The 65,169-nt window shown below is 37.8% G+C and overlaps 1 protein-coding gene and 1 non-coding gene across 2 annotated transcripts; one reads left to right on the top strand and one right to left on the bottom strand.

Annotated features, from left to right (window-relative positions):
- The first annotated feature begins 36,047 nt into the window (after positions 1-36,047).
- LOC142528407 (uncharacterized) lies at positions 36,048-39,226 on the top strand. Its single transcript, XM_075633452.1, has 4 exons — positions 36,048-36,909; positions 37,387-37,655; positions 37,797-38,147; positions 38,780-39,226. The coding sequence occupies exons 1-4, from the start codon at positions 36,048-36,050 to the stop codon at positions 39,224-39,226; spliced, it is 1,929 nt and encodes a 642-aa protein (XP_075489567.1).
- LOC142530237 (small nucleolar RNA R71) lies at positions 36,097-36,202 on the bottom strand. Its single transcript, XR_012816078.1, has one exon. It is a non-coding gene; the product is annotated as a small nucleolar RNA R71 (small nucleolar RNA).
- Positions 39,227-65,169: the final 25,943 nt, after the last annotated feature.

The following is a 65,169-nucleotide window of genomic DNA, read 5'->3' as shown; positions in this document are numbered from 1 at the left end:
CTGAACCTTTCCCTTCTCTAGAATTCTCTCCACCTCTTCACAACCACTGGGTCTCTTCCCCTCCTTCCTTGCTCTCATCTGGTCCACCCGAACCGCTTTTACATAACATTTCCGGGAATAAGTTTGATCTCCCCGGACTTCTCTCACTTGGCTTCCCACAGGGAACTTAATCTTTTAGTTGTAGGTGGATGCTACGGCCCTTAGCTCGTTCATGGCTGGCCTCCCAAGGATGATGTTTTATGATAACGGGGCATCCACCACAGTGAAAGTGGTCATAACTATCTTCTTTAAGTCTCTGGTGCCAAAGGTTAAAGGCAGGACAATCTACCCCTCTAGATAGACAGCATGGCCAGCAAAGCCAAAAAGTGCTGTCTCCACTGTATCCAACTGATATCTCTGTAAATCCATTTGTACGAGGGCCTCCTTGAAAATAACATTGACAGAACTACCCGAGTCCACAAAGACCCTCATACTATCATAATTTGATACATTGGCTTGAATTACCAGGGCATCATTGTGGGAAAGATTGACACGCTTCAAATCTTCTGGGCCGACGCTAATCATTGCCTCATTTCTCCTCGCCCCTTCCACTTCCATGCAATCTCTTTTGCTCCTCGAATTCCTAGCCCTATTAGAATCATTATCCGTAGATCCTCTAGATATCATCTTTATCACCCCCAAGATAGGGGGTGAGGACTTCTTCCTCTCGGGTTCTGGATTTCTTCTCCCCTCGGGGCACTCCTAGACTCTTCTCTGGCACCGGGCCCTGGTTGTCGGGCTGAACCAGGGTGGCAACCCTGGCTTCTTGTTTAATGGATTGTGTCTTTAACAGAGGGTGGGACATAATATCTTTTGAGAGTTTTGTAGTCCTCCGTATTGTGATAACACACTTTATGAAGGGTGCAAAACCCATTCTTTTCAGGCCTGATATACTGTTGAGATAGAGACAAGTCCCTGCTACATTCATCGACTTCCCGGTCCCGGATAAGTTTCAAGGGCACACGATGAGAAAAATGTCCCGGGTTATTCCTTCTTTGTCCTCTCTCCTCGGGCCTAGATACCCAGTCTCCTCTCTCTCTCTTTACCGAATTCCTCTTCTGCTTCTGGGTCTCTTCCATATTAATATACTTTTCTGCCAGGGCCAACAAATCTTCAAAGTCCCCGGGCGCCTTCTTTGTCAGTGATCGGAAAAACTCACCCTCTCTTAGGCCCTAGGTAAATGCAGTTGTCTTGGTCTCTGGGGTGCAAGACGGAACATCCAAAGCCACTCTTTTAAATCTCCGAATATAAGCCCTCAGACTCTCTTCCGGGATTTGTTTCAATTCAAAGAGACTAAATGAAATCTTTTTGTATTTCTTGCTGCTGCTAAAATGGTGTAGAAACAACTTCTGGAAATCCTCAAAGTATTGGATACTATGAGGGGCCAATCCTTCAAACACCTCTGGGCTGAGTCAATCAGAGTGGTCAAGAATACCTTGCCCTTGATTCTGTCAGCATAACAGTACAACATGGCCATATTCTCGAATCTGGCCAAATGTTCCTCGGGGTTTACATTGCTATCATAATTTTTGACTTTTGGCAGATTTAAAGTTCCCGAGAATATGTTCCCGAACAATGGCTTCAGCAAATGGACATCCTTTGACAATTACCCGGGAATGACTTCGACCCTTCATTTGCCGCTCCAATTCTCTCATCTTCTGTCTTAACTCTTGCAACTCCTTTGCCACAGTCGGGGACTTGGACCCAGCACTAGACTCACTTTCCTCCATCTTTTCTTCATCTTCTGCTACCTCCTGCTCTTCTCTTGGCTGTGTATCCTGATGAGAAGGATCTCTCCGGGCTACGGAATTTTCCACCGCATCGGATATAATCCGAGCCAACTCCTCCGGGGACAAGGTAATAATAGGTGGAGGCCCTGTGGGCAGAAGACCATCTTGTTCTGAGACGAATGCATCATCCCCAGGAGCCCGAGAAGTATCTTGGTTGGTTCTTCTAGTACGAGCCATATTAACGTCTTAAGCTCAAATTCCCACAGACGGCGCAATGATGTGATTCGGGTAGATCGGGTGATTTATCAGTTAATTAAATTTATTTAATTAATTGATGTTCAAATTTGATATTAAATACATGAAGGATGATAGAGAGCCTTGACCAATGTGTTAGGTGTATGTTATGATATTTTACTTATTTATTCATTTTGTTAATATTTGATATTATTAAAGTGGGACTTGGTTTATGGCCCGTTCCCACCCCATGAGATGTATCCCTTATGTGCCATGACTATTTAAATGTAATTATTAGAAATAGTAGGGAGATCAAGACTGGAAGATGGTGGGTCCGATGCACAAGATGAAGACATGTAAAATATTGGAAGCTCTTGTAATAGTTGTATTTGTATCCCTGCATTCACCTAGGTTTTGGACCTGGATTCATTTTTGGCTCACATGGATCTAATAGTGTTGGCGATCGATCATCCTTATTTATTGTTGAATGTCATATTATGATATATATGCGATCTATAGTAGTATGCATGTATGTATATTATTAAATAATATAGTTGCATGAATCCGACAAACATACAAACTTGTGGCACGCGATTTTAAATTAAAATGATGAGATAATTTTAAAATTAAAATCCCTTATTTTGAATATGATTCAAAATTTATATCTAACCGAAAATTTAAAAAATTAAAAGAGTTTAATTTTTTCTTGCCTTCCATCATCCGTGGTTGCATGTTGATCGCTACACGCGGACAGTGTCTGGCTCATATTATTGGGGAGTCCTGGATGCCGGAAAGCTGTGACTTCCACCGGACATATGATGTGAATTGCGTGTAACTCCCATGACTTCGACTCATATTATTGGTGGAACTCACTGGCGACCGTCCACTACAGTTCAATATTGATGGGTTGGTTTGACACGTAAAAATAAACGGTGTTATATTATTGGGTCCCTATTAAACTTGAGGCAAAACACGCGGAGGTTGCATATGATGCAATTGAATTATACCTTCTAGAAATTATAATTGACTGATATTATTCAGGATTATAATTGGATAATTGGACTCTATGTGCCCACTAAGGAAATACGATTTCCTTTTTTCATCAGAGGGTAGTTGAAATGTCAAAATAGTGAGAGAGAAATTTATAAAATGAAATCCATATTTTATATCTTAGAATTATTTTAAAATAATCAGCAACCCTTATTCTGTTTTCATATCAGTATATTTTCGATTTCGTCACATAATACATTTCTGTTATTAACAAGCTAACCGAATCTAATTTTCAAGAGTGGTTGGGAAAATTGTTCTGAATTCGGAGAAAATGACATACACACAATTGTCAATCCTGCTGAACTGACAAAGCATGCAAGATGATAGTACCATAGTATGCAAGCTAATATGTAACATGCTCGCTTTTATGTCAAATGAACTGTAGGTACAGTTTGAGGAAATATTGAATGCTGCTGACATTCGAATGCACATGCAAGAGTTGCATGGTGCATGAAACTCATACAATGATGCACATTACTTTCAAGGAGCTCATGACTACACGTATGAAAGATGGGCATTTGACTCATGAGCGTAGTGTACGTATGACTGGGCTTACTGAGAATGTGGCGGGCCTGAAATATGTGATTCCTAACAAGTTACTAGATAACATCAATTTGTTGTCTTTCTCTTCCTCATTTGATGGGGTTATGGTGAACTTCAATTTGAATAACATAGATGATAGCCTTGAAGAGCTAGTCAATATGCTTATAACTTATGAGATCACCATAAAACAGGGAATTGTTGTTTTTCTAATGGGCCTCTCGTCAGACGAAAAATGGCCCTCAAGGTAAGGGAAAAAAATGTTCTGCCCCTCACAAGAAAAACAAACCCAATAAGAGGCAAAATCTGAAGGACACTTAAAAGGCCTACAAAGCCCGATAAGTCAAAACATATTTATTTCACTGCAAGAAGTCCGGACATAAAAAATTACATGTGCCAGAAATGTTCTGGAAATGATAAGTGAATGTCCAAGTAAACATGATTTCAACAAAAAACAAAAGAAAGTTAGATGATCCAAATCTCACACAAATATGGCACGCTAGACTAGGTCACATTTCCCGAAGAAGGATACACAAACTAGTAGGAGAAGGCATGTTTGACTTGTCAGACATAAATTATCTACCTACTTGTAAGTCCTGTCTAAAAGAAAAAATGAACAAAACTCCATTCAATGGAAACATGGAATGTGCACATAGTCTACTGGATTTGATCCACACAGGTCGTTTGTGGCCCGCTAAGTTTTTGCACAAAATATGGGCAATCCTACTTCATTACCTTTACTTATGACCATTTGAGGTATTGGTTTGTTTATTTGATGAAACACAAATCTGAATCATTTGAAAGGTTCAAAAATTCAGATCTGAAGTAGAAAAACAGCTAGAAACAAGTATTAAGGCACTTCGATCTAATCGAGGAGGAGAATACCTGAGTGATGAATTTTTGGGTTATCTAAAAGAGAATGAGATTCTCTCACAGTGGACTCCACCAGCAACACCACAATTGAATGGTGTTTCTGAATGTCGAATCGAACCTTGATGGACATGGTTCGATTCATGATGGGATTCACTGAATTGCCTACATTGTTTTGGGGCTTTGTGCTTGAAACTGCAGCAATGTTGTTGAATAACGTCCATACAAAAGCAATTTATAAAACACCATATGAGATATGGATGGGAGAAACTCCCATGTATTCTTACATGAGAATATGGAGATGTCCTGCTTATGTGAAGCAGACAGTAGGTGACAAATTGGATAGTAGATCCACTTTGTGCTACTTTGTAGGATATCCAAAGAATTCTGTTGGATATTATTTCTATCATCCCAATGAAGCAAAAGTTATTGTTTCAAAAAATGCCACTTTTTTGGGAAAAAGAATTTCTATTATATAGAAAAGGCAAGATGATAGATCTTGAAGAGATTCAAGATACTCCCTCAACTATAGAAGTTGAACCCATTTCCCAACAACCAGTAGTTGAAGTACAAGCTTCTTGAAGGTCTGATAGGGTTATTAAACCACATGCAAGATATACGCTTCTTCATGAACAAAGTCATGATGAGCATTGTGTTGGATGTGATCCAATGAATTTCAAAAAAGCAATATCTGAAACCTGATTCAACCAAATGGCTTGAAGCCATGCAGTCTGAAATGGACTCTATGTATTCAAACCAAGTCTGGACATTGGTGGATCCACTTGAGGGAATCGTTCACATATGATGCAAATGAATCTACAAAAGGAAGCTGGGGGCGGATGGGAAGGTAGTGACCTTCAAAGCAAGATTGGTTGCAAAAGGTTATACTCGAAGGCAAGGAATTGACTATGAGGAAATTTTTTCATCAGTTGCTATGTTTAAGTCCATTAGAATATTACTAGCCATAGCAGCATGGTATGACTATGAGATAAGACAAATTGATGTAAAGACTGCATTCCTTAATGGAGACATCAAAGAAGAAATTTATATGTCTCAACCTGAGGGATACACGTCAGTAGGAAGTGAGAATAAGGTATGCAAACTTCAGAGATCAATATATGGTCTCAAGCAGGCGTCAAGGAGTTGGAACCTCATATTTGATAGCACTATCAAAGAGTTTGGTTTTACTAAGAATCCTGAGGAACCATGCGTGTACAAGAAAGTTAGTGAGAGTGCAAGTGACATTCCTAGTACTTTATGTTGATGACATCTACTCATTGGGAATGATGTAGGATTATTGCAATAAACTAAAGTATGGTTAGAAAGCAAATTCTCCATGAAAGACATGGGTGAAGCATCCTATGTATTTGGAATACAAATCTATAGAGATAGGTCAAAGAGGATGCTGGGGCTCACCCAAGCCACTAATATCGATACCATTCTGAAGCAATTCTCTATAGAAGAGTCCAAGAGAGGATACTTACCAATGTGTAATGGTGTTACTCTATCTAAAGCTATGTGTCCCAAAACTGATGAAGAGATAGAGATGATGACACATATTCCATATGTGTCAGCCATTGGTAGTATCATATATGGTATGATATCGACACGTCCTGATGTTGCTTATGCTCTGAGTGTTACAAGCAGATATCAGGCGAACCCTGGTCCAATGCATTAGAAGGCCGTGAAAGATATTCTTAAGTACTTGAGAAGGACTAAGTACTTGTTCATGGTCTATTGGGGAGGAGAATTGAAATTGAAAGGCTACAATGATTCTAGCTTCCAATGTGACGTAGATGATTCGAAATCAACCTCTGGCTTTGTATTCATGGTAAGGGCATAGAGATGTCCAAACATGCAGATGGGTAGTAATATGATGATTATACCGAACAACCCTCCCTCGGACTTTCCAAGTGGTTATCATTCATCGAGAGGATAAGTCCATGGTTGTGATTGTACACCATTAGTCCTTACGATCCGGGACAACACTGATGCTCTATTTGCTAGGGCTGTGCTTTGACTTGTTTACCGACTCCAAGAGAGTCATATAGGAGCCAGTGCATTGTAGTCGGGGATTCACCGCTCACCTACGGGTGTGGATATCCTATGTGATCTGATGAAATAATAGTGCGTGGAATCTCTGGCCAGAGTATTAGATGTACATTGGGGAAGGAGTTTTCCAATGGTACATGCGATGCCACTATTTATATGTATCACATAGTTATCGAATTATTATGCAACCCTCTATGAACCAATGGTTGCAGATTCGATCGGGATATATGAGATGAAAGGACAATACTGTACGTTAATCATAATCGACTAGTTCTTGCAGGCACTATCAGTGATACCTAGGGAATCATGGGACGACTCTACTAGACGCTCTTACCATGGTTCGATGAGTTTAATCAGAAAATATGATTTCTGACATTCTCATGATCAATTTTTGATGCATAGAATGAGGAAAATTAGGGTAAGCCCGAATAAAGGATTATGTCCTGAATCATAAGGAGTTGTGAACCCACAGCTAGCTGTATCCCTGAACCATTGAGGGTCACACAAGCACTGGATCATTTGTTCCCGTTGAGAGAATAAATTCAAGGAGTTGAATTTATATTATGATATCCTTGAATTTATGAGATAGTAAATTCAAGAAGTTGAATTTATGAAATTTGGAGAGAATAAATTCAAGGAGTTGAATTTATAAAAGTTGAGGATTTGATTTATTAAACTCAAAAGTTGAGTTTATTAAATGTTAAATTTTGGAGGTGATAAATTCAAGGAGTTGAATTTATAATTTAAATATTAAATTCAAATGTCGAATTTATAAGAGATTTAAATTAAATGTAATGGGTATATGTATAATGGACTTGTAGGAGTACAAGACCAACATACATATTATTAAGATTCTTAATTGGACTTTAAAAGATTAATTAATTAATTAATTAAACTAGTTGGACTAGAATAATTAATTGATTAAACTCATTAAGTATTTAATTTAATAAATGGGTCCTAAGCTTATATATATGTATTAGGCTTAGGGTTAAAGACTATTCATTCGTAATTTTTGAAAAACCTAGCATCCTCCTTATTTGTGATTTTTCGAAAATCACAACTCTTCTCATCTCAAAATTTCGGCCACCACTCCTAGGATTTTAGGAGTTTTTGTGTCGTCTTTAATTTTTATCTCTAATGAAAAATATCTTCTAAATTTCTAGTGCAATTTAGAAGAGGATTAAATCTTCTAGTCGTGGACCTTATTTGAAGATTGAAAGAAGGAGTTTTTTGAAGATTGTTCGTACGGATTCATCAAGAGCTATATCCGCCTATACCGGATTAGTTGGAGCCAAGTGATTTAATTCACGAAATGTATAATTTTAACACCCTATGAGTGATTGATTATAAAACCATATGAGTGTCCAAATGCACCTTGAATGTCAAGATCTAATAAAAATTTTAAAATTTCCGCTGCGTTTGGGCATGAGAAAACCGAGATCCAACAGAGATGCCCAATATTTCGACCAAAAATGAGATTTATATAGCTGTCCCAACCACCACAAGTAAATTCCCCCTTCCTTTTCAAAATACAGCATCAGAGACATTCCAAAAGAACAGATATGTCACAGTTACAAAGATATGACAATTTTGTAGAGGAAACATTTGGTCTTAATGAAGCAACTTGTTCAAGAAGACAGCGTTTAGTGAAAAGGTAGAATTATAGGTAATCTGCCTTACTTGTCAATAGAATTATTGACACCCTGGCTTGAATTACCAGGGCATCATTGTGGGAAGATTGACACCCTTCAAATCTTCCGGGCCAAAGCTAATCACTGCCTCATTCTTCCTTGCCCCTTCCACTTTCATGCAATCTCTTCCGCTCCTCGACTTCCTAGCCCTATTAGAGTCACCATCCATAGATCTTCCAGATATCATCTTTATCACCCCCAAGACAGGGGTGAGGACTTCTTCCTCTCGGGTTCTGAATTTCTTCTCCCCCTCGGGGATCTCCTAAACTCTTCTATGGCACTGGGCCCTGGTTGCCTGGCTGACCAGGGTGGCAAGCTTGGCCTCTTGTTTAATGGATTGTGTCTTTGAAGAGAGGGTGAGAAATAATCTCTTTTGAGTGTTTTACAGTCCTCCGTGTTGTGATAACACACTTTATGAAGGGTGAAAAACCCATTCTTTTCAGGCCTGGTATACTGTTGAGATAGAGGCAAGTCCCTGCTACATACTTGGACTTCCCGGTCGCGGATAATTTTCAAGGGCACATGATGAGAAAAATGTCCTGGGTTACTCCTTCTTTGTCCTCTCTCCTCGGGCCTAGATACCCGGTCTCCTCTCTCTCTCTTTACCGACTCCCTCTTCTGCTTCTGGGTCTCTTCCATATTAATATACTTTTCTGCTCGGGCCAACAGATCTTCAATGTCCCCGAGCGCCTTCTTTGTCAATGATCGGAAAAACTCACCCTCTCTCAGCCCCTGGGTGAACTGCAGTTTTCTTGGTCTCAGGGGCGCAAGAGGGGACATCCAAAGCCACTCTGTTAAATCTCCGAATATAAGCCCTCAAACCTTATACACACATATATAAGCTTAGGGCTTATTAATAAAATCAAATACTTAATGGGCTTAATCAATTAATTATTCTAGTCCAACTAGTTTAATTAATTAATTAATCTTGTAAAGTCCAATTAAGAACCTTAATAATTTGTATGTTAGTTTTGTACTCCTACAAGCCCATAATACATACACCCATTACATTTAATTTAAATCCATTATAAATTCAACATTTGAATTTAATATTTAAATTATAAATTCAATTCGCCTCCAAAATTTAATATTTAATAAAATCAAATTTTGAGTTTCACAAATTTAATTCTTAAATTTTATAAATTCAACTCCTTAAACTTATTCTCTGCCAAATTTTATAAATTCAACTTCTTGAATTTACTATCTCATAAATTCAACTCTTTGCGTTTATTTTTTCAAAATTCAATTATCATAAATTCAACTCCTTGAATGTACTATATCATAATATAAATTCAACTTCTTGGATTTATTCTCTCAATGAGACCAAATGATCCAGTGCTTGTGTGACCCTCAATGGTTCAGAGATACAGCTAGCCGTGGGTTTACAACTCCTTGTGATTCAGGAATTAATCCTTTATACGGGCTTACCCTAATTTTCTACATTCTATGTATCAACAACTAATCATGAGTATGTCAGAAATCATATTTCTGATTAAACTCATTGAATCATGGTACGAGCGTCTAGTAGCATCGCCCCATGATTCCCTAGGTATCACTGATAGTGCCTGCAAGAACCTGTCGATTATGATTAACGTACAATACGGTCCCTTAATCTCATATATCTCGATCGAATTTGCAGCCATTGGTTCATCGAGGGTTGTATAAGGATTCGATAACTATGTGACACATATAAATTGTGGCATCGCATGTACCACTGGAGAACTCCTTCTCCAACGTACATCTCATGTTTTGGCCAGAGATTCCACGCACTATTATTTCATCATATTACATAGGATATATCTCCTCTTCTCACAATCTCCCGGATGATGTGGAACTTCCTCACTACATGTTTGGATCGCTGATGAGACCTTGGATCCTTTACTTGCGCAACGGCACCTGTGTTGTCGCAGTACACCGGGACTAGGTCAACTCCATCAGGAATAGCGCCCAACTCTTGGACAAAATTCCTCATCCGAACTGCCTCTTTGGCTGCAGCAGATGCTGAAATGTATTCAGCTTCCGTGGTAGAATCCATAACGGTGTCTTGCTTGGAACTTTTCTAAGAGACAACCGCACCATTAAGCATAAATACAAAACCAAAGGTCGATTTTGAATCATCTATGTCACATAGGAAGCTAGAATCAGTGTAGCCTTCCAATTTCAATTCTCCACCCCCATAAACCATGAACAAGTTCTTAGTCCTTCTCAAGTACTTAAGAATAATCTTCACGGCTTTCCAATGCATTGGACCAGGGTTTCGCCTGATATCTTCTTGTAACACTCAGAGCGTAAAAAACATCAAGACGTGTCGATATCATTCCATACATGATACTACCATTGGCTGACGCATATGGAATATGTGTCATCATATCTATCTCTTCATCAGTTTTGGGACACATAGCTTTAGATAGAGTAACACCATGACACATTGGTAAGTATCCTCTCTTGGACTCTTCCATAGAGAATCGCTTCAGAATGGTATCGATATAAATGGCTTGGGTGAGTCCTAGCATCCTTTTAGATCTATCTCTATAGATTTGTATTCCAAATGCATAAGATGTTTCACCCATGTCTTTCATGGAGAATTTGCTTTATAACCATACTTTAGTTGATTGCAGTAATCCTACATCATTCCCAATGAGTAGGATACCATCAACATAAAGTACTAGGAATGTCACTGCACTCCCACTAACTCTCTTGTACACACATGGTTCCTCAGGATTCTTAGCAAAACCAAATTCTTTGATAGTGCTATCAAATCTGAGGTTCCAAGTCCTTGACGTCTGCTTGATACCATATATTGATCTCTGAAGTTTACATACCTTGTGCTCACTTCCTACTGATGTGTATCCCTTAGGTTGAGACATATAAATTTCTTCTTTGATGTCACCATTGAGGAATGCAGTCTTTACATCCATTTGTCATATCTCATAGTCATACCATGCTGCTATGGCTAGTAGTATTCTAATGGAGTTAAACATAGCAACTGGTGAAAAATTTTTCTCATAGTCAATTCATTGCCTTTGAGTATATTCTTTTGCAACCAGTCTTGCTAGATCAATACCTTCCCATCCGCTCCAAGCTTTCTTTTGTAGATCCATTTGCATCCTATGGGAACAATTCCCTGAGGTGGATTCACCAATGTCCAGGCTTTGTTTGAATATATAGAGTCCATTTCAGATTGCATGGCTTCAAGCCATTTGGTTGAATCAGTATCAGATATTGCTTCTTTGAAATTCATTGGATCACATCCAACACAATGCTCATCATGGCTTTGTTAATGAAGAAGTGTATATCTTGAAGGTGGTCTAATAACCCTATCAGACCTTCTAGGAGCTTATACTTCAACTACTGGTTGTTGGGAAATGGGTTCAACTTCTATAGTTGAGGGAGTATCTTGAATTTCTTCAAGTTCTATAATCTTGCCGTTTCTATCTAATAGAAATTCCTTTTGCAAAAAGGTGGCATTTCTTGAAACAAAAACTTTTGCTTCATTGGGATGATAGAAATAATATCCAACAGAATTCTTTGGATATTCTAAAAAGTAGCACAAAGTGGATCTACTATCCAATTTGTCTCCCATTGTCTGCTTCACATAAGCACGACATCCCCATATTCTCATGTAAAAATACTTGGGAGTTTTTCCCATCCACATCTCATATGGTGTTTTATTCACTGCTTTAGTATAGACATTGTTCAACAAGATTGCCGCAGTTTCAAGCGCAAAGCCCCAAAACAATGTAGGCAATTCAGTGAATCCCATCATGGATCGAACCATGTCCATCAAAGTTCGATTTTGACGTTCAGAAAACCATTCAATTGTGGAGTTGCTGGTGGAGTCCACAGTGAGAGAATGTCATTCTCTTTCAGATAATCCAAAAATTCAGCACTCAATTATTCTCCACCTCGATCGGATCGAAGAGCCTTAATACTTCTTTCTAGCTGGTTTTCTACTTCAGATCTGAATTCTTTGAACTTTTCAAATACTTCAGATTTGTGTTTCATCAAATAAACATACACGTACCTCGAATAGTCATCAGTAAAGATAATGAAGTAGGATTGCCCATATTTTGTGCTAACACTTAGAGGGCCACGAACGTCTGTGTGGATCAAATCCAGTAGACCATGCGCACGTTCCACGTTTCTATTGAATGTAGTCTTGGTATTTTTTCTTTTAGACAGGACTAACGGGTAAGTAGAGAATTTATGTCTGACAAGACAAACATGAATTCTCCCCCAAGCTTGTGCATCCTTCTTTGGGAAATGTGACATAGTCTAGCGTGCCATATTTGTGCGAGATTTGGATCATCTAACTTTCTTTTGTTTGTTGTTGAATTTCTGTTTACTTGGACATTCACTTATCATTTCCAGAATATTTCTGGCGCATATAATTTCTTATGTCCGGACTTCTTGCAGTGAAATAAATATGTTCTGACTTATCGATCTTTGTAGACCCTTTAAGTGTCATTCAGATTTTGCCTCTTATTGGGTTTGTTTTTCTTGTCAGGGACAGAAAATTTCTTTCCCTTACTTTTTGGGCCATTTTTCGTCCTGACGAGAGCCCATTAGAAAAACAATATTTTCATGTTTTATGGTGATCTCACAAGTCATAAGCATATTGACTAGCTCTTCAAGGCTATCATCTATCTTATTCAAATTAAAATTCACCATAACCCTGTCAAATGAGGAAGAGAAAGACAACAAATTGATGTCATCAAGTAACACATTAGGAACCACAAATTCCAGCCCCACCACATTCTCAATAAGCCCAGTCATATGTACACCAATCTCATGGGCCTAGAGCTCCATCTTGCATGCGTGTAGTCATGAGCTCCTTGAAAGTGGTGTGCATCATTGTATGAGTTTCATGCACCATGCAACTCTTGCACGTGTATTTGAATATCAGCAACATTCAACATTTCCTCAAACTGTCCTTACAGTTCATTTGACATAGAAACGTGCATGTTATACTTTAGCTTGCATACTATGGTCTTACCATCTTGCATGATTTGTCAGTTCAGTAAGACTGACATTAGTAGTGTATGCAACTTTCTCCGAATTCAAAACAATTTTCCCAACCAGTCTTGAAAATTTAATTAAGTTAGCTTGTTAATAACATAAATGAATTATGTGACGAAATCGAAAATATACTGATATGAAAACAAAATAATGGTTAATGATTATTTTAAAATAATTCTAAGATATAAAATATGGATTTTATTTTATAAATTTTCCTCCCACTATTTTGACATTTCCACCACCCTTCTGATGAAAAAGGAAAATTGTATTTCCTTAGTGGGCACGTATAGTTCAATTAGCCAATTATAATCCCGAATAATATCAGTCAATTATAAATTCTAAAAGGTAGAATCCAATTACATCCCTATGCAACCTCCGTGTGTTTCGCCTAACGTTTAATAAGAACCCGATAATATGACTCCGTTTATTTTCACGTGTCAAACCGACCCATAAATATTGAATTGTAGTGGAAGGTCGCCATGAGTTCCCCCAATAATATGAGCCCAAGTCATGGGAGTTCCACTCAATTCACATCATATGTCCGATGGAAGTTACAGCTTTTCGGCGTCCAGGCCTCCCCAATTATATGAGCCAGACACTGTTTGTGGGTAGCGATCAACATGCAACCACGGTTGATGGAAGGCAATAATAAATTAAACTCTTTTAATTTTTACTTTTTTGATTTGATATAAATTTTGAATCTTATTCAAAATGAGGGATTTTAATTTTAAAAGTGTCTCATCATTTTAATTTAAAATCACGTGCCACGGGTTTGTATGTTTGCCGGATTCATAAAACTATATTATTTAATAATATACATACATGCATACTACTATATATCTTATATATCATAATATGACATTCAACAATAAATTAAGGATGATCGATCGCCAATTATTAGATCCATGTGAGCCAGACATGGATCTAGGTCCAAAACCTAGGTGAATGCAGGGATGCAAATGCAATTTATTACAAAAGCTTCATCTTGTGCATCGGGCCCACCATCTTTCAGTCTTTATCTCCCACTTTTTTAATAATTACATTTAAATAGTCATGGCACATAAGGGATACATCTCATGGGATGGGAACGGGCCATAAACCATGCCCACTTTAATAATATCAAATATTGACAAAATGAATAAAAAAGTAAAAATGTCCTAACATACACCTAACTCAGTATGGTTTTAATAACTAAACATACATAGGATGTTTAAAACTTTTACCTTTGGTGAATGAATCACAAGGCTCCAACTATTCCGGGATTAGGGAAGATAGCTCTTGATGTAATTCCTACGAACTTTCTTCAAGAACTCCTTCCTTCAATCTTCGAATCAGGTCCGATTTGTTCCTCTTTCAAATAGCACTAGAATATTTGGAAGAATTTTTAACGTTGGAGATTAAAAATCGAGAGGCGGCTCAAACCAAAAACCTCTTTGATGTGGTAGAAAATATAAGAGAAAAAGAGAGAAGGATTTTCGAAAAATCCTTTCATGTGGAGTCTAGGGTTTTTAAAAAATTATGAGTGTTATATGTCAACCTCAAACTTTATACACATATATAAGCTTAGGGCTCATTAATTTAATCAAATACTTAATGTGCTTAATCAATTAATTACTCTAGTCCAACTAGTTTAATTAATTAATTAATTTTTTAAAATCCAATTAAGAACCTTAATAATTTGTATGTTGGTCTTGTACTCCTACAAGCCCATAATACATACACCCATTACATTTAATTTAAATCTATTATAAATTCAACATTTGAATTTAATATTTAAATTATAAATTAAACTCCTTGAATTTATCACCTCCAAAATTTAATATTTAATAAACTCAACTTTTGAGTTTAATAAATTAAATTCTTAAATTTTATAAATTCAACTCCTTGAATTTATTCTTCTAAAATTTTATAAATTCAACTTCTTGAATTTAAAATCTCATAAATTCTACTCCTTGAATTTCTTTTCTTAAAATTTAATTATCATAAATTCAACTCCTTGAATTTACTATATCATAATATAAATTCAACTTCTTGAATTTATTCTCTCAACAGGAACAAATGATCCAGTGCTTATGTGACCCTCAATGGTTCAAGGATACAGCTAGCCGTGGGTTCACAACTCCTTGTGATTCAGGACATAATCTTTTACTCGGGCTTACCCTAATTTTCCCCATTCAATGTATCAACAACTGATTATGAGAATGTAAGAAATCATATTTCTGATTAAAGCCATCGAATCATGGTAAGAGAGTTTAGTAGCAATCGCCCCATGATTCCCTTGGTATCACTGATAGTGCCTGCAAGAACCAGTCAATTATGATTAACGTACAGTACATTCCCTTCATCTCATATATCTCGATCGAATATGCAACTATTGGTTTATCGAGGGTTGTATAAGGATTCGATAACTATGTGACACATATAAATTGTGGCATCACATGTACCATTGGAGAACTCCTTCCCAACGTACATATCATAATCTGGCCAGAGATTCCACGCACTATTATTTCATCAGATCATATTGGATTTCCACACCCATATGTGAGCGGTGAATTCCCGACTACAATGCTCTGGCTCCTACATGTGTCGCAACTGTACCCAATCTCTCAACCTGATGACTTTTCTAGAGTCGGTAAATGAGTCAAAGCACAGCCCTAGCATATAGAGTCTCAATGTTGTCTCGGGTCGTAAGGACTAATGGTGTACAATAATAACAACAAACTTATCCTCTCGATTAATGATAACCATTTGAAAAATCCGAGGGAGGGTTGTTTGGTATAATCATCATATTACTACCCATCTTCATGTTTTGACATCTCTATGCCCTTACCAAGAAACACAGTACACAACATCACATATGCTAGTCTCGAGCTCAAGCGACTTTTATCCATGTTTTTGGCGGCTGAATCGACTAGGAACGAGTTTAGATCATACAGTGTTTATAAATGAGTTTCAACATCGAATTACGATTTATTTGTATTAAAGTATAATTAATGTCTTTATCTATGTTTGATAACATGGGTATACAGATAAAGAAATAACAAAACATGAAATAATAAATTATATTAAAATAAAGATTGTTAATTACAACAGAGTCAATAAAATCCCCAGCCAACGTTTGGCTTGTAGGGCATCTAATCTAACATGGTCTATACACGATGTTGTAAATGGCCGGATCGGTGGTGGGCAGTCGGTGACCAGTAGGATTTTAAGGATTATTCTTTGAGTGGTCGATACACAATGTTGTAAATGGCAGGAGACGATGGTGGTGACTGCAAACCACCTCGGCCGTCTAGGCACGGTTAAATTTTTTAAGTAATATTTTATAGATAATCATATATAATCATGCAATATAATCACAAATAACAATCATTTTTATGTAAGATGTGTAATTAAATAATGTTTAAACATAAAGAAGCTTCATACAATATAATATCATCTAGATAATGTGTAAATAAATATATAAACACCTCATCGGATTCTTTAGGACATGCTTCGACTTGTTTTACAATACCTGCAATGTGATGTTTCATCCTATAAACTCCTCCTTTAATAAGCCTCTTACACAACTTGCATGTGATCCAATCTCTTTTCTCTTTATTATACAACACCACATATTCACAAACAATGTCATTAGACTTTGACTTAAATTCCAACTCTGATTGTTTATCATTTTCCACCATTAATCCTCAAAAATAAATCAATAACAATAGGAAAAAAACAAATTTGATTTTTGAAATCACAAAATCTGAAATATTATAAAAAAAATATGTTAAATAATAAATATACAATGCCTAACCTAAAGCTTCTTGTTGCTGGCAGCGGTAGAGACAGACGGTTTGTGTGGTGGGCTTAGTGGTTGATAGTAAGAAGGAGTGAGAACCAAAAGTTAAAAAAAAGAAAGTAGAGTGTTATTTAAATAACTAGAATTTTGAGTTTTAAAATTAGTTTACTTTGACTAGGTTTTAAAAATTTGTATTGACTACAACTTAAAATTTTAACTTCCTCACCTGGACCGCCTGCTCGCCGCTGGCTCGCCGACCTCGACTGCCTGCCCACCCCTGTATAGCTTGGACAAACCAAAACAGCCACCTCATGCGTAGGCAGGGCGATCGAGGGGCGCCTACCGCCTAGGCATTAGGCGACTGCCTCGGCCGTCATTTAGAACACTGTCTATACATGAACATTAGAATCAAAGTCTAAAAATAGATGCGAAAGTCATATTACCAGCCGTGTGTTCAATTAGATGGTCTTTTCTTGAAGATTCTCTCTGACATCCCAATCTCGTTAAAGACCCATCTCACACTCTGAATTTTTAAAAATAAGTTTGATTAATGCTAGGAAGGTAAAAGGAAAATTCACTATGAACTTAGACAACTAACAAGTAGAATCATCTATAAACTTGCAAGAAAATTGTTCTTTGGATGATTAAATATCAAAATCATATGGAATTGGAGAGCCAAATACATCAAGGACTTTCTTGACAGGATGAAATAGGGTAGGAATGAACATTCTCAATCTCATTTCATTCTTTTTCTTGGTATAGCCCTTGGAATGGGAACACACATTCTCATTATCCCAACTTTGATATATATATAATTATATATTATCATCTTTATTTTTTGAAATATTTAAAAAATTTATATAATTTTAATTGTAAATAAATATTAAATATTGTTGGGTTTAGAAACTCTAACAATCTTGATTTTGATGATAACAAAAAATTTTATTGTGTTTATAAAATATTTACTCAAGTATGAAGTTGTAAACTCAAGATGAAAGTTAAAACTCGAATTAGTCAAACTGAAAATCAAGCGAGCTTCAGTATTTGGATGATATCTTACAGTTCGGGGATCCAAATAACCAGCCTCTAAGTTGACTTAAAAGAAAATTCAATTTGGCACAAATTGTATATCACGTTAGTTGGGATAAATTGGATGTTATCTAGGCAAACTTATGGTTGCAAGACCAAACTGATTGCATGAAAACAATCAGTTGAGCATGAGCAGTTGCGGCACTTTGGTCAACATGATCAGCTCGGTCATCCAAATGAAACGATTTAGTGTGCGTTACAAAGCTAAGACGAAGATCTACCAATCATATTCACAAGTCAAAATCTGAATTAGAGTGTAAAATGCTGATGAATGACGATTGAGATACGAGTTTTGTGCAGATTGAAATCAGTTAGGCGCGGTTGAGCAGGTGCAGTGGACTGAATGACCAGTTGAGCAGATGAGCAAAACTGAATGAATAGTTGAGCAGGTTCAGTCGAGCCGACAAGCAAAACTGGATAAAAACTTCAAAATCAGTCAGGCTCGGGAAAAGTGGCCAGCAAGACGGAAATGATTATTTCAATAACATAAACATTACAGAAACATTCCAAACGGTCATATTCTTGTTTCTAACATACATATCATTCTTGGAGCCTATAAATACAACATCTTGAATATCAAATACAAGCTTTTTAAGAGGATTCAAAGCATGGGAAGCCTACATGAAGAAATTAGCTAGAATGAAAAACAAGCCCTAGTGTTATGATACATTTGAAAGATACGCACACTGTAATTGATTAAATCCTAACACTCAATCATTAACACATATAAATGAGAGACGATGAGTGAATCTTCACACGAAAAAATTAAAGATTGTGTTTGTAATTTTGGCATAAGAGACATTAAACATTATGCGGATTGTGAGGTTGCGATCTACAATCGAAACTGTGCTAGAAGTTTCAATTAGGCAAGAGATAAGTGTTAGAGTAGATGCCCTGCAAGCCAACGGTTGGCTAGGAAATTTATTGACTCAAGTGAAATAAACAATTTTTATTTTAATATAATTTAACTTTTAATGATTTTGTTATACTTTATCTGTATACCCATGCAAACAGCATAGATAAAGTCCTTGATTATGCTTTAATACAAATGAATCGTAATTCGATGTTGAAAATCATTTGTAAACACTGCATATTCTAAATTCGTTCCTAGTCGATTCAGCCGCCTAAAACAGGGATAAAGGCCGCTTGAGCTCGAGACTAGCATCTGTGTGTTGTGTACTGCGTTTCTTGGTAAGGGCATAGAGATTTCCAAACATGCAGATGGGTAGTCATATGATGATTATACCGAACAACCCTCCCTCGGGCTTTCCAAGTGGTTATCATTCATTGAGAGGATAAGTCCGTGGTTATGATTGTACACCATTAGTCCTTACGACCCGGGACAACACTGAGGCTCTATATGCTAGGGCTGTGCTTTGACTCGTTTACCGGCTCCAGGAGAGTCATCAGGTGGCGAGGTTGGGTACAGTTGCAACACATATAGGAGCCAGTGCATTGTAGTCGGGGATTCACCGCTCACCTGCGGGTGTGGATATCCTATGTGATCTGATGAAATTATAGTGCGTGGAATCTCTGGCCAGAGTATGAGATGTACGTTAGAGAAGGAGTTCTCCAACCGTACATGCGATGCCACTATTTATAGTTATCACATAGTTATCGAATTATTATGCAACCCTCGATGAACCAATGGTTGTAGATTCGATCGGGATATATGAGATGAAGGGACCGTACTGTACGTTAATCATAATCGACTGGTTCTTGCAGGCACTATCAGTGATACCTAGGGGATCATGGGGCGATGCTACTAGGCGCTCTTACCATGATCCGATGGGTGCAATCAGAAATGAGTTCTGACATTCTTGATCAAGGTGTTGATGAAAAGAATAGGGCTAAATTGAGGGTCACACAAGTACTTGATTATTTTGTCCCCGTTGAGATAATAAATTCAAGGAGTTGAATTTATAAAAAATATTGAGAGAATAAATTCAAGGAGTTGAATTTATATTATGATATAGTAAATTCAAGGAGTTGAATTTATGATAATTAAATTTTGAGAAAATAAATTCAAGGAGTTGAATTTATGAAATAGTAAATTCAAGAAGTTGAATTTATGAAATTTGGAGAGAATAAATTCAAGGAGTTGAATTTATCAAATTAAAGGATTTAATTTATTAAGCTCAAAAGTTGAGTTTATTAAATATTAAATTAAATATAGTGGGAAGTATGTTTAATGGGCTTGTAGGAGTACAAGTCCAACATACTAAATAATTAAAGTTTTTAATGGACTTTGATTAATTAATTAAACTAGTTGGACTTGTCCAATTAATTAATCAAGCTCATTAATGTTAATTATGGTAATTAGGTCATGGAATTTTTTTATTCTAAAATTTTTGACCTAAAATCAAATCCTCCACTAATTTGAATGGTGAGATTTTCGAGAATCCACAAGCATAATCTTCCAAATATTTTGTTTACTTAACTAAATAAATTAATTAAGTAATGATGGTTAAAGAAATAATAAGAATATTTTTTATTCTTATTAATTGGGAAGATTCGAAACTTGCTCTCCAATTTTGAAAAACCAATTGCTGCTCTCGAAATTTTTTTCTTCTTTTGCAAGGAAGTTTCGGCCACTTTATTGGATAGGTATTGGGTCGATTTTTCTTTGTGTTCTATCTCAACGCAAAATATCTTCTACACTTTCTAGTGCAAGTTAGAAGAGGAACAAGTAATTCGGTCGTGGACCGGATTAGGAGATTGAAGAAAAGATATTTGAAGAACGTACGTGGGATTTACAACAAGAGCTACGTTCGCTTATACCGGCGTAGTTGGAGCCAAGTGAAAATTGTTCACTAAAGGTATATTACTAAACATCCTATGTATGTTTTTGTTAAAATCATACGAGCGTCCAAAGCAAAACATATTTTGATTGTCAAAATAAATACAAAATTTTTTAAAACTTCCGCTGCGTTTGGGTGCGTAGAAAATCGAGATCCAACAGTGATATCAGAACCAAGGTTAATTATTTATGGTAAAAATGAGTTTTACAAGAAATCAATTATTATTGATTTAATTGGAAATTAAATAAAGGGGTTTATTTAATTTATTAAATTCTTTAATAATTGTGGTGGTTTGTGATAAATTATTAGATATATGATTGATCAGTTAATTAAATTTGTTTAATTAATTGATGTTAATATTTGATATTAAATGCATGAAGGATGATCGAGAACCTTGACCAATGTGTTAGGTGTATGTTAGGATATTTTACTGTTTTATTCGTTTTGTTAATATTTGATATTATTAAAGTGGGCCTGGTTTATGGCCCGTTCCCACCCCATGAGATGTATCCCTTATGTGCCATGGCTATTTAAATGTAATTACTAGAAATAGTGGGAGATCAAGACTGGAAGATGGTGGGCCCGATGATCAAGATGAAGACATGTAAAATATTGGAAGCTTTTGTAATTGTTGCATTTGCATCCCTTCATTCACCTAGGTTTGGACCTGGATCCATGTATGGCTCACATGGATCTAATAGTGTTGGCGATCGATCATCCTTATTTATTGTTGAATGTCATATTATGATATATGTGATATATAGTAGTATGCATGTATGTATATTATTATATAATATAGTTGCATGAATCCGGCAAACATACAAACTCGTGGCACGCGATTTTAAATTAAAATGATGAGACAATTTTAAAATTAAAATCCCTCATTTTGAATATGATTCAAAATTTATATCAAACTGAAAAAGTAAAAATTAAAAGAGTTTAATTTTTCCTTGCCTTCCATCAACCGTGGTTGCATGTTGATTGCTACCCGCGGATAGTGTCTGGCTCATATTATTGGGGAGGCCTGTACGCCGGAAAGCTGTGACTTCCACCGGACATATGATGTGAATTGAGTGGAACTCCCATGACTTCGGCTCATATTATTGGGGGAACTCATGGCGACCGTCCACTACAATTCAATATTGATGGGCTGGTTTGACACGTGAAAATAAACGACGTCATATTATTGGGTCCTTATTAAACGTGAGGCAAAACACGTGGAGGTTGCATAGGGATGCAATTGGACTCCACCTTTTAGAAATTATAATTGGCTGATATTATTCGGGATTATAATTGGCTAATTGGACTCTACGTGCCCACTAAGGAAATACGATTTCCCTTTTTCATCAGAGGGTGGTGGAAATGTCAAAATAGTGGGAGGGAGATTTATAAAATAAAATCCATATTTTATATCTTAAAATTATTTTAAAATAATCAGCAACCATTATTCTGTTTCCATATCAGTATATTTTCGATTTTGTCACGTAATCCATTTTTATTATTAACAAGCTAAATCTAATTTTCAAGACTGGTTGGGAAAATTGTTCTAAATTCGGAGAAAATGATATACACACTAATGTCAGTCCTGCTGAACTGACAAAGCATGCAAGATAGCAGAATCATAGTATGCAAGCTAAAGTGTGATGTGCTCACTTTTATGTCAAATGAACTGTAGGGACAGTTTGAGAAAATGTTGAATGTTGCTGACATTCGAATAAACATGCAAGAGTTGCATGGTACATGAAACTCGTACAGTGATGAACACCATTTTAAAAGCTCATGACTACATGTGTGCAAGATGGGGCTCTGGCCCATGAGCGTGGTGTACATATGATTGGGCTTATTGAAAATGTGGTGGGCCTGAAATATGTGATTCCTAACGAGTTAATTGATAACATCAATTTGTTGTCTTTCTCTTCCTCATTTGACGGGGTTATGGTGAACTTCAAGTTTAATGAGATATTTGATAGCCTTGAAGAGCTAGTCAATATGCTTATAACTTATGAGATCACCATAAAATAAGAAAAATTGTTGTTTTTATAATGGGCCTTTCGTCAGACGAAAAATGACCCACAAGGTAAGGGAAAGAAATGTTTTGCCCTCACAAGAAAAACAATCCCAATAAGAGGCAAACTCTGAAAGACACTTAAAAGGCCTACAAAGCCCGATAAGTTAGAACATATTTATTTCACTGCAAGAAGTCCGGACATAAGAAATTATATGTGCCAGAAATGTTCTGGAAATGATAAGTGAATGTCCAAGTAAACATAATTTCAACAACAAACAAAATAAAGTTAGATGATCCAAATCCCTCACAAATATGGCACGCTAGACTATGTCACATTTCCCAAAGAAGGATGCACAAGCTAGTGGGAGAAGGCATGTTTGACTTGTCAGACATAAATTCTCTACCAACTTGTGAGTCCTGTCTAAAAGGAAAAATGACTAAAACTCCATTCAATGGAAACGTGGAACGTGCGCATGGTCTGTTGGATTTGATCCACACAGTTATTTGTGGCTCGCTAAGTGTTAGCACAAAATATGGGCAATCCTACTTCATTACCTTTACTGATGACCATTCGAGGTATTGGTATGTATATTTTGATGAAACACAAATCTGAAGCTGTCGAGGCCCGAAAACCCCTTGCTTGAAAATTTGCGGAAAAATTAAAAATTTTTCTTTTATAATAAATGGAGTGCCTCAACCATAAAATCAACTGATGAATCAAGTTCAATGTTTTTTTTTAAAAAAAAATATAGCAGCGGAAGAAAATAAAGTTTGCTGAAAATAACAATTTAAAAATATTCAACAGCTGATAAAATGTCTGAGCATAAAAAAAATGGCAAGTGCTGAAACTGAGGTCCTCGGTTGCCACTACTGCCAACCCAAGCTGGCTCACTGGTCCCCGCCCTCGGCCCTGGCCTCATCAGTACCTACAACAATCAAGTCTAGTGAGCCTAAAGACTCAGCATGCAAATATCGTAGGTAACGAGTAAATACTGAAGTAAAATGTGCATGGGATAAAATATCATGTCATGAGGCATACTGAAAATAACTTGTACTGAGCAATTATAATACGTGCATAACTGAACTGAAATCATAGTAAAAATGTTTGCTCCTTGGAGCCCTGTACTGAAATAACTGGTAAAAATTTTCTGTTGAGATTATGGTCTACGCCTGTGGCCTCTGCACTGAACTGAACTGATCGGTAACCGGCTACCGGGGAGTATAAAACTGAACTGAGCTGACCGGTCATTGGCGACCGGGTGGTACCAAACTGAACTGATCGGTCACTGGCGACCGTATAAAATAATGCTCCCATAATAGTGAATTGACCACAAGCCATATCGCATAAATCTCAAAAATAAGTATTTTCTATTTTTCATGCACGTAATATAATTAACTGGCGTAATAAAAAATCCTGTAATTTTACCAACTGGATTGGATTGGATCGTCCCCAGGCTCGCTGCAACCTAACTGTCATGAAAAATATGCAATAGCTTAAACTTGACCAACCATGCAATTTACGTTTGAAAATGCGACAATTACGTCTACCGACTTCGTATTTAATCATGACTCCGAACCACCCGAACCAACACTGAACCGACGTATAGTCATGATTAAAATACGCTTAAAATTATGAACTAATGCTCCTAAAATGATGAGGGTCGAAATCTAGGTGAAATGGAGGCCAAAACAAGAAACGCTCTTTCGAGAGTCAATTTGGCACATCGCACCGTAAATTCTCGTACGACCTCAAAAATGATCCGAATCACGAACGGTCAAAAACACGACCTTCATAACTTGATGAGGCACTGTCCAGTCCAAGGCCACAGGCTAAAAGCCAACCAAGAACTCAAACGAGCCTCCGACCCAACACAACAACTTGCTGTAAATTTCCAGCAGCTGCAACCTTGCTTGCATCGCGTCGTTTGCGAGACTTTTGGCCATTGGGGCTTGAACCACCGACCAAAGCCTCTCCACAACGTCCCAAGGAATGATTTGAACCATGGCTAAGGGCCCTAGGCCAGCCACAATTCGCCTCATTCCAGCAACCACCCGAAAGTTCTTACCGAGGGCCCTCATGCGTGCGTGTGTAGTGTTTTGTTTTGATTGCTGTCTCGTGTCGTTCCAGTGGCCATTTGATTCACCATGGCACGATCTAGACATCTAGTGGCATGGTATGAACCGTGGCTAAGGGCCATAGGCCAACCAAGATCCACACCAAACCAACCAACTCGAAGTACATGTGCTGTCAAAACCGAAGGGGCCAAGAGGGGAGGGGGCTGTTCTTGCTTTTGATTTAAAAACCGATGAACCATGGACCGAGCCACCAAAAGGGCAACTTAGTCATGTCTTAGACATGCTAGGGAAGTGATATAACCATGGCTATAGGTCCTTGGGACAGCCAAGATCAGATCCTTTCTCCTTTGACAGCACACACAGAATTTCGAAACATAAATGGCAAGGAAGAGAAGCTGCTGTTATTTTCGATTTCTGTCATGTATGGGGTTTGTTTGAATGGACCATCACAGTCTTGACACACCCTAGTATGTGTCTAGATGTAGCCTAGTGAGCCTGGAATCGAACCATCCACCTGAAACCACAAAACTTGAGAAAACCGTGAAGCTGCCATGAAAGTCGAAAAAAAATCTGCACATGCATTTCGAAAAGGCTTGAGGTATATTTCGGTTTTCTTGTATAAAATCATGTACAAATGATGTTTAAAAAATAATAGTAGGACTTGATTGAAGAGCAAGAAAGATTATATGCATGCCTGGTTTCGTTTTGAAAGAAAACGAACGAAACGACGACGACGCGGCGCGGAGGAGTGGTGCGATCTAGCTTTCTTGTCTACCTTGCTCGATTTCTCTCCTCTTAAAAGCTATGAACCTACGATTTTTTTCTTCTCACATACACTCTGAATTCGGTGGAGAGGGGAGGATAATATTGGTTAGGGGAGTGAGGGAGTGGTTGCCATATAATGGGGAACAAGCAAGACCAAGTCTACTAGTTTTGAAATTTGAATTATGGTTGCTATCAAATGATATGTTGGATGATTCTAGAATGCAAGTGGCCGAACATGCAAGGCTAGGACTAGGTTAGGATAATGCTCAATAATTAATTAATTAAGGTGGACTAATAATAAAAGAAAGATTAGCATGTTAATCACCAAAAAGAATGGGTCAAAAGGGTGATGAGTTGGCATGGTAATGCTCTAGCAATTAGGGGTGGCCAAAATCTTCTCTATAAAAGGAAGGGAAAATGTTGATTATCTAGTAAATTAATAACCCTTAAAAGCCTCACTAATCCTATAATTAATTTAGTGAATTAAACCCTTAATTATTGGAACTTAAATGAACTTATTTCCTACTCACCTCAAGTAACTAAATTAAATCCCCAAACCTCATTATTAACTTAAATGAACTTACTTGCTAGCTAAAATAATTCTGGAAATGTTTCTTGAATCTTAAATTCTATCTCAAAGCTCCAACTCCACTCCGGCCTCACTGAAATAACTGAAATGATAAAAATCAAACTACTGCATGAAATAATAAAATAATTAACTTCAAAAAAATGCTTTTAAAATAATCATGCAATGAAATCAATAAATTTTAAAAATCTAGAATTATGCATGGCTTATACGTAGACTGATTTACGGGTTCTACAGAAGCATTTGAAAGGTTCAAATAATTCAGATCTGAAGTAGAAAACCAGCTAAAAAGAAGTATTAAGGCATTTCGATCTGATCGAAGTGGAGAATACTTGAAGTCTGAATTTTTGGGTTATCTAAAAGAGAATAAGATTCTCTCACAGTGGACTCCACCAGCAACACCACAATTGAATGGTGTTTCTGAACGTCGTAAGCGAACCTTGTTGGACATGGTTCGATCCATGATGGGATTCACTGAATTGCCTACATCGTTTGGGGCTTTGCGCTTGAAACTGCGGCAATGTTGTTGAATAATGTCTACGCTAAAGCAGTTGATAAAACACCATATGAGATATGGATGGGAAAACTCCCAAATATTCTTACGAGAGAATATGGGGATGTCCTGCTTACGTGAAGCAGACAGTGGGAGACAAATTGGATAGTAGATCCACATTGTTCTACTTTGTAGAATATCCAAAGAATTCTGTTGGGTATTATTTCTATCGTCCCAATGAAGCAAAAATGTTTGTTTCAAGAAATGCCACCTTTTTGGAAAAGAAATTTCTATTAGATAGAAAAGGCAAGATGATAGAACTTGAAGAAATTCAAGATACTCCCTCAACTGTAGAAGTTTAACCCATTTCCAAGAACCAGTAGTTGAAGTACAAGCTCCTAGAAGGTCTGATAGGGTTATTAGACCGCATGAAAGATATACGCTTCTTCATGAACAAAGCCACGATGAGCATTGTGTTGGATGTGATCCAATGAATTTCAAAGAAGCAATATCTGATACTGATTCAACCAAATGGCTTGAAGCCATGCAGTCAGAAATGGACTCTATGTATTCAAACCAAGTCTGGACATTAGTGGATCCACCTGAGGGAATCGTTCCCATAGGATGCAAATGGATCTACAAAAGAAAGCTTGGGGTGGATGAGAAGGTAGTGACCTTAAAAGCAAGACTTGTTGCAAAAGGATATACTCAAAGGCAAGGAGTTGACTATGAGGAAACCTTTTCACCAGTTGCTATATTTAAGTCCATTAGAATACTACTAGCCATAGCAGCATGGTACGACTATGAGATATGGCAAATGGATGTAAAGACTGCATTCCTCAATGGAGACATCAAAGAAGAAATTTATATGTCTAAACCTGAGGGATACAAATCAGTAGGAAGTGAGCATAAGGTATGCAAACTTAAGATATCAATTTATGATCTCAAGCAGGCGTCAAGGAGTTGGAACCTCAGATTTGATAGCACTATCAAAGAGTTTGGTTTTGCTAAGAATCCTGAGGAACCGTGTGTGTACAAGAAAGTTAGTGGGAGTGCAGTGACATTCCTAGTACTTTATGTTGATGATATCCTGCTCATTGGGAATGATGTAGGATTACTGCAATCAACTAAAGTATGGTTAGCAAGTAAATTCTCCATGAAAGACATGGGTGAAGCATCCTATGTATTGATAATACAAATCTATAGAGATAGATCAAAGAGGATGCTGGGACTCACCCAAGTCACTTATATCGATACCATTTTGAAACGATTCCTATGGAAGAGTCCAAGAGAGGATACTTACCAATATGTCATGGTGTTACTCTATCTAAAGTTTTGTGTCCCAAAACTGATGAAGAGATAGAGATGATGACATGTATTCCATAAGCGTCAGCTATTGGTAGTATCATGTATGGTATGATATCGACACGTCTTGATGTTTCTTACGCTCTAAATGTTACAAGCAGATATCAGGCGAACCCTGGTCCAATGGATTGGAAGGCCGTGAAAGATATTCTTAAGTACTTGAGAAGCACTAAGAACTTGTTCATGGTCTATGGGAGTGGAGAATTGAAATTGGAAGGCTACACTGATTCTAGCTTCCAATGTTACGTAGATGATTCGAAATCGACCTCTGGCTTTGTATTCATGCTTAATGGTGCGGCTGTCTCTTGGAAAGGTTCCAAGAAAGACACCGTTGCGGATTCCACTACTGAAGCTAAATACATTGTTGCATCTGATGCAGCCAAAGAGATAGTTTGGATGAGGAATTTTGTCCAAGAGTTGGACGTTATTCCTAATGGAGTTGATCCAGTCCCGTAGTACTGGAACAACACTGGTGCCATTGCACGAGCAAAGGAACCAAGGTCTCATCAGCGATCCAAACATGTACTGAGGAAGTACCACATCATACGGGAGATTGTGGGAAGAGGAGACATATCAGTCGAAAGAGTCCCCTCTGCAAATAATGTTGCTGATCCACTTACATAGCCCTTGCCAGGACCATTGTTTGAAAAGCATCGCGAAGCAATGGGATTAAGGGTAGTTGGCTCTAGGGCAAGTGGGAGATTGTTAGAGTAGATGCCCTACAAGCCAACGGTTGGCTAGGAAATTTATTGACTCAAGTGAAATAAACAATTTTTATTTTAATATAATTTAACTTTTAATGGTGTCGTTATACTTTATCTGTATACCCATGCAAACAGCATAGATAAAGTCCTTGATTATGCTTTAATACAAATGAATCGTAATTCGATGTTGAAACTCATTTGTAAACACTGCATATTTTAAATTCGTTCCTAGTCGATTCAGCCGCCTAAAACAGGGATAAAGGCCACTTGAGCTCGAGACTAGCATCTGTGTGTTGTATACTGCGTTTCTTGGTAAGGGCATAGAGATGTCCAAACATGCAGATGGGTAGTCATATGATGATTATACCGAACAACCCTCCCTCGGACTTTCCAAGTGGTTATCATTCATTGAGAGGATAAGTCCGTGGTTATGATTGTACACCATTAGTCCTTACGACTCGGGACAACACTGAGGCTCTATATGCTAGGGCTGTGCTTTGACTCGTTTACCGGCTCCAGGAGAGTTATCAGGTGGCGAGGTTGGGTACAGTTGCAACACATATAGGAGCCAGTGCATTGTAGTCGGGGATTCACCGCTCACATGCGGGTGTGGATATCCTATGTGATCTGATGAAATTATAGTGCGTGGAATCTCTGGCCAGAGTATGAGATGTACGTTAGAGAAGGAGTTTTCCAACCGTACATGCGATGCCACTATTTATAGTTATCACATAGTTATCGAATTATTATGCAACCCTCGATGTACCAATGGTTGCAGATTCGATCGGGTTATATGAGATGAAGGGACCATACTGTACGTTAATCATAATCGACTGGTTCTTGCAGGCACTATCAGTGATACCTAGGGGATCATGGGGCGATGCTACTAGACGCTCTTATCATGATCCGATGGGTGCAATCAGAAATGAGTTCTGACATTCTTGATCAAGGTGTTGATGAAAAGAATGTGGCTAAATAAGGGTAAGCCCGAATAAAGGATTATGTCCTGAATCACAAAGAGTTGTGAACCCACGGCTAGCTGTATCTCTGAACCATTGAGGGTCACACAAGTACTGGATTATTTTGTCCCCGTTGAGATAATAAATTCAAGGAGTTGAATTTATAGAAAACATTGAGAGAATAAATTCAAGGAGTTGAATTTATATTATGATATAGTAAATTCAAGGAGTTGAATTTATGATAATTAAATTTTGAGAAAATAAATTCAATTCCGAATTGAATTTATGAGATAGTAAATTCAAGAAGTTGATTTTTGAAATTTGGAGAGAATAAATTCAAGGAGTTGAATTTATCAAATTAAAGGATTTAATTTATTAAACTCAAAAGTTGAGTTTATTAAATATTAAATTAAATATAGTGGGAAGTATGTTTAATGGGCTTGTAGGAGTACAAGTCCAACATACTAAATAATTAAAGTTTTTAATGGACTTTGATTAATTAATTAAACTAGTTGGACTAGTCCAATTAATTAATCAAGCTCATTAATGTTAATTATGGTAATTAGGTCATGGAATTTTTTTATTCTAAAATTTTTGACCTAAATCAAATCCTCCACTAATTTGAATGGTGAGATTTTCGAGAATCCACAAGCATAATCTTCCAAATATTTTGTTTACTTAACTAAATAAATTAATTAAGTAAATGATGGTTAAAGAAATAATAAGAATATTTTTTATTCTTATTAATTGGGAAGATTCGAAACTTGCTCTCCAATTTTGAAAAACCAATTGCTGCTCTCGAAATTTTTTTCTTCTTTTGCAAGGAAGTTTCGGCCACTTTATTGGATAGGTATTGGGTCGATTTTTCTTTGTGTTCTATCTCAACGCAAAATATCTTCTACACTTTCTAGTGCAAGTTAGAAGAGGAACAAGTAATTCGGTTGTGGACCGGATTAGGAGATTGAAGAAAAGATATTTGAAGAACGTACGTGGGATTTACAACAAGAGCTACGTTCGCTTATACCGGCGTAGTTGGAGCCAAGTGAAAATTGTTCACTAAAGGTATGTTACTAAACATCCTATGTATGTTTTTGTTAAAATCATACGAGCGCATAAGGCAAAACATATTTTGATTGTCAAAATAAATACAAAATTTTTTAAAACTTCCGCTGCGTTTGGGTGAGTAGAAAACCGAGATCCAACAATAAGTCCTAAGTTGAAATGGATTTGTACAAATTGTTGTATAAATCAAAGTCTTCTAATGGATATTTCACAATGGGAAGAAGGGGTGACGTAGGATTTGTTAATCTCCGAACACCATAAAAAAATTCGTATCTATTTATTTATTGTTATTATTTACTTGCTACTGCTTTTAAGATGCATTGTTGAATCATTTTATGTGTATTTCAAATGCCAAAATATTGTTTTCCAAGTGTTTGATAAAATGTTTCCACCAAAAAAGTTTTCTTTACACATTCAGCTTGCATATCTTTTATATGTTTTAACAAAATGTTTGTTCGGTTTCTACGAAGGATTACTGATGGGATCGGGAAAGAGTTTAGAGAGGTGGGGGAGGTGAATGAACTCTTTCAAATTTTTGCTTTTAAATTCTGTTTTCAACCATTTTGAGGCGGTTGAAAATTCATCTCAAAACTGTTAGAAATGTGAACCACTGTTAAGTGCAGAAAACGGTTCACAACTTCCAATGATAGCTTCAAACCGTTGGCAGGCATATCAACAAAATATAGCTAGAAAAGTAAGTGTTTGCGAGAAATAAAAAACACAAGTTTTTTATGGATGTTCGGAGATTGAAGACTCCTACGTCACCCCTTATTTCTCTTTAGAAATGATTCTACTAAAAGACTTTGGCTTTACAAAACTCTTTGCAACAGCCCACTTTAATCAGGACTTATCAGACTGCCTATTTTGGAACTCTTAGCGATCACTTTACACTTCTGGATTTTGAGAGCACTTAGTTCACCAGACACCACGACTTAATCAAATAACCAAAAGGTTACTGATGTAAATAAACAATCTGATGTAGGTAGCACGAAGATGATCCTTGAATGATCGAGTATCTTTCTGTTTTTAGCGTGCTGAATGAGCGATGAAATATATAGACTTTGATAGCGCTCTAAATCTGTGGAGTATGCAAGCTTATGAAAATTTTACTTCAGTGAATAGAATAGTTTTTAGCATTATTGATCTCTCTGTTGCATACTACCTTCTCTGTTAATATAGACGTTCTTCTCAATGGTCGGTATGAGTAACATTAACCTGCAACAAAAGTAAGCTATATCACTATCAGCTGCAACCGTATTAAATGTTCTTAGATGAGCATTTAATGTTTTTTTTCTAGTGAGGCTTTGAATCTTGTTGCTTGATGAGTTGCTTCAGAGTTACCGTTTGTAAAATCTGTTTTTACCCACAGATACTTGTAAGATATAAATGATCTTTCATTTTCTGGGGTGGTTATAAATGCAGATCATTCTCGGGACTGTTGCATAAACTAGTTGACTTTGAATCGGTGCAAACCATTAAATGTGCTGATCCGGTCAAAGAATGTCTTGTATTAAGTGAGCAATAAGTAGCTCTCTTAAAAACGTCTTCGAATCAGCCAGATCTTCTTTACAACAAACGATTGATTGCTCATTTACTGCAAACTGGTTGTGGTTAGACTCTCTATGCTTTAGCAGGTTGAGAAGTAGATCGGTTGATTGAACTAAGCGGTTGAACTGATACCTGTTACACAGACAATGTGCAGTTGTTTCTTGAAACAGTGAAGTGCTGTTTGGTTTTGTCACTCACCAAAATTCTTGGGTAATAATAGTTTCTTAACAATTTCTCCCTTTTTGGTGATGACAAAACCCAACTGCAAAGCTATACAATATTTTACATGTAATAACAGTAGTATAAAGAAAAAATCATATGTAAGAAAGATCATTGTATTTCATTAAGTGAATAAAATTACAATCTTTAAAGCAAAAGAAACAACTTGAATTGATACAACAATTTAATGTTACTTTTGACCTGAGATTTGCTCTGCTTTGGCCAACTCTTTCATCACTGATAATTCTGCTTGTTGAATAACTTTTTGCCGATCTCTTTCCCTTTTTTTGACATCACCATGAACAAGAAAATCCATAATTTCAGCAAGCTGTACACCTTGGGCATCGATGCGCCGTTCAACATTTGCTTGAAGATGAGTTATTTTTTCCGAGAGCCCAAGTCACATGTTGATGTGCGTAGAATTATGCTTGTCCTGCCAGAGGGAAACACTATTTTTCATGGCAGAAAAATCTTTGCATAGATCATACTTCATTAATTGAAAAGCCTCCTTTAGGTCAAAATGCTTGCGGTTAAGAGCAAGAATGGATTGAACCATAGTGATAAGTCGGGTCAGAATCTCTTGTTGGCAGTTTTCTTCCACGAATTCTTCTTCTTCAGGTTCTGTTCGATCAGAGAGTAACCTGGTTTTAAAAGAGAGCAGTTGAGAGGAAGATGCTTTACCAGCAGTTTTTGACGGCTCAGTGCATGGAGTTCAGCTGTTATGATTTCAATGATTTTCTCAATATCATCAGTCGAAGAAGAAGGTTTAGTGTCTGTGGCTGCTTGTGCATCTGGTTCTTTTGATGGAGCATTAAATAGAGGAGATTGTGGAGGCATGGACGTATTGGTCACCTCGTCTTTCTGTAGATCTTTGGGAGAGGACATTCGCGATTCTTGGATAGCGGCTTGATGAGGATCATCAATGAACTGAGCTTTTGGGGAAACCAATTTTTCTTTATATGTTGCAGCTTCATCAAAATCAGATAAGAATTTTACTACCTCGTCAACAGAAAGAGTTTGAGTTTCCGAGGGGTCAATCGGAGGCGGTTGAGCAAATGCATTAGTGTGAGAGATTGTGTGCGAAACAAGCAGGAGGTCTGGAGCATCTTGATGGCAAGGTTGTTCAGCAATGGGAATATCCTCTGACATAAGCATTTCATAAGACGGTAGTGTGTTTTCCTCATTCCTTATTAAAGCAGTTTCAATAGAGACCTCTGACGAGGTAGATTTAGTAAGCTCACCAGAAGATGAAGATGGGAGAGTGATATGTGTGATTTTTACGTGCTTTATTACATTAGTTTGTGTGTGTTTGCATTGTGCATGCGTACATTTCGTTTACATTTTGTTCATTTTAGAGTAAACATTTGCATGTGATCGTGTCTCACTTGGATGTGACGAATTTGCAGGAAAAATGGCCGGAAAAACGGAACTCGGAGCCAAGTGCTAAGCCAACAAGATTGTGTACAGAAAGGTTGGCGCCCGAGCGGTAATTTTCTACCGCTCGGGCGCGAGAAGCGAGTTGCTGAAGAGACGGACAGAAGATGTGGCGCTCGGGCGGTGAAATTCTATCGCCCGAGCGCGAAAAGTGATCCACAAGGAAGAAATTACAGAAGATTGGCGCTCGAGCGGTACCTTTCTACCGCCCGAGCGCCAGAAGTCGCATACTCAAGGCATTCTACAGAGAGTGTGGCGCTCGAGCGGTACTTTTTTACCGCCCGAGCGCCACCTAAATTTGGCAAGATTTCTTGTCCGATCTTTTACCTTATTTTGGAGAAGGGAAGATATGGAAAGGAGGGAGGCACGAATTAGGGATTATTCAGACTCCATTATTCAGCCACCAGAAGCTTTGGAGAGCCTCTGGCGCTTGGATTGAAGATTTGAAGATTTCCGGGCATCACTCTTCGTGTTTTTCGTCACTTCTAGTATTTCTTATTTAGTTTTTGTCACTTGAACTTAATTTTGTTGATTTCAATCATGAATTCTAGTAGCTAAACTTTAATATTTGTTGGGATTTAAGGAGAGCCTACCCCAAACTTTGATTTGAATTAATTTTTATTCGATTGTTGCGTAATTCTTGATTATACTATTGTTTTTCTTTGTGTTGTTAGAGCGTATCTAACTTTAACAACGTTTTTATATTGCGAGTGAGTTCGAGAGAATAACTTGTGATAGGAACGAGTAGTATAATCCGTAGATCTACAATTTACATAGACATATGAAATTGGATACGCGCCGATAGTCATAGTCCTTAGGGTCGAAAACTAGGGGATTTCATAAATCGACATGCGATTCACTCTTGATAAATAACTAAAGACATTTAATTACTTCATTGAGTCGAATTAGTTTGGCATAGCTCGAGAGAGTGTGTTCAATTGTAAATGAAATTCTGTCAGAAGCATATAATCACTATCGAACGAATTAATTAATTAACGAGGGGTAGGTGAACCGAAATTCCCAACAAATTCATTTCTCATTGAATTTTACTCAACATTTTAGATATTAAATCTCATTCATTACTTATTAAAGCATTTTATTTACATCTTTCTTTGAGCATAGTAGTATTAATCACTCAATCAAATTTTCGTTGCTAAAGATCTCATAACTGAAAAGAATAATTGTTAAATACAGTCCTCAGTGGAACGATACTCGTACTCACTTACATTATACTATTACTTGACATCGTGCACTTGCGATTAATTTTCGAGCTTACAAAACCATATTTTTATTGGGGATTTTACTGTGCAAGTTTTGCTCGATCAAGTTTTTGGCGCCGTTGCCGGGGACTGTTAATCTACAATTTTATTTTTAGTCATTTTATTTAGCGTTATTTTATTTTTCTTTAGCTAACACTCCATATTTTATTCCAGATATCTTGTCTAGTGCATGCCAAAGTCACTTGACGTGGAGCTTGAGTTTGATCCTGAAATCGAAAGAACTTTCCGCAGGAGAAGACAGCAACAGAGACGAAAGGTACTGATGGAGAGGCAGTTGAATGATCAAGAGGAGGAACGTCGTGAAGATAGACATGTGGAGATACCGCGGCGCATACCAATGCTGGAATATGCCCAACCTTCTTTGGAGGGTGCACGCCCTAGCATTGTGAGGCCTATTGTGCGGGAAAATCACTTTGAAATCAAGCCAGCCATAATCCAGATGATTCAGAACACAGTCCAATTTGGAGGAACTGCAGTAGATGACCCAAACACGCACATCACGGATTTTCTTGAAATTGGCGATACTTTTAAATTCAATGGAGTTTCTAATGATGCTGTTAGGTTGCGTTTATTTCCTTTCTCCTTACGTGATAAAGCTAAAGCGTGGTTAAATTGTTTGCCTGTAGGTTCGATCGCTACATGGGAGGACATGGCGAAAGAATTTCTCATCAAATACTTCCCTCCCTCCAAGACCATGAAGCTGCGGGCAGACATTACATCATTTACTCAATTCGATCAGGAATCTTTATATGAGGCATGGGAATGCTTCAAGGATCTACTACGAAGATGCCCACATCACGAGTTACCACTTGGGTTAGTCGTTCAAACATTTTATTATGGTTTGCTTACTCCTAACCGTACTATGATAGATGCTGCTGCTTGTGGAAACCTGTTGAGAAAAACCGCGGAGGAAGGATATGAATTCTTAGAGGAGATGGCTGCTAGCAGCTATCACCCTCAATCTGAAAGAAACAACCAGCGGAAGAGTGCAGGAGTTCACCAGGTAACTGATTTTTCTGCTATTACTGCACAACTTGATGCTTTAAACAGGAAACTAGACAGCTTGAATGTGGGTGGCACGGCGATGCGTCTTCAAGAGATATTCTGTGACAAGTGTGGAGGAGAACACTATGCAAAGGACTGTCAAGATGACAATCCATTTTATGTGCAAGAAGGGGCACCAATAAATCAAGTAGGGGTCCAAAACCGCCCAAGGAATGACCCGTATTCGAACACATACAATCCGGGGTGGAGGCAACACCCAAACTTCTCCTGGGGTGGTCAAAACAGCCAGAATAGACCACAAGGAGGACAATCATATGGGAAACAACTGATGTACAGGTCCGATCCTCCTAGAGAAGAGAAGTCCAATTTGGAGCAGATGATGTCTAAGTTCATCTCGTCTACCGAGACTAGACTACAGAATCAGGATGCATCGATAAAGGTGCTTGAGAATCAAATTGGGCAGTTGGCAAAAATGATCACAAACAGAGAGCCGGGCACCTTGCCAAGTAACACAGAGACAAATCCAAAAGAGCAAGTGAAGGCCATCGAGTTGAAGAGTGGAAAAGTTTTAGAGTCAAGAGAAAAAGAGAGAACTCAAAAATCGGATGAACACCCTGAAACATCCAAAGGTAAGTCCTCTAACTCTACACCATCACCCACTGCACAACCTAAAATTGTTATTCCCCCACCTTTTCCTGCAGCACTGAAAAAAGCAAGACTAGATGCACAATTCGGTAAGTTTCTTGAGATATTCAAAAAATTGCATATCAATATTCCTTTTGCCGATGCCTTGATGCAAATGCCTAGTTATGCTAAGTTTTTGAAAGATATATTAGCGAATAAGAGGAAGTTGGAGGATTACATGACAGTGAGTCTTACTGAAAATTGTTCTGCTTTGGTGCAAAACAAGATCCCACCGAAACTTAAGGATCCAGGGAGTTTCTCTATTCCTTGCACAATTGGAGATTTTGTTTTTCATAAAGCGTTATGTGATCTTGGTGCAAGTATTAACCTGATGCCTCTTTCTGTGTTTAGGAAACTTGGATTGGGAGAACCTAAGCCGACGCGGATGTCCTTACAACTAGCTGACAGATCTGTCAAGTACCCCCGCGGAGTGATTGAGGATGTACTAGTGAAAGTGGACAAATTTATTTTCCCTGTGGATTTTGTGGTACTTGACATGGAGGAAGACATAGAGATGCCCTTGATTCTTGGGAGACCATTCCTTGCGACTGACAAGGCCCTGATTGATGTTTAAGAAGGGAAGTTGAGATTAAGAGTGGGCGAGGAAGAGATCACTTTTGATGTTTTTAATGCACTTAAGCACACACTGCACTCTGATAGTTGTTATAGAATTGATGCTGTTGATGCTCTCGTTTCTGACTATGTGCAGGATGCTCTTGGGGACCCTTTGGAAGCCACCCTCACAACTGAATTGGAGGATGACGACTTAGACAAAGAAAAAGCTAAAATAGTAGCATACTTCAATGCCAACCCTCCATGGAGAAGGCCGATGAGGATGAGACTGGAAGATCTGGGAGAGCGCAGAGATTTGACCCCTCCAAAGTCAAGCATCGAGGAACCACCGACGCTTGAACTCAAACCCTTACCTCCGCACCTGAAGTACATATTTCTAGGTAAGAATAACACTTTGCCTATCATTATTTCTGCTGCTTTGACAGATGCTATGGAGGAAAAATTGTTGCAAGTTCTCAAGGAGCACAAAAGAGCATTCGCCTGGAAGGTGGCAGACATAAAGGGAATCAGTCCATCGATATGCATGCATAAAATCTTGATGGAAGAAAAGTACTCACCTCTCGTGCAACCTCAAAGACGACTAAATCCAAAGATGCAAGAGGTAGTGAAGGCTGAAACTATTAAACTTCTCGATTCAGGTATTATTTACCCCATTTCCGATAGTGCGTGGGTAAGTCCGGTTCAATGTGTGCCTAAGAAAGGAGGGATTACGGTGATCACCAATGAAAAGAATGAACTTATTCCCACAAGAACTGTTACGGGGTGGAGAGTGTGCATTGACTATAGGAAACTGAATGATGCCACCCGTAAGGACCATTTCCCCCTTCCCTTTATTGATCGAATGTTGGAGAGATTAGCGGGGCATGAATTTTATTGTTTTCTAGATGGGTATTCGGGGTATAATCAAATCACTATTGCACCTGAGGACCAAGAGAAAACAACTTTCACTTGTCCTTATGGCACTTTTGCTTTTCGCCGTATGCCTTTTGGTCTTTGTAATGCACCTGCTACATTTCAGCGCTGTATGACTGCTATATTCATGATATGATTGAAACCTTTCTTGAAATATTTATGGATGATTTTTCTATCTTTGGTGCAACGTTTGATGAGTGTTTGCAGAATTTGAGATCCGTGTTGAGAAAATGCGAGGAGACGAACTTGGTGCTCAATTGGGAAAAGTGCCATTTCATGGTACAAGAGGGAATTGTTTTAGGGCACAAGGTTTCGGAAAAAGGAATTGAGGTGGACAAAGCTAAAATTGAAGTAATAAAGAACCTACCAACACCAGCCTCAGTAAAGGGAGTTAGAAGTTTTCTAGGCCACGCCGGCTTTTATCGGCGTTTTATCAAAGATTTTTCTAAAATTGCAAAACCTCTATCTTCCCTACTTATGAAAGATGTGCCATTTGATTTTCATTCTGACTGTTTACAGGCATACGAGGATTTGAAGGAGCGCTTGGTGACGGCTCCTGTCTTGGTGGCACCAGATTGGGATCTACCTTTCGAGATCATGTGCGACGCCAGTGACACTACGGTGGGAGCTGTGCTTGGCCAGCGACAAAACTAGGTATTTCATACAATTTACTACGCAAGTAAGACCTTAGATGAGGCTCAATTGAATTATGGAACAACTGAAAAGGAATTACTTGCAGTAGTATTTACGCTTGACAAATTTCATGCATATCTTGTTTTGTCAAAAGTCATTATTTACACAGACCACTCTGCACTAAAATACTAACTTGCTAAAAAAGATGCAAAACCACGCTTACTTCGGTGGATCTTACTTTTACAAGAGTTTGACTTAGAAATCAAAGATAAGAAAGGTGTTGAGAATGTGGTTGCGGATCACTTGTCTAGGTTAGAATTCATCAGTGATGATTGTGTGAATGATGCTATTAATGATTGGTTTCCTGATGAGCAACTGTTTGAGGTGAAAAATTGTCCATGGTATGCAAATTTTGCAAATTTTCTTGTTACTGGCTCACCTCCCCCAAATTTAACTTTTCACCAAAGAAAGAAATTTTTTTCGGACGTGAAATATTATTTTTGGGAGGAACCGTTTTTGTTCAAAACTTGTGCAGATTCTATGATAAGAAGGTGTGTTGCAGAGGAAGAGTTCGGTCAAATTCTCAATCACTGTCATGATCGTGAGGTAGGTGGTCATTTTGGACCAACAAGGACGGCGTCTAAGGTACTTGAATGTGGTTTTTATTAGCCATCCCTTTTTAAAGATGCTCGTTATTATGTGCTCGCATGTGATAGATGCCAACGGACAGTTAACATTTCTAACCGTCATGAAATGCCATTGAATAATATTCTTGAGTGTGAGGTTTTTGATGTATGGGGAATAGATTTCATGGGACCGTTTCCCTGTTCGTTCATGAAAAAATATATTTTGGTTGCGGTTGACTATGTGTCTAAGTGGGTAGAGGTAGAGGCAGAAGCATTCGCCACTAATGATGCTCAGGTGGTCTTAAAATTTTTAAAGAAAAATATTTTTAACAGATTCGGAACACCACGAGCAATCATCAGTGATGGGGGCACTCATTTTTGCAACAAACTATTTGAAAAACTATTGAGCAAGTACGGTGTCACACATAAGATCTCTACCCCTTATCACCCCCAGACAAGTGGTCAAGTTGAGGTGTCTAATCGAGAAATCAAGCGAATTCTGGAAAAAGTGGTGGGTGTCAGTAGGAAGGATTGGTCGATGAGGTTAGATGATGCTCTTTGGGCATATAGGACTGCTTTCAAAACACCTATAGGCACAACACCGTACAGATTATTGTTTGGTAAAGCATGTCACTTATCTGTAGAGTTAGAGCATCGGACATATTGGGCAACAAAAGCACTAAACTTTAACTTTACTGATGCAGGTGAACGACGTTTGCTTCAACTAGATCAGTTGGAGGAATTCCGAAATCTGGCATATGATCTCGCACTGTCCTACAAAGAAAAGACAAAGAGGGCTCATGACAGGCGAATCATCGAAAGGGAATTCCAAGAAGGAGAAAATGTCCTGCTCTATAACTCCCGGTTGAGAATGTTTCCAGGAAAACTGAAGTCACGATGGTCCGGTCCATTCGTGATTTCGAAAGTATACCCATCGGGAGCTGTATAATTGAAAGATGGAAAGGATGGAACATTTACGGTCAATGCCCAGCGCCTGAAGCACTACATGGGTGGCACCGTTGAGCCACAACTTGGAATCACCCGGTTCCAAGACAATTCGAACTAAGACCGGCCGACAGTCTAGCTCTCGACTGTAAATTGAGAACTTACTTTTCTTTCCCTTCTCTTGCATTTGACTTAATTTTTCTTTCGTGTCAATTTACTTATTTTCCTTTGCTGTTGTTTCATTTTCATTTAATTAAAAAAATTAAAAAAATAAAAAAAAAATTTTAAACGATTTTGGCCAGAAAGGCTGGCGCTCGAGCAATAATTTTATACCGCCCGAGCGCGAACGCTTGCCTCGGGAAGAAAACTCCAGAGAGGCTGGCGCTCGAGCGGTAGTTTTCTACCGCTCGAGCGCAACTGCGTTAAAAAGAGAAAACCCCTTTCCCCTCTTTCATTATGCACGAAATTTCTTCAAATCCCTCACTCTCTCTTTCGCCCCTCTCAAATTTCTTGCAGGAAACTTCTCTTAAGATCAAGACTTGGGTACGAGGGTGCACTCCTCCTTGCAAATCAGGCAATTTTTCCCTCTACAACTCCGGTCACCATCTCCATCTTCAACCACCATGGCTCCCAAGAAACAAAGAGGTAACCCCGGTTCTTCCTCTTCCTCTTCTTCGTTTGATAGAACACGCTTTGTAAGTGAGGCGGCTCGGAATAGATATGATCATGCAAAGATTCACAGAAACCCCATTCCTGAGAGGGGATTTCGTCGTACCTTTGAGGATAGATACATGCCACCTCTTGTGGAGTTGGAAAGAAGAGGATGGGAAAAATTTAGCGAGCAACCTAAGGCGGCTGTGGTGTCTGTGGTTAGGGAATTCTACGCTAATGCCGTTGAACGAACTAATAGTAGGGCATTTGTTAGAGGACGGTTTGTGCCGTTTGATTCTGCCACGATTAACGCTCTCTTAGAAATGGCCGAGGTCGATGACTGTAATTTCCAGGCGTTGGTGGTTGATCCCAACTACAACTTGATTATCGAGACTCTTTGCCACCCGGGTGCGATGTGGAAACCGTGGGCGGAGCACCAAGCTGTTTTGATGAGAAATACTTGAAAGCTGAAGTTGCCCTGTGGTATTTGTTTGTGGCCCGACGGATGATGCCAGTCTCGCAAAAGAGCGAGGTGCAAAAGGAACGTGCGGTGACTACTTTTCGCCTTGACCCAAGGATACGACATCAATGTGGGCAAACTAATAACTTCTCAGATCATGTTGAGTGCTCACAACAGCCACATTGGTCTGTTCTTTCCGACGATCATATCCGAACTGTGTGCACGGCTGGGGTACATTTCCGAGACGACGAGGAGTGGCTTCAACCGATGAAGCCAATTTGTCAGGAGGATGAACAACGAAAAAGGGCGAAGCGACGGGCAGATTTCCCCACTCGGGCGGAGGAAGCCGGTGGATCTAGCACTGCCATCCCACATCTGCCATCACAACCCCGGAGGCGACCCCAAAATGAAAAAATCGATGAAACCCTCGCCTTCATAACGCATCAAAATTAGATCAACTCGTACCTCATTGACCATGCAGCTCAAATGGACTCCATGATGCGCACTTTGCTTATACACGGGGGCATTGACCCAGGCACCTTCCCACCGACTATGCTACCCCCTCCCCCGTTCCATTTTCAGTACGACTACCAGCAGCAGGGGGACGCTTCCGGAGTGCCACCACCTGAGCACGACGACGACGAGTCTTGACCAGGGGAGTTTACTGTTTCCCCTTCTTTGCACTTTTATTTCTTTACCGCTTTCTGTTTTCTTTCTTATCGTTGTTTCAGTCTAACATGTTTTTAGCTTTCATGTTTACGAGTCTGCATTTGTGTTTGCATTTCTGTGTTTTGAGTCTTTTGTGCAATGGGGACATTGCACACGTCTAGTATGAGGGGGTCGTCGTACGTCTTCTTATTTGTTTGTGTTCGTATTTGTCTTGCATGAGTGTCAGTGATGGTGAAACTAGTAAATTGGTAGCCGATGATGATTGTGGGATGAATGAACTGCATGTTATTTAGTCTTATCACTATGTGTGAATCCCCAAGTATATTGAATTTTGGTTATGCACACATAGTGGATTTTAATAGTGGTGTCGATGACAGTTTAGTTCAAAACAATCTGTGAGGGGAACCGGAGAAACATTAGATGCGAGTTGAACTTGAATGAATGTCTGTTGACATGAGGGACTAACCAGTAGCATGAATTCGAGTAGCAAATCAAGAGTACGTATCAAACATCCTCCTTCCAATCGTGCATAAGACCTGAAAATTCATCCTTAGGCCAGATAAATAAACATATACCAAAGCCTAGGGAGTACGTATGAGAAAACTATGCACCAAAAAAGAAAAAAAAAATTGGAATAATAAAGGGGATGTAAGGTGTGGGGGAGCCGAAAAGGAATGAAATCCTATCCCAAAGGCTAAAAAGAAGGAGATGTAAGGCGTAGAGGAATGTCAGAGAAAATTTCTGAGAAGGGCATAGTGAAAATGATCTACGTACTCCCAATCTCCCTATGCCAGTTGAGCAGTTATAACTATTGACCCCATGCCTTTTGATGTTTTACCATGAAATTCTACCACTTTATGTGTTTACTGGTCGGTCCCAAATAGAAACAGAACTCAGTAGAGCGAAACTTGCGTTGACTTGTCTATTTGGCAACCCACATGATTTGCGAATAAAACTGTCTGAAACACAAGCTAGAAAAATCCACGGCACACACAACCACACTCTGTTGGAAAAGAACAAATGTTGTGCAATGTTTTGAAGGGGCAGTAATATATGTTGTGATTTGACTAAGTGGATGTGGTTCAAAAACCCGCTGAGGCAGGAGATACCAGTTCGCTACTTCACCATCATTTTAGTTATTTCAGTACCCTCCCTTTTGTGTTTGTTTCGTTTTTTGATTGTGGTCTATAACCTATTTTACTTGAGGGCAAGCAAAAGGTTAGTATGAGGGAGTTGATATGTGTGATTTTTACGTGCTTTATTACATTAGTTTGTGTGTGTTTGCGTTGTGCATGCGTACATTTCGTTTACATTTTGTTCATTTTAGAGTAAACATTTGCATGTGATCGTGTCTCACTTGGATGTGACGAATTTGCAGGAAAAATGGCCGGAAAAACTGGAACTCGGAGCCAAGTGCTAAGCCAACAAGATTGTGTACAGAAAGGTTGGCGCCCGAGCGGTAATTTTCAACCGCTCGGGCGCGAGAAGCGAGTTGCTGAAGAGACGGACAGAAGATGTGGCGCTCGGGTAGTGAAATTCTACCGCCCGAGCGCGAGAAGTGATCCACAAGGAAGAAATTACAGAAGATTGGCGCTCGACCTGTACTTTTCTTACCGCCCGAGGGCCAGAAGTCGCATACTCCAGGCATTCTACAGAGAGTGTGGCGCTCGAGCGGTAGTTTTCTACCGCCCGAGCGCTACCTAATTTTGGCAAGATTTCTTGTCCGATCTTTTATCCTTATCTTGGAGAAGGGAAGATATGGAAAGGAGGGAGGCACGAATTAGGGATTATTCAGACTCCATTATTCAGCCACCAGAAGCTTTGGAGAGCCTCTGGCGCTTCGATTGAAGATTTGAAGATTTCCGGTCATCGCTCTTCGTGTTTTTCGTCACTTCTAGTATTTCTTATTTAGTTTTTGTCACTTGAACTTAATTTTGTTGATTTCAATCATGAATTCTAGTAGCTAAACTTTAATATTTGTTGGGATTTAAGGAGAGCCTACCCCAAACTTTGATTTGAATTAATTTTTATTCGATTGTTGTGTAATTCTTGATTATACTATTGTTTTTCTTCGTGTTGTTAGAGCGTAGCTAACTTTAACAACGTTTTTATATTGCGAGTGAGTTCGAGAGAATAACTTGTGATAGGAACGAGTAGTATAATCCGTGGATCTACAATTTACATAGACATATGAAATTGGATGCGCGCCGATAGTCATAGTCCTTAGGGTCGAAAACTAGGGGATTTCATAAATCGACATGCGATTCACTCTTGATAAATAACTAAAGACATTTAATTACTTCATTGAGTCGAATTAGTTTGGCATAGCTCGAGAGAGTGTGTTCAATTGTAAAGGAAATCCTGTCGGAAGCATATAATCACTATCGAACGAATTAATTAATTAACGAGGGGTAGGTGAACCGAAATTCCCAACAAATTCATTTCTCATTGAATTTTACTCAACATTTTAGATATTAATTCTCATTCATTACTTATTAAAGCATTTTATTTACATCTTTCTTTGAGCATAGTAGTATTAATCACTCAATCAAATTTTCGTTGCTAAAGATCTCATAACTGAAAAGAATAATTGTTAAATATAGTCCTCAGTGGAACGATACTCGTACTCACTTACATTATACTATTACTTGACATCGTGCACTTGCGATTAATTTTCGAGCTTACTAAACCATATTTTTATTGGGGATTTTACTGTGCAGAGAGTCTGATTTGTGGGTTGGACTTTGAATTTTTCAAAGCTCAGTTCTTCGTGCAATTTGAGTTTGGAGTCATGCTTACTCTAAGCTTCATCTACTGGAAGTTTAAGATCATGCCTCATTTGAGCAACAATCATTGATAGCGAGAGGGCATCCATTTCAAGCTTGGAGATGACAGCCGAGTCATCTATTGCAGTGTGGCAAGTAGGAAAGAAGTTGTTTCGTCTTTATTTGATCAGTGCTCGGAGAAAACTTTCTTTCATCTGGATTTCTAGAAAATCACGACGACCTAGATCAGTTGGAATTTCAGATGTTTCTGTCCATTCTAAGATGAACCACTCAAGTTTAGCAGCAACTTTGATCTTACCAGTTTGAATTGACGAGTCAAATGTTGTGGTCGTTCGAAATTGAACCCAATGATCAAACATCTCCATTTTCTTCTGAACGATTTCATTGACACGTTTGCTGGTTAGAACAATGGCGGTATGAATTGAGTTGGTCTTTAGTGGTTCTTCAATTAGAATATTCTTTCCCTTGTCTGTTGGATGGAGGATCGGAACTCCAGAGAGGGAAGATTCAATGTTCGATTCAACAATTTGAATTCTTTTGAGCTTTTTGGTGGGGATTTCAGGGATTTTAAGGAGGAACCAATGGTGCAGAGAGATGCTTAATCATCTTGATCTTTGTTGGTTTGGGCTTGTCAGACCGTTTCTTCTTGAAGACTTGGGAAACATGAATGTCTTCCCTGGATTCATCATCGGAGCTGGATTTTAGGACCAGCTTCTTCTTGGTTTCTTTGGGAGTTGAAACAATCTTCTCTTGTTTCTTTTGTTTCAAAAATTCTACCCCAGTCTCTGTTTTGATGGAGACTATCTCCTCATCAGTTGATCGATTTTTCTTGATAAATTTTTCAACCGTTGGCCAATTGAACAACTTGGTCTTTCAAACTTCAGCCATATCTACCGGTTGAACCCCTGCATCAATCAGCATATGGCAGATTTGAACCGCAAAGCTTTGAGATTGCTTTTCTTTCTTTATCATAGCCACCAGTGTCTTAAACAGAACATCAGACCAGTTGATCTGCAAATTTGGTGAAATGTTGGCCATGACAAGAAATTTTTCCAAAGTTATTTTGTCATATGGACCAGCCTTGGCAAGAACACCTTTTGCCACAATGTCAGCCAACAGTCTGAATTCGATCTTCAGATCGCGTTTCTGACATGTTGGAGAAGAAATCTGAGACTCGGTAATGGAAAAATTGCTTCTCCAGAGTTCAATATTGCCCTCTGAAAGTGTGAAGAAATCAGTAATTCTAGCAACCGGTAGTTTGAACAAATCAGCAAGCATCTTCTGGGTGAAACATGACTTGCATCGGCTTGTTTGTCATGGCAAGTACTGATGCAAAATTGATAGCAACTGTATTTTGAGCAATTGAGGCGGCCATAAATGTGTTTTGAAGAAGAGAAATAAACACCTGTAAAAAGAGCTTAGACACTATTTCTCAAAAAAATTATTATGTTAGTAGCTAGGTAAGCACGAGGACGATGCAAAATCTGAGCATGGATATTCGGTTCAGAGAGTCATATAACAGTCCACGTGGAGGACTATCATTGGAGGGATTTTTTAAATTTTTGAAAAGTTTTAGACGGCGATAAAATAATTAATTTCAAATTTCAAGGAGATAACCGTCACGTTAAATAGGGCAGACGAAGAGTCTGAGCCATTTTTACGAAATGACGGGGAAATATCGTGCCCCCAAATAAAAACTGAACCGGTTGGATGATATGATTAGAGAAGAAACGATTGAAAAGCCCATTAATTTATCGACTAAACCAATATTCCCCCTAAACATGTGCATAAAAAGTTTTCTTGGGAGATGAACCGGCGGTAGTTTCACAGAGAACTCTTCATATTATTGTATCAGACATAATGATGGCGACTCTTTGTATGGTTTTCATCTATAAATTCAAGTAGAATGGTTAGCTACACAATCACTTGAAACACAACACAGGTAAAGTAAGATGGATAAGGGAAGCAATTCAAGGCAGCTGGATCTAGCTGATGAGTTCATGGGGTCAATAGTTGAGGCCCGGAAAGCTGCTATGGAGGAAAGCATCTTGGAGAGCACGTTGTCAACCTGGACGAAGGTCCAGGAACTCCAGTCCTCCCTAGGGGAAGGACTTGTTGCTACCCCAAAAGGGGTGGTGATCGAGCAAAACTTGCACTATGGAATCCTCAATAAAAATATGGTTTTGTATGCTCAAAATTAATTTCAAGTGCACGATGTCGTGTTATAGTATAATGTACGTGAGTACGAGTATCGTTCCACTGAAGACTGTATCTGAAAATTAATATTTTCAGTTATTAAATCTTTAGCAATGAAAATTTGATTGATTGATTATTACTACTAACATTAAATAAATATGCAATTAAAAAGATTTAAGACTTAAATAGTGAGATTTAATATCTAGAATGTTTGATTTAAAATTCAATGAGAAATGAATTAAATTTTGGGAATTTCAGTTCACCTACCCCTCGTTAATTTTTTAATTCTTTCGACAGTGATTTACGCTTCTGACAGGATTTCCTATTCAATTGAACACACTCTCTCGAGCTATGCCAAACTAATTCTACTCAGTGAAGTAATTAAATGTATTTAATTATTTATCAAGAGCGAATTGCATGTCGATCTATGAAATCCCCTAGTTTTCGATCCTTAGGACTATAACTATCGGCGCGTATCTAATTTCATAGATCTATGTAAATTGTAGATCCACGGATTATGTTACTCGTTCCTATCACAAGCTATTCTCTCGAAATCACTTGCCATATAAAACGTTGTTAAAGTTAGTTATGCTCTAACAACACAATGAAAAACAGTAACACAATCAAGAATAAACCAACAAATGAAATATGAATTAACTAAATTAGAGTTCGGGGTAGGATCCCCTTAAATCCCAACATATATTTTAATTAGCTACTAGAATTCATGGTAGAAATAAACACAACAATCTTTAAAATATAAAAACTAAGTTAGAAATACTAGATTTGACGAAAAACGCAAAGACGATGTCCGGAAATCTTCAAATATTCAATCCAAGCGCGAAATCCTCTCCAAGGCTTGTGGTAGCTTCTGAATGATGAATTAATTTTCGTGCCTAGGTTTTCTCCTTTAGCCATCCACCTTCCAAATTGAATAAAATCCAAAAAAAGAAAACTTTCAAATTTTACTTCATGCTAGGGCAGTCAAAGCGCGAGGTACTGTACTACTGGTGCCTTCCGAAGCCTCTCGCGCTGGGGCGGTCAAAGCGCGAGGTCTTTTGTTATTTTTCGTCAGCCTTTCGCGCTGAGGCGGTCAAGTTTGACCGCCCTAGCGCGACATCTTCTGTCCCCATCCTTCTCTTCCAATTTTTTTTTTTCATTTTTACTGCACATTAACATACTTAAGTGAGTGGTGATCAAATGTAATAAAATAAGAAGAAATAGACAAAATGTAGACTCTAAATAACTTAAAACAATGCTAACTAGACTCAAACAATGTATTAAAACACGTAAATATTACCTCTATCAGGTGGCAACTCTGAAGAAGTATCAACGGCGCCTCCGCGTTGCTGATGCTTTAGACATCTTCTCTGAGGAAGGTGCCTACCTCCTCATGCTCTTAAAAGAGCAGAGGACTCTGAGATGGATTGCAGTCTCAGAAGAATTTATGCGCACCTCCATTGGAGGCTGACCACCTGGTCGGCTTTTTGGAGGAAGACGGTAAAGAAGGAAATAGTTGTTGTACGCTCCTGCCTTCATTAATGAAACTAACTTTATGTTTTACTGTTGTCTATCTATTTTATTTCTGCATTACAAACAACAAAAACAAATCGTATCAAGATAAATCGATTAAACCAAGCGTATTTCTAAAATATGAAAACTTAGCCTCTGGTAACGGTTTCGTTAATATATCAGCTGTTTGTTGATCCGTGTGAACATATTCAAGCCGAATCTCTTTCTTCATGACATGTTCTAGGATGAAATATGTCTTATGTCAATGTGTTTTGTCCGAGAGTGCATAACATGATTATATGTGATTGCTATTGCACTGGTGTTGTCGCAGAAGATATGAGATTCATTAGCTTGAATGCCATACTCTTTCAATTGCTGTTGTATCCATAACATTTGAACACAGCAACTTCCAACCGCAAGGTATTCCGCTTCAGCGGTTGATGTAGCGATGGACATTTGTTTCTGGCTAAACCACGATATCAGTCTATCGCCCAAAAACTGACATGAACCGCTTGTACTTTTCCTGTTGATCTTGCAACCGGCATAGTCTGCGTCTGAATATCCTACAAGATGAAGACTTGAATATTTTGGATACCAAAGTCCCACATTCATAGTGCCCATAAGATATTTAAGAATACGTTTAACGGTAATAAAATGAGATTGCATGAGATTTGCTTGAAATCATGCGCATAAACAGACATCAAACATAATATCTGGTCGGCTAGCGGTTAATATAATAGTGAACCAATTAATCCTCTGTACATCTTTGTGTCCACTGAGATTCCCCCTTCATCTTTGTTCAGTTTGATTGATGAGCTCATTGGTGTAGTAGCTCGAGAGCAATTTTCCATTCCAAACTTTTTCAGCATATCTTTTATATATTTGTCTTGGTTAATAAAGATACCATTCTTTGACTGCTTGACTTGCAACCCCAGAAAGAAGTTTAGTTCTCCCATCATGCTGATTTCAAACTCTTCCGGCATTATCTTAGAGAATCTCTCACACAATTTAGGATTAGTTAATCCGAATATTATGCGTCCACATATATTTGTACAAAAAGCAAGTTACCATCTTTTGAGAATTTAAACAAGGGTTTGTCAACCATTCCAATTGAGAAGTCATGCTCAAGCAAAAATTTAGTTAACGTGTCGTACCATGCTCTTGGGGCTTGTTTTAGTCCATACAATGTTTTATCTAATTTATAAACATAATCAGTGAAACGTCTGCTTATTCGTTTTCTTAAAATGTACTAGAATTTTATTTTTTTTTAAAACCTCACGTAGTATTCGGCCGAACCATAACATATTTTTGACATCATTTTAAAATTAAACATCCAACTGCCATTTAAAAATCCAAAGGAAAATATTTTGAAGCATAAAATCGTCAAACATTTTACCAAACCTAAAAAGCAATAATTTGAAAAGAATAGCCCATGCTAAACCTCTCAAAAATCTCTCAAATGCATAAATAAATAAACTTAAAAATCTTTAATCGTAAAGCATGAGTCAAAAGTCATAATGCGGAAAAAGTAGAAGCGCTGGTCCTCGGGTTGTGTGCGCCTTCAGTCCAGTCAAATCACTCATCAAGTCCTCCCTCAATACCACCTGCATCCATCACACCTAGTGAGTCTAAAGACTCAACACACCATAATCTTTATAACGAGTAATACGTAATACAGTCAACATATAACGGTGAAAAATATTTGTACTTAAAATATCGTTTTCATGAAGATGCATAAACTTAAACATTTTCGTAAATATTTTCATGATGCATAAAAACATTTTAATAAAAACATAAACATACTCATATTCATATTCGTATTCATATTCATATGCATATCCATATTCGTATCCATATTCATATTCGTATTCATGTTCATGTTCGTGTTTGTTGAATTCAGATCGTGATTATGACTCATATTCTTAAACGTATTGGGCGATGGATCCATCTAAAGAAACCACAGTACTGGACGGCGGAGGACACCAGCAACACTCTCACCGGTCAACTGGTCCCTGGCCTACGTATTAACATATCATGGCATTGGAAATACGATCGTCGGGGCTCCCTTTGGGGCCTTTTCCCATAAATGGGCTCCCCTCTGGGGCCTTCTCCCCTCACGACATCTCCAATCATATTCATCATATTCGTATTCGTATCCGTATCCAAGGAAATACTATCGTCGGGCTCCCACTGGGACCATAACCCTCACGATATTTCCAACATATTCAGTAGTCACAATCCCTTCACATCCTTCAACATGTCGTATTTCCATCACTTATAAAAATATGCATATAATATCATTTTTATTTTGAAACCAAGCATGCAACATATCTTTTAAATGTCCAATTTAAATCATAAAAAAAAATCATAGACATTTAAAAATCATAACTTAACATATTAAAAATCATAAACATCCATAAACATTTTAAAAATCATATATCAACGTATAAAAATTCATAAACATGTGAAATAATCATATTAGCATATTCAACAGCAAATAGGGCACTGCCATGACGTTTACTAATTTTTAGGTGTAAAATGACCGTTTTACCCCTGGACATAAAATTTCCCGTTTTTGAAATTTTCTTAATTTCATTGACTCTAACATGACCTAAATAATTATTTAAGCTTACTCAAATTTTTTCATATTTTTATTTAGCTTAATTCGACGACTTTTAAATTGATCTTTAAATATAACGAATTAAACCAAACCTTAATATAAATTCCCAAATTGCAAACTTAGACTTCTAATAATTATTTAAGCTTAACCCTAATTTTTCATAATTTTATAAGGCATAAAACTAGGTGTTTCAATTAGTTATTTAATTAGCGTTTCATGTGGCGACTAAATCCCGAATAAATCCAAAACTCATTATTTTGATCCCAAATTTTAAACATAGCATTTTTAAGATTTATTCTACACTTCAAAGTCATGAGCCACCCCCATGGACCCATGGATTCAATTTTTGTCTTTAAAATCTCGTTTTTGACCCTTCGACGAACACACCGAGCCATCTCCTAATTTACCCGAGCCACGCCCAAGCCACCTTTAACCAAAACCTAGCCAACCCATCTAGGGACCCTACTGTGCAAGCCCAACCCGTAAAACAAGCCCTAGCCCGACCAAAACTTGCTTGAAACTCAACCCAATATTCTGCTGTGTTGTGTGTGTGCTTCCTTGTATGTCTAGGACTCCTAACCCAACTAGGACTCTCCCAGCCGAGCCACCACGAAGCCAACATGCGTTGAAATCAAATAATTTCTTATTTCATATCATATCACGTATAAAAATTCTAGAGCATATAAAACATTTATCATCATAATGCTATTAAACATGTGACGTGAACATATAAGCCATGTACTTATGCAGGTAACATCATAAAATCATATAAAGCATGTAAACTTACAAATTGAGGCTTGACGACTGATCTTTCCGGCGCTGATGGTGACACAACCCTTTACATGACCTTTGCTCTGATACCAACTGAAACGTCTGCTTATTCGTTTTCTTAAATGTACTAGAATTTTTATTTTTTTTTAAAACCTCACGTAGTATTCGGCCGAACCATAACATATTTTTGACATCATTTTAAAAATAAACATCTAACTGCCATTTAAAAATCCAAAGGAAAATATTTTGAAGCATAAAATCGTCAAACATTTTACCAAACCTAAAAAGCAATAATTTGAAAAGAATAGCCCATACTAAACCTCTCAAAAATCTATCAAATGCATAAATAAATAAACTTAAAAATCTTTAATCGTAATGCATGAATCAAAGGTCATAATGGGGAAAAAGTAGAAGCGCTGGTCCTCGGGTTGTGTGCGCCTTCAGTCCAGTCAAATCACTCATCATGTCCTCCCTCAATACCACCTGCATCCATCACACCTAGTGAGTCTAAAGACTCAACACACCATAATCTTTATAACGAGTAATACGTAATACAGTCAACATATAACGGTGAAAAATATTTGTACTTAAAATATCGTTTTCATGAAGATGCATAAACTTAAACATTTTCGTAAACATTTTCATGATGCATAAAAACATTTTCATAAAAACATAAACATACTCATATTCATATTCGTATTCATATTCATATGCATATCCATATTCGTATCCATATTCATATTCGTATTCATGTTCATGTTCGTGTTTGTTGAATTCAGATCGTGATTGTGACTCATATTCTTAAACGTATTGGGCGATGGATCCATCTAAAGAAACCACAGTACTGGGCGGCGGGGGACACCAGCAACACTCTCACCGGTCAACTGGGCCCTGGCCTACGTATTAACATATCATGGCATTGGAAATACGATTCGTCGGGGCTCCCTCTGGGGCCTTTTCCCATAAATGGGCTCCCTCTGGGGCCTTCTCCCCTCACGACATCTCCAATCATATTCATCATATTCGTATTCGTATCCGTATCCAAGGAAACACGATCGTCGGGCTCCCACTAGGGACCATAACCCTCACGATATTTCCAACATATTCAGTAGTCACAATCCCTTCACATCCTTCAACATGTCGTATTTCCATCGCTTATAAAAATATGCATATAATATCATTTTTATTTTGAAACCAAGCATGCAACATATCTTTTAAATGTCCAATTTAAATCATAAAAAAAAATCATAGACATTTAAAAATCATAACTTAACATATTAAAAATCATAAACATCCATGAACATTTTAAAAATCATATATCAACGTATAAAAATTCATAAACATATGAAATAATCATATTAGCATATTCAACAGCAAATAGGGCATTGCCATGACGTTTACTAATTTCTAGGTGTAAAATGATCGTTTTACCCCTGGACATAAAATTTCCTGTTTTTGAAATTTTCTTAATTTCATTGACTCTAACATGTCCTAAATAATTATTTAAGCTTACACAAATTTTTTCATATTTTTATTTAGCTTAATTCGACGACTTTTAAATAAATCTTTAAATATAACGTATTAATGCGTTTTAATCCCGAATTAAACCAAACCTTAATATAAAATTCCCAAATTGAAAACTTAGACTTCTAATAATTATTTAAGCTGAACCCTAATTTTTCATAATTTTATAAGGCATAAAACTAGGTGTTTCGATTAGTTATTTAATTAGCGTTTCATGTGGCGATTAAATCACGAATAAATCCAAAACTCAATATTTTGATCCCAAATTTTAAACATAGCATTTTTAAGATTTATTCTACCCTTCCAAGTCATGAGCCACCCCCATGAACCCATGGATTCAATTTTTGTCTTTAAAATCTTGTTTTTGACCCTTCGACGAACACACCGAGCCATCTCCTAATTTACCTGAGCCACGCCCGAGCCACCTTGAACCAAAACCTAGCCAACCCATCTAGGGACCCTACTGTGCAAGCCCAACCCGTAAAACAAGCCCTAGCCTGACCAAAACTTTCTTGAAACTCAACCCAATATTCTGCTGTGTTGTGTGTGTGCTTCCTTGTATGTCTAGGACTCCTAACCCAACTAGGACTCTCCCAGCCGAGCAACCACCGAGCCCACACGTCCCTTAACCTTCCCTAGACCACGCCTAAACCAAGCCCAGACCAACCCAGCCCCTGAAACTCTCGCGTGAGCCACCTGGATCAGAAGGTAACAGCGCGCGACCCATGCTCCTCTCATGTTTACAGGTTTCGCTCATGTCTTCCCTGACCCAACCATACCAGACCTTGCATCACCCCATCTAGGCTCTCCCTAGGACCCTTATGACTCGACCTAACCCAGCTCAAAGCCCCCATGCCGAGCCATCTCCTCCCTGCATCAGCTGCTACCCTGCGCTGCCTCCTTGTGCTCTCGGGTGGAGTCCTTGTTAGCAAGGACTCCTCCCAGCCCCTGGTTTTCGAGTCCTAGCATGGCTAGGACTCTTCCCTGACTCCTAACATGACCCTAGCCAGCCCTGAAGTCAAGCCAAGGCCAGCCCTCCCCCTAATCCATGAAACCCGATCCTCTAAGCCCCATGACAGCAAACTGTTTCCAGCAAGTTTATAACCTTCGATACTGTGGTTTAGGCGTGAGTGTGTGGATCTAAAACAGGAGTGGACCTCTCTTGATCTTACTTATATCATGGCAGCCCCTTAACCGAACAATAAACAAATTATTGGATTCAAAAATCAAGTTTCCTCATGTATACATGCAATAATCCGAAAATTGTGAGAAATATTTCATGTTCTTCATACATACAATAATTCAAACAATAATATGATATGATGGATGAGAAAAGGAGATGTATGGCGTGCCTTTGCGTTTTAAACGCACGAAAAACCGTTGACGACGAAGAACGACGACGACGAAGGCCTACACTTGATTTCTCTTCAAGCTTTTCGAAAACTTTCTCTTCCAAAAATCTGGTGTGTGCTGTGTAAAACTTTGCAAGGGAGAGTTTGATTTGTTGGGGGAAGTGGGACTTGTGCTTTAGGGATTAGGGGGTGGGTTATGGGGTTTAATTGTATAATATATAGTTTAATTAAACACTAATTAAGCCTTGGCCCACTAAGAGGTTAATTAGGCCCATTAGTACTTAATTAAAATATTAAAAATAATTTAATTTAACTAAGTTTGTGAATTTATTAGCCGGGTTGCCAAAACGCTCGCATTTTTGTTAAAAATCCAACACCAATAAAAATTACGTCCCGGCGTATAAAATCACCTTCAAAACCCCATATTTTCAAAATTAATAAAAAAGCATCACCCATATTTTAAATAATTAAAAACATTTATTTAATAAAATCATTTTCCATTTTTTTTTTCCATCGGTCTTCGTTCCTCGATCGCAACTCGAATAACCTTTTAAAAATAAATTTTAATGCAACCATGTAGAAAAATATATTTTAAAGATGTAAAAATGCACCACATAATTAATTAATGCAATTAAATCATTTAATTAAAATACAAGAGAATTTAATAATTGCATGCATGTGGTTTGCGTGGTACCTTTAAATTTTCGGGGCGTTACAATCTCCCCCCCTTAAATTGAATTTCGTCCTCGAAATTCGCTTATCCTTAGTAACCCAAATTTTAGACTTAGTTCTAGGATCCCAAAAATCCACGCTTCTGCTGCACTACTCTGATAAAACTTAAATTCTAGAATGTTCTTACGTCTCTTTGATCCCAATTAATTTTACCTTCTAAATCTTTATTTTCAAATCGCAACATAAAAAGACCAAAATGACTTAGTGCTATTACTGTTACAACCTCGAATTTCAATTTTTCTTACAATTCCCAATATTAAAAGATGGATGACCATACTTATCGTATTTTGTTTTCCTTATTTTAAACCCAAAATATTTATCAACTTATCAAATTTCAACATTAAATTACCAAACGCATCCACTAACACTTAGATTTTCAAGCCTAATATTGTTTCATCCTTAAAAACCAATGATCAACATTCCTTATAATACTATAACCAAGGTATCCCAAAGTTTCAAATATTCTTAAAAGTCTAAATCCTCGAAATTCTTATCATATAACCCATTCAATTATCGCTTATTGCTACACTAGTCCCCAAATTCCTTAATATTTGCAAAATAAATTCTTAATTTCCTCAAAAATTATCTTAATTAGTCCTTAATTTCAAAAATCCTACAGTTAACCCATAAATTCTCGATATTCTTAATTTTCTTCTACAGTTTTTCCCATGACATAATTTCGATAAATTTAACCTTATTTATCAAAAAATCAATTACTATAACCAATCTTATCTTTCATCAAACTTAAGCATCCCAATTTATATATTTCTATACTCCCAAATATCCTTGCAGCTCTTCGAATCATTATTCCTTACGTCTAATTCCCAAAAATTAATTCAACTAATAACCACGAATCATAAGTATTTTCTTAGAAAATCTATGTGTCCCAAAAGCATTCATAATAATCACGATTGACTTATAGCCCCAAAACTAGAACGTCAATACTAAAACCCAAAATCAACATAGTCCAATTCCACCACGAAGCCAACATGCGTTGAAATCAAATAATTTCTTATTTCATATCATATCACGTATAAAATTCTAGAGCATATAAAACATTTATCATCATAATGCTATTAAACATGTGACGTGAACATATAAGCCATGTACTTATGCAGGTAACATCATAAAATCATATAAAGCATGTAAACTTACAAATTGAGGCTTGACGACTGATCTTTTCGGCGCTGATGGTGACACAACCCTTTACAGGACCTTTGCTCTGATACCAACTGAAACGTCTGCTTATTCATTTTCTTTAAATGTACTAGAATTTTTATTTTTTTTTAAAACCTCACGTAGTATTCGGCCGAACCATAACATATTTTTGACATCATTTTAAAAATAAACATCCAACTGCCATTTAAAAATCCAAAGGAAAATATTTTGAAGCATAAAATCGTCAAACATTTTACCAAACCTAAAAAGCAATAATTTGAAAAGAATAGCCCATACTAAACCTCTCAAAAATCTATCAAATGAATAAATAAATAAACTTAAAAATCTTTAATCGTAATGCATGAATCAAAGGTCATAATGGGGAAAAAGTAGAAGCGCTGGTCCTCGGGTTGTGTGCGCCTTCAGTCCAGTCAAATCACTCATCAAGTCCTCCCTCAATACCACCTGCATCCATCACACCTAGTGAGTCTAAAGACTCAACACACCATAATCTTTATAACGAGTAATACGTAATAGAGTCAACATATAACGATGAAAAATATTTGTACTTAAAATATCGTTTTCATGAAGATGCATAAACTTAAACATTTTCGTAAACATTTTCATGATGCATAAAAACATTTTCATAAAAACATAAACATACTCATATTCATATTCGTATTCATATTCATATGCATATCCATATTCGTATCCATATTCATATTCGTATTCATGTTCATGTTCGTGTTTGTTGAATTCAGATCGTGATTGTGACTCATATTCTTAAACGTATTGGGCGATGGATCCATCTAAAGAAACCACAGTACTGGGCGGCGGGGGACACCAGCAACACTCTCACCGGTCAACTGGGCCCTGGCCTACGTATTAACATATCATGGCATTGGAAATACGATCGTCGGGGCTCCCTCTGGGGCCTTTTCCCATAAATGGGCTCCCTCTGGGGCCTTCTCCCCTCACGACATCTCCAATCATATTCATCATATTCGTATTCGTATCCGTATCCAAGGAAACACGATCGTCGGGCTCCCACTGGGACCATAACCCTCACGATATTTCCAACATATTCAGTAGTCACAATCCCTTCACATCCTTCAACATGTCGTATTTCCATCACTTATAAAAATATGCATATAATATCATTTTTATTTTGAAACCAAGCATGCAACATATCTTTTAAATGTCCAATTTAAATCATAAAAAAAAATCATAGACATTTAAAAATCATAACTTAACATATTAAAAATCATAAACATCCATGAACATTTTAAAAATCATATATCAACGTATAAAAATTCATAAACATGTGAAATAATCATATTAGCATATTCAACAGCAAATAGGGCACTACCATGACGTTTACTAATTTCTAGGTGTAAAATGACCGTTTTACCCCTGGACATAAAATTTCCCGTTTTTGAAATTTTCTTAATTTCATTGACTCTAACATGTCCTAAATAATTATTTAAGCTTACACGAATTTTTTCATATTTTTATTTAGCTTAATTCGATGACTTTTAAATTAATCTTTAAATATAACGTATTAATGCGTTTTAATCCCGAATTAAACCAAACCTTAATATAAAATTCCCAAATTGAAAACTTAGACTTCTAATAATTATTTAAGCTTAACCCTAATTTTTCATAATTTTATAAGGCATAAAACTAGGTGTTTCGATTAGTTATTTAATTAGCGTTTCATGTGGCGATTAAATCACGAATAAATCCAAAACTCATTATTTTGATCCCAAATTTTAAACATAGCATTTTTAAGATTTATTCTACCCTTTCAAGTCATGAGCCACCCTCATGGACCCATGGATTCAATTTTTGTCTTTAAAATCTTGTTTTTGACCCTTCGACGAACACACCGAAGCCATCTCCTAATTTACCCGAGCCACGCCCAAGCCACCTTGAACCAAAACCTAGCCAACCCATCTAGGGACCCTACTGTGCAAGCCCAACCCGTAAAACAAGCCCTAGCCTGACCAAAACTTGCTTGAAACTCAACCCAATATTCTGCTGTGTTGTGTGTGTGCTTCCTTGTATGTCTAGGACTCCTAACCCAACTAGGACTCTCCCAGCCGAGCCACCACCGAGCCCACACGTCCCTAACCTTCCCTATACCACGCCTAAACCAAGCCCAGACCAACCCAGCCCCTGAAACTCTCGCGTGAGCCACCTGGATCAGAAGGTAACAGCGCGCGACCCATGCTCCTCTCATGTTTACAGGTTTCGCTCATGTCTTCCCTGACCCAACCATACCAGACCTTGCATCACCCCATCTAGGCTCTCCCTAGGACCCTTATGACTCGACCTAACCCAGATCAAAGCCCCCATGCCGAGCCATCTCCTCCCTGCATCAGCTGCTACCCTGCGCTGCCTCCTTGTGCTCTCGGGTGGAGTCCTTGTTAGCAAGGACTCCTCCCAGCCCCTGGTTTTCGAGTCCTAGCATGGCTAGGACTCTTCCCTGACTCCTAACATGACCCTAGCCAGCCCTGAAGTCAAGCCAAGGCCAGCCCTCCCCCTAATCCATGAAACCCGATCCTCTAAGCCCCATGACAGCAAACTGTTTCCAGCAAGTTTATAACCTTCGATACTGTGGTTTAGGCGTGAGTGTGTGGATCTAAAACAGGAGTGGACCTCTCTTGATCTTACTTATATCATGGCAGCCCCTTAACCGAACAATAAACAAATTATTGAATTCAAAAATCAAGTTTCCTCATGTATACATGCAATAATCCGAAAATTATGAGAAATATTTCATGTTCTTCATGCATACAATAATTCAAACAATAATATGATATGATGGATGAGAAAAGGAGATGTATGGCGTGTCTTTGCGTTTTAAACGCACGAAAAACCGTTGACGACGAAGAACGACGACGACGAAGGCCTACACTTGATTTCTCTTCAAGCTTTTCGAAAACTTTCTCTTCCAAAAATCTGGTGTGTGCTGTGTAAAACTTTGCAAGGGAGAGTTTGATTTGTTGGGGGAAGTGGGACTTGTGCTTTAGGGATTAGGGGGTGGGTTATGGGGTTTAATTGTATAATATATAGTTTAATTAAACACTAACTAAGCCTTGGCCCACTAAGAGGTTAATTAGGCCCATTAGTACTTAATTAAAATATTAAAAATAATTTAATTTAACTAAGTTTGTGAATTTATTAGCCGGGTTGCCAAAACGCTTGCATTTTTGTTAAAAATCCAACACCAATAAAAATTACGTCCTGGCGTATAAAATCACCTCAAAACCCCATATTTTCAAAATTAATAAAAAAGCATCACCCATATTTTAAATAATTAAAAACATTTATTTAATAAAATCATTTTCCATTTTTTTTCCATCGGTCTTCGTTCCTCGATCGCAACTCGAATAACCTTTTAAAAATAAATTTTAATGCAACCATGTAGAAAAATATATTTTAAAGATGTAAAAATGCACCACATAATTAATTAATGCAATTAAATCATTTAATTAAATACAAGAGAATTTAATAATTGCATGCATGTGGTTTGCGTGGACCTTTAAATTTTCGGGGCGTTACAATCAGGATGAATGTGATTAATAAATCTAGGTGGTTACTCTACATATACTTCTTCGTTTAGCAAACCATTTAAGAATGCAGATTTAACATTCATTTGATATACATTAAAAATCTTTAAATGCTACAAAGGCCAAGAATATTCTAATTGCTTCTAGCCTAGCTACAGGAGAAAATGATTCGTCAAAGTCTATTCCTTCCTCCTGCCTATAGCCTTGAGCCACTTATCTATCCTTGTTTCTGATTATCGAACCGTTTTCATCCATTTTGTTTCTAAATACCCATCTGGTGCCAATAACATGTACACTTTCAAGATGAGGAACTAGATGCCAGACTTTGCTTCTCTTAAACTGGTTGAGTTCTTCCTGCATAGCCTCTATCGAGTTTGTATCATGCAGTGCATCATCGACTTTCTTAGGTTCTATTTGAGAAACAAAGGTTGCATGCATAAATTCATTTATCATTTGATTTTTAGTTCTAAGAGGGGCAATAGGGTTACCGATGACCAACTCGAGTGGATGGTCCTTTTTCCACCGGAGACATGGTCCATATGGATTTGGCTCGGTTGGTTTAGTGATTTCATCTTCTTGTACTAGTGTCTCTTCCTCCATTTGAATAATTTCTGGATCATTTTCTGTTGAGTTTGTTCTTGAGCGGTTGGATCTTGCTCCAAGATGTGTTCACCTGTTTTTCTCAAATCTATATCGTCATCACTGCTAACTTCGAGGTTAATAACATCAAGTTTATTAATCAATTCATGGATGCTGCTACTACTATTGTCATCACATATGGATGATTCATCGAATACAATATGTATGGATTCTTCAACAGTGAGATTTCTTTGATTATAAACTTGATATGCTTTGCTCACTGCCGAGTATCCCAGGAAGACACCATTATCAGCTTTTACATCGAATACGATTTAGTTGTGTCTTACCATTATTATGAATGAAACACTTACAACCGAAAATACGGAAATATCCAACTTCTGGTTTCTTGTCGGTCCAAATTTCATATGGAGTATTTTCTTGATTTTTATTGATCATAGACCGGTTTTGAGAATAACATGTTGTATTGATGGCCTCCGCCCAAAACCGTTGTGAGATACCGGATTCTGCTAGCATGGTCCTAGCTGCTTTCTTTAATGTGCGGTTCCTTCTTTCAGCTACTCCATTCTGTTGAGGTGATCTTACAACTGACAGTTCATGTTTTATGCCATGATCTTCAAGATAAGATGATAGGAATTGGTTTAGAAATTCAGTTTTTCTGTCACTCCTGATTCTGTCTACTGTTTCATTTTTCTCATTTTGAAGTCTTTTGAGAAGCTTGGTTAGTTGAGCCGCGGTTTGATCTTTGGAGCTTAAAAAAGTTACCCATGTAAATCTGGAGAAGTCATCAAATACCACAAGAGTGTATTTATTTCCCCCTAAGCTCATCACCGGTATTGGTCCAAACAAATCCATGTGAAGAAGTTCCAGGCATCTTGAGGATGAGTTTCTTCCTTTGTTCTTGAAGGTTGAGCGGACTTGTTTACCTAGTTGACAAGCATTGCAAATTCTATCTTTGGCAAAGTCAATGTTAGGCAAGTCAGATATCAGTTTAAGCTTGCTAATAGTAGCAATGATTTGAAATTAAGATGATTATGTCGTTTATGCCAAAGTCAATTTTTATTACCATTTAAGGCAATGAAGCAAGTAGGTGCATTAAGACAATCATCATTCCACTTTACTTTATATGTATTTTTTTCTCTATGACCAGTTAGCACAGAGTTACCCGCGGCAGATTTAACTGTGCATATGAGTTTGTGAAACTCAATGGTGTAACCGTTGTCACATAGTTGGCTTATACTTATCAGGTTATAACACATATTTTCTACAAGAAGTACATCTTTAATGATAATTTTGCCATGGATAATATTACCTTTACCCGTAGTTCTACCTTTAGAATTATCACAGAAGGTGATCGTTGGACCTCTGTAGTTGACTACTTCTGCTAAAAAACTTTTGCTTTCGGTCATGTGTCTAGAACAACCATATCCAGGAACCAGATAGATTCTTCAAAGTCCTTTTTCATTGATTCCTGAAATTATTTAAATAAAAAATTGGTACCCTTTCCTATTTGGATCCTGAGCTTATTAGACCCATAGGAATCCACACTTGAATTATCCTGAAGGATTTTCCATGGTCTGTCCTAAGGTGAGTGCGGTTATGTACATAATCAGGTGGTGTATGCAGTGTCTTTTCTTTTTCACTATGTTGTTTTGACCATCTGTCATTGTCACTCAATCTGTACCTCTTTTGAACAGGTCGGTTGTTGTAGTAATGGTTAGGTCTAGTTTTTGAGTGATATCCGGTTGAACCTGACTTTCTGCGGGCCCAAACTAAACCGTTGTGAACGGTTGTATTTGGCCTGCGTCTTAGCCATGGTCAGTTGGATTTACCACTCTCAATTTCGACGTACCCTAAACCACATCGTCTTCTGTTGTTTTCAAGATTTACATTCTGAATGTGTAACGTCCCGAAAATTTGAAGGTCCACGTAACCACATGCATGCAATTATTAAATTCTCTTGTATTTAAGTAATTGTTTTAAATTGCATAAATTAATTATGTTGTGCATATTTGCATGTATAAAATATATTTTTTTCTACCTGTTTGCATTAAAATATATTTTTAAAGGTTATTCGAGTTGCGATCGAGGAACGGAGACCGATGGCTGAAAAATAGAAAATGTTGTTTATTAAATAATTGTTTTTGATCATTTAAAATAAGGGTGATGATTTTTCTTATTTTTGAAAATATGGGGTTTTGAGGTGATTTTATACGCCGGGACGTAAATTTTTATCGGTGTTGGTTTTTCAACAAAAATGCGAACGGTTTGAAAACCCGGCTAATAAATTCACAAATTTATTAAAAAACTAATTTTTAATATTTTAATTAAATACTAATGAACCTAATTAACTTGTTAAATGGGCCAAGGCTTTTATTAGTGTGTTGATTATTATTAAGAGTGAAAAACACACCCTAAACCTTACACAAAAATCACACGCCACTTTTTGAAATTTTCCTCCCAAAATACCTCAAAACACACGGCGCACACACACAATTTGAAGAGAAAAATCGAGAGGTTGCAAGGAGGAACTCAAGCCAAAGGTCATGCCCCGTTCTTCGATATCGTCAACTGTTTTTCGTGCGTTAAATACGCAAAGGCACGCCATATTTCTTTCCTTAAAACATCTATCACACCATAATATTATTTGAACATGTTTTGAAAGAAAAACAACGCACACACTTTAATATTTTCATATATGCAAATTGTGTGGTTTTAAAAACATGTATTTTGATCCAAAATTCATGAAATTTATGTATCTAAGGTGATGCCATGATTAGGAAGGGTTAGGGGTATGTTTTACACAAGTTTAAAGAGTCCTAATCACCCCCAAACATGCTGCTAACATGAGTAGAATAAAGCTGGAACTGTAGGAATTATGCAGAACAAAGAACCGTGAGTTTGTTTGTGTGCTTGTTAAGGTTCAAGGCTCGTTTCTTTGCATGGGGGCTCACGGGTTGGCCAGGGCTTGGGGTGGGGCCTGGGCTAGACTTGGGTAGGGTCCTAGCATGGCTAGAGCTCAAGGGGATGGGCTGGGGAAGAGTCCACTTGAGCAAGGACTCTTCCCGAGCGTGCAAGAGGGAAGGGCTGAGAAGAGGGGTTGTGGCTGGCCTGGGCACGAGCCAGGCTGGTCCATCAGGGTCCTAGGGTGATGGGTAGGGGTCAGGTCAGGGGGTGGAGTGGTTGGGCTTGACGTGGCTCGAGCCATAAGCAGAAAACATGGGATCGTGCATGAGGGAAGCACGCGTAGGCTGCTGCTGGTTTCAGAGGCTCGCGCTTGGGTTCCAGAGTCTGGGCTGGTCTGGGCAGGGTCTAGGAGTGGTCAGGGGTGGTCAGGGTCGGCTGGGCTTGGGGGTGGCTCGGCTGGAGGTTGCCTAGGATGACTAGGAGTCTTCTAGCGTGAGTTCTAGGAGAGTGCAGAATTGGGTCAAGTTCAGTAGGCTTTGGAGCGGGCTAGGGTCATGTTATTTGGGCTGAGCTTGGTCAGGAGGGTTCCTAGGTGGGTTGGCTCGGGTTTGGCTTGAGGTGGCTTGGGCGTCGCTCTAGTAAATTGAGAGATGGCTCGGGTGGTTCGATAAGGTGTCAATTTCAAAAATTTAAGAACACAAATTGAATCCATGGGTCCTCGGTGTGGCTCATGACTTAAAAGGGTAGAATAAATATTAAAAATGCTATGTTTAAAGTTTGGGATCAAAATAACGAGTTTTGGATTTATTTGGAATTTAATCGTCGCACGAAACGTTAATTAATGAATTTATTGAAACGTCTAGTTTTAAGCTTTATAAAATTATGA

This window comes from Primulina tabacum, chromosome 16 (assembly GCF_025594145.1).
Source record: "Primulina tabacum isolate GXHZ01 chromosome 16, ASM2559414v2, whole genome shotgun sequence".
Lineage (NCBI taxonomy): Eukaryota > Viridiplantae > Streptophyta > Magnoliopsida > Lamiales > Gesneriaceae > Primulina > Primulina tabacum.
The sequence above is the reverse complement of the archived record's forward strand: the minus strand, read 5'-3'. Positions and strand labels throughout refer to the sequence as shown.

Excerpts from the sequence above, each read along its gene's own strand:
- LOC142528407 (XM_075633452.1), top strand. The coding sequence starts at position 36,048 with ATGGCGAAAGAATTTCTCATCAAATACTTCCCTCCCTCCAAGACCATG. Across the intron at positions 36,910-37,386 it reads AGAGCCGGGCACCTTGCCAA|CGTTATGTGATCTTGGTGCA; the intron begins GTAACACAGAGA and ends TTTTTCATAAAG. Across the intron at positions 38,148-38,779 it reads AAAGAGCATTCGCCTGGAAG|AATTTGAGATCCGTGTTGAG; the intron begins GTGGCAGACATA and ends GAGTGTTTGCAG.